Below are 59,803 nucleotides of genomic sequence, written 5' to 3' on the forward strand. Positions count from 1 at the left end.
CAGCTGCAAAGGAGGAGATACCAACCTATGTAGAAGTTGGAAGGTAAACTGAAAACAGGACTCTGTGATGCAGCTTCCTTGAGGTTAGCATCTGTATGGGGGTGGGACTTGGTGATCCTGAAGCTGTTTGGGGGTTACCATGCTCCTGGAAGTAACCCTCCAGGTAAGTTTTTTAAAAAGCTCAATAAATTCAGTGGTCTCACTAAGTTGGACTTTGATGAAGTCATACTTTCGTCTGTTGTTAATGCCTATGTGTGGTCACTAGACATTCATTGTGTCTCTCTAAGAAAATAAGGCAACATAATGTCAGATATATGGAATTTTTACTATTATATTATCTGCAAACAACATTCATAAGACCCAAATCTTCTACTCAAAGTGAGGCTCCTTCCATTAATTTCTCTCTGATTTGGACAGGGCTTTGCTATTGTCCCTGTCCACCTCCCTAACCTCCATTATTGGATCATAAACCGCAGCACAGAATCTGAGTCCTTGGGGTTTTTGTAGTCTGACACATTGGAAGTGTGAGATACAGCCATCTGGCAGGCTAAAAAGCAAGAGGTTTTGAAATATTTATGTCCGTGAAGAATGAGCCATGATTTTTAACTGTGTTAGAGGCTGAGCAGACACAGCATTTGGGGCCCTGGCAATGTAGTCTGCAGTTCTCTGCTGAATTCTCCCTGTAGGAGAGAGCGGGTACAAAGCCTGGCTCTCCTACCCCTTGCTTGGCCTTCTGTTTGTCTTCTGAAGGAATGCTGGTGGAGAGAGAGTGAGCTGATGCTGCGATTAATAACCCAGGATACTCTCGGAGGTCCCATAAGCTTTAGAGATACTTTACAGAGCTGGGTGATTAAGAGTAGAAGAGAAGAGCCCGTCTTAATCAGCAGTATGAGTTTAATTTTGGGGCTCTCTGGCAAAGTATCTGCAAGGGCCATTAGCTTTCATTAATTACACAATAAACAGAGCTCTAGTGGAAAGGGTATACTGGCTACAGGAGGCTGAATTGGGAAGGCAGTTCAGGTGTCCTTGGGTGACAGTGGCATTCTGGTCCTGGATTCACAATTCTCCCTTGAGCACCTTTCTGCAGAAGAGCTGCATGGGCCAGCCACATTTCCAGGGTCGGGGAAGGAGGACCCATAATCTGCAACTTAGGAGGTCATCATTTGTTATTCTATCAACTCTATTGTCAGATAGAATGCAAAGAATAAAGACCCTGTTTCTGCTTTCTCCTTTTCTCTTACATTTCCAGCTGCATCGGTGGGTATCCACTCACTAGTGTGAACTGTGTTCTTGGGGCTTTTCCAGATTATTATAAGAAGGCAGGCACTAGCTGAAAATGAGCAGTCTGTTTTTGTATTAATTTTGAAGACCATCTGTGATGGATTTACTAGAATGCTAATAATATTTTTGCTTTCCTCTTATTTTCTTTGCAGGACCTTCTAAGTATCTTCCCCAGTCTTGTGATGCATATGTATTTGTATGTGATATATATGTACATGTATATGTACATGTATTTGTATATGATGTATATGTATTTATATGTCTCCAGAGATCCACTGCAGAGGCCATTGTCACAGATGGCAGATGATAGGACTTCCTGGTAGCTCCAGTTACAGGAAGCCAACCATTGAGGCTGATTGGCTCTTTTTCTTAAATTTAGTGTTGACGTGATGGATGTCTTCTTTCTAAACACTACTGTACCTCAGTTTAGAAGGTTTGTGTTCTGGGGTGCCCTTCCTACCTCAAAAAATAGAGTCACACAAGAAATGAATGATTGGGCTGCAGATAAGCCACTAAGTAGCTACTGGTGAATATTGAGCCAGACACTGTGACAGGGAGTTCTCATTTATTCACTCCCTTCAATGACTTTTGCAGCACTGTGAACACAATAGCTTGCAGAAACAACTCAAGGAAGGGAAGATTTACCAGGGCCCCAGGTTCCTGAGAGTTTCCTGTCACAGTGGGAAAGGCAAGGCACAGACACTCAGTTTGTGCTGGGGGGTGCATGCGGTGGGGCTCTTCACATCAACAAGGATTAGAGGCAGAAAACATGGTAGGAACTAGAGACCAGGTGTAACCTTCAAAGGCCCACTTCCTGTAGTTATGCCCACTCCAAGTGACCCACTTCCTGTAGTTAGGCCCCGCCTCCTAAGGTTCCACAGTCTTCCACAACAACACTGCTGTCTGGAGAAGAAATAAGCCTGGGGAAGACATTGCACATTCAAACAATAGCACTACATAGCAGCTCTGTGAGGGACTGAGGGACTGTTAGAGCACATCACAGATGGGAACTTTATGGCTTAGAAAAGCAATGCCCCCAAGTCTTCATGGCAATGTGAGGCCAGAATTTGAATGCATATCATTTTATATAGTAAATTGAATTCATATACAAAGTGTTGTATTTTCCAGAAAGATGTAGTAAGGAAGCATTCGGAAATTAATCCATTCTTGTAAGAAATTATCTTTTGAGTCAGAAGAATCATTTCCTATCTTTAACCTAACTCCTTTAACTCCAGGCATGGGGGCCACTTAGGGTTCTTGATAAATTACCAAATGTGTGCTGTGGCTGTGATGTTTTGTCAACTTAACTGCATCTATACTCACCATGGAAACACATCCCTATGTGTGTCTGTGAGGGATTGTTATAGATTAGGTTCAGGTGGCAAGGTTCATGCTAAATGCTGGTGGTTCCATTCCATGGCATGGGTCCTTCATTTCATAAAATGAGGAAGCTAGCTGAGCATCAGCCTTCACTTGTCTCTGCTTCCAGACTGTGGATACATGCCTGGCCACCATGACCACCGGGTCCACCCAGAATAGTGGACTTGGCTGGAACTGTTATTCAAAAGAAACCCTTCCTTTCTTAAGTTGCCGTTTCAGTTATTTTGTAGAAGCAATAAGAAAACTTACCAATATAGCAGCTCTTGGTGTTAGTAGGAGTATAATTATTTTAAGAATTGAGGGGTATCCTAACAAAGAACTTATCCAGAGGGCCCAAACAGCTACAAGGGTAAATCTAAGTACAACAGCTTTCTCTGATCTAGACCTATGTCTGTGCCTCATCTACAGCAGGGAACGAGCCAATATCTTTCCACTCTTCTCTTGGCATCAGTCTTGAATTCATGTAGTTCACTCAAGAAGCTTTTGAAAGCACCATGCTAGCAGCATGGTAGAGGACACTCTCGGGGCTGTTTGCTTGGCTGGCCCACTTTCCCTGACATTACCACTTCCAGACACATCTCCACTTTGCACAGCCGCCTATTCCTGGCCTCCCCTCACCCTCCTGTACCTACCGCTGAAGAGCAGGACTCTTCACTAGAATTGGATTGAAGTCCCTTTTCAGGAACGGCAGCTGTCAATGAGACAAGGCTGATGGCTGGACCCCTAATGTGTGAATTTGTGAGCCAGTTCTACCAAATCTAGTCTTCAGACAGAAAAAAAAAGACAAGCAAGTTACAAAGACAGGAACAGAAATGAGTCAAAAGCAAAGATGGAGAGCTTTCTCCCCTTCTTCATTTATTCCCCTGCCTCTGGCCCTTGTTTCCAGATATATCCTGTTTGTCATTTTATAATCAAATCCTTTTGTTTTTCTGTAGACTACCTTGAAATGGCTTCAGCAGATTCGGATGTCTGAGCTGTGTGAGTTACTGTCCCATCTTAACTGTTCTTTGAAGCACCAGTGTTAGGTCCATTTTCCCTGTAGGCAAATTAATTTTGCTTGGTCCTAGAGCAACAGTTTATCTCTGTATCTGTTTTCACAGGTGAGAAAGAGGCATGGATCAGCACTATTGGTAGATAAACAGCTGAAAAGCAAATGTACTGTAGAGAGTGAGCATCTATTATCCTGGATTATGATCGATGGTATGTTATCTGACTGGGTTTTTTTTTCCCTTCCTGTCTGTGGAGCCTATAAACCTGAAGATTGGAGGAGAACAAATCTTGTCCATAGAAGCCATTGCTTTTCTTTATATCCCTAGAAAGATGTTAGCCAAGAAGACAGAAAGTCTTCGCTGGTATCAAATCAAATGGAAAGGAAAATGAGCACAAGCGAGGGCCAGGGGGATCTGGATGAGATGACGCAGCTGCAGGGTCTAGGAGCCTGCATGCAGTGTCAGTGTTTCAGGGCATAGTAGGGCTCACCTTTGTTTGCATTGCCCAATTAGAATACAGAGTAGGGGGAGCAGGCAGGAGAGCAATGTGGCACCTGTATGGGTTTCCTAGGCAGCTGTAACAAAACACCACAAGCAGGTGGTGTTAAAAGTAGAAAAAACTGCATTGTCTTACATCTCTGGAAGCTAGAAGTTCTTAAATGTTTGCAAAGAGGAAGGGAAGATGCTGTCCCCCTTTCCCTGGCTCCCTGTGGTCCACGCTTACGGCATTCTCACCACGTGCCTTCACATCATCTTCCACCCGTCCACACCGCTTGTGTCCACACTGCCCTCTTCTTATAGTGACATCAGTTTTATTGGATTAAGGACACGCCCTGTTAGACTATGACTACATCTTAACTACACCGGTAGCAACCACGTTTCCAAATGAGGTCCTATTTTGAGACACCATAGGTTTGGTTTAGGAATTCAACAAATCTTTTGGGGTGGGGAGTCACACTCATTTGAGCTTAACTTGAAGCAATGAGATGTATCAAAGATTTCAGGCTAATGCAGTGGGTATATTAAGGTGCTTATGAAGCTCAGAAAAATAATTGTTTTCAAGGCAGGATTTCCCATAGTAGACCAGGTTGGCCTGTAATTAATGTGCAGGTCCCACTGACCTCAAACTCATGATCCTCCAACCTCATCCTAACAAGGTCTGTGGTGACAGACATTCTATTTTGCTTTCGGTGGCTGTGATGAAACACTCTGACACAAAGCTACTTGGTGAAGAAAGGGTTTCTTTCAGCTTATAGGTTTCCATCCATCACTGAGGGAAGCCAAGACAGGAACTCACCATAGAAACCTGAAATAGAAACCACGGAGAAAGCTGCTTCCCAGTTTGATTCCCCAGGCTCATACTTAGCTAGCTTTCTTATAGCCTAAGACCATTCTGCCTAGGGGTGGCATGGCCCATAATAGGCTAGTACCTATATCAATTAGTAATCAAGAAAATGGCCAATAGACATGCCATAGGCCAGTCTGATTGAGGTGATTCCTAAGTTAATGTTCCCTCTCCCCAAGTGACGCTTGTTTGAGTCAAGTTGACAATAAAATCTAATGAGTATAACAGGTTTGCATTACCATACCTGGCTTCCTTGGAAACTTGGTAATTTTTTATTTAAATTAGAAACAATCTTGTTTACATGTCAATCCCAGTTCCCTTTCTCTCCTCTCCTCCCCTGCCCCCACTGACTCTCTATCCCATCCCCTTTCTACTCCCCAAGGAGGGTGAGGCCTTCCATGGAGGAGGATCTTCAAAGTCATATCATTTGGAGCAGGACCTAGACCCTCCCCAAAGTGTCTAGGCTGAGAAAGTATCCCTCTGTGTGGAATGGGCTCCCAAAGTCCATTCACACACTAGGGATAAATACATATCTACTACCAGAGGGCCCATAGGTTGCCCAGGTCTTCTAACTGATGTCCACATTCAGAGGGTCTGGGTCGGTCCTATGCTGGTTTCCCAGCTATCAGTCTAGGGTCCATGAGCTCCCCCTTGTTGATATCAGCTATTTCTGTGGGTTTCTCCAGCCTGGTCTTGACCCCTTTGATCATCAGTCCTCACTTTCTGCAACTGGATTCCAGGAGTTTGGCTCAGTGTTTAGCTATAGGTGTCTGCTTCTGCTTCCATCAGCTACTGGATGAAGGCTCTAGGATGATATAAAAGATAGTCATCAATCTCATTATAGGGGAAGGGCATTTAAGGTAGCCTCTCCACTACTGCTTAGATTCTTAGTTGGGGTCTGGACATTTCACTAGTGCTTGATTTCTCTTTAAACCTATAATGGCTCCCTCTATTATGGTATTTCTTTCTTGCTCTCCTTTATTCTTCCCCTGACTCAATCTTCCAGCTTCCTCACATCCTCCTCTCCCCTGCTCTTATCCCCATCTCTTTCTTCTAACTCCTTCTCCCCTCCCCTCCCCCATGCTCCCAATTTTCTCAGGAGATCTTGTCCCTTTCCCCTTCTCTGGGGGACCGTATATGTCTCTATTAGGGTCCTAGCTTCTTTGGCAGTATGGATTATAGGCCAGTAATCCTTTGCTCTATGTCTAATATCCATATATGAGTGAGTAATACTATGCTTATCTTTTTGTGACTGGGTTACCTCACTCAGGATGGTTTCTTCTAGTTCCATCCATTTGTCTGCAAATTTCAAGATTCCATTGTTTTTTCCTGCTGAACAGTATTCCATTGTGTAATTGTACCACATTTTCTATATCCACTCTTCTGTTGAGGGTCATAGGTTGCTTCCATGTTCTGGCTATTACAAATAATGCTGCTATGAACATAGTGGAATGGATGTCCTTGTTGTATGAATGTGCATCTTTTGAGTATATGCCTAAGAGTGGAATTGTTGGTTCTTGTGGTAGATTGATTCCCATTTTCCTGAGGAACCCACATACTGATTTCCAAAGTGGCTGTACAAGTTTGCACTCCCACCAACGGTGGAGGAGTGTTCCCCTTTCTCCACATCCTCTCCAGAATAAACTGTCATTGGTGTTTTTTATTTTAACCATTCTGACAGGAGCAGGATGGAATCTCAGAGTTGTTTTGATTTGCATTTCCCTGATGGCTAAGGATGTTGAACACTTTCTTAAGTGTCTTTCAGACATACTTAGTAAATTGATTGGGTAACTAGTAAAGACCATTTTGATGAGGAGTCATGACTGAGGATTTCTCCCAAACAAAGGAATAGCCAGGAAGCAGCATGGGGACTGTGAATGTATAAGGAGAACCAGAGGTTCTCTTAGCCCCATCATTATATATCTGAGAGAATAAAATGGAATTGATTAGTAGAACTTCAACGAAGGGACATAGGGCTCAAGGCAGGTCTATAATCCCAGTGTGGAGCTAAAGAGCCATAGAGAAATTGAAGCATCAATCCCACTGGATTCCTAAAGTGCATGTGGTTAGGATGAAGGAACATCTGTGGCTGAGGAGGAGTTACAGCCTCCTCACTTCTAGTCCCATTGCAGAGAACAGATTTCAAATAAAGGACTCAACAAATAGTGGTTGACTGAAGGAACACATGCCTGTACCAATTAGTCAAAACTGGATGCCCAACAAACAGGACTAAGTGTATGTAAGTAGATTCTATGTGGGGAGAGACAGAGGGATGGGAGCTGACATGTTCAATATTAGCATCTATGCGATCTATGCCTGATATGGAGTGAGAAGGATGAAAACTAAAGGTAGAGAGGAGAGAGATTGGGCTGACTTTTACTAACTAAGTTTATTTGTGGTTTATAATAAATCAATAGGTGTTCCATATCAAATGTAAGAATTATCTCCTCAACTGAAAAATGAATTTGAAGTAGCCTTGTCATTGTTTCTCTCCATTCCATAATTGGTTATATTGATTTCATCTGTCTGGGAAGTATATCAGAACCAATGCATAGTTACCATGAAGTTGTATTCCCGTTAAAGTAATAGGAATATTCCTGAGACAGTTAAGTGTTAAATATTCCTGAAGGTGATCACTACCACTCCATTGAATACCTGGACTCCAATTGTGTCAGCCCACTAATGGTAAAGACAGAGAATTCAAGAAAGAGATTCTAACTTCTATTCTTAAAACCAGAAACACATAGCTTTAGAAGTCATAGTAGAGAGATTTTTTAAAATAATTCAAACTAGCTACCAAGAAAGGAATTTCTATTGACTGTGCAGAAATCTGATCATCCTGCCAGTATGAGAATGTTTCCAGGGATGGATAGCTCATCTGTTTGCCAGGAAGTCAGCTTTGTTATTGGACAACAGCCTGAGAGGGAGGGGCTGGGATGAGACCCAAGAGTCTGATTGTAATATCAATGATTTTGTGTCATGTTATCGAGCCATAGCAATGCTCGACTGTGTTTCAGAATCAGATTGATGCTTTCCAACATTATTTCAGCCAAGTAACCTATAGATGAGGATACGGTCTTATACAGAAGCAGGACATTATGGGGGAGAAAGGAGGGTTGGAGAGACATCAGGTTGGTACTCTGGATTCAAGGAATCCTCCAAATAGCCAGCTTGCCTAGCAATGATGGGGAGGCCTAATTATAACTAGTAGCTACACCTGTAGTTTGCCAACTTCTAACGATCAACTCCAAAGGCTAGGCCTATGAGCATGGAATGTTATCAGCTTAAAATTGTCCAGGCACAGGTTGTACAAAGCCCATTGGGAGCTTAATAGAGAGAAGGAAGAAGGAGGGATGTGGGATGAACTCCAAGGCCTGCTTAGTGTCCTCCAGCCCTCTCATGCCCACAGCAGCAAAGAGCTTCCTGTTGCTTATAGTTTGCACACTACTGCTAAAGAAATACTGGTCTAGGGCCAGGAAGACGTTCAGTAGGTAAAGGCCTTTGTCTTTAATCCTGATGACCTGAGTTTGCTCGGTAGCAACCCAAGTGATAAAAGGAGAAAACTGATTGCCACAAGTTGTCCTCTGACCTTCACATATGTACTGTAACAGATGTGTGTGTGTGTGTGTGTGTGTGTGTGTGTGTGTGTGTAGCATGCACGCGCGCGCGCACACACACACACACAATAAAACATTTTTAAATTCTAAAGAATAGACACAAAAAAAGAATCACTGGTGTCAACACCACTCTTCATCTACAGCTGGCAAAATGGCTCCTCTCCCAACAACCCTCCACAAGAGTATAGCCATCATTTATCACAAGAAAACACATTATCATTTTACCAGAAGCATACAGGGCCCAAAAGATGTTCTGAGATGTTATGTTTAATCTTGATGGATAACATAATTGCCATTTTTGTGTGGGTATGTCTGTGGCAGGTCAAGTGTACATGTGCATGTGTGTGCCTGCCTGTAGAAGCCACAGGTCAATGGCAAATGTCCCCCTCAGGTACTGTCCATCTTAGTTTTTAAAACAGGGCTTCTCACTAAACCAGGAACTCACTGTGGCTAGATCTGCTGGCCAGAAAAATTCCAGGTATCCTCCCAGTGCTGGGATTACCAATACACAGCACCACATCCAGCTTCTTATGTGGGTACTGTGGATCCAAACACAAGACCTCATGCTTTCATGCCAAGAGCCACACCAATTGTCCAGCTCCCTAAACACAGAATGTTCTTATTTTCTGAGGTGAAAGGGCCCTAGTCCTTTTATTTGTGCATATATTGTTGGGGACAGAACCAGGGCTTCATACACAGTAGGCCAGTGACCTGTCTGGGCTATTCTCGCAGTTTAGTGACAACCTTTGTTGAGTAGGTCATTTTGAGATGGCTTAATAGATGAGAAGAGGGTTGCTGTGCCAAAATAGGATAATGGAGGATTCTGGGTCATAGAGTGAGTGAGAGGAAAGTCCATGTGGTATGGATGAGTTTGAACATTTAAGAATGAAGGTCCGTGTGGTTCAATAGACTGTGAATATGTATGTTTGGCAGGTGTGGAGTGAGATGTTAGGGAAGCCAAAATCAGGCACCCGATAAGGACAGGCCCATGGCATTGTAAGGACTTGAGAGATGATGCTGATTTTAATTGTTCTGGCTTATGTAAAACCATGCAATTTTGGGGTGACCACTGTATCTTGTTTTGAAACATTCAGGTCCAGATGTTTGCTAATTAATTCTGGATTTTGATGGGTATTTGTCTTTATCTATTTTCAGTCATTATAACAAAATACCCAAGACTGAGTACATTTGTAAAGGCAGGAGATTTATGTGCCTCCAAAGCCTAGGAAATCTAAGAGTACGCTCCTGGCATTGGCTGACAGTGCCTGTCAAAGGTCTTCTGGCCACATCATAATGTAGCTGAAAGTGTCACATGTTTATCAGGGTTGGGCCCTCTGCTTCTACTCAAGTCAGGAGTTTCATCATGGGGTCTCCAGTCTCATGACTCCTATTCCTAAACTCCTAAAGGCCCCACACCTGAATACCATTGGCTTCTGGACTTGGGGGTCACATTTCTAATACACAAATGTTTATAGTTCTCATAACAGGGCTGGTGTTGGATCCTAGTGTGTATTTTCCAAAGCTGTTCCTTTCCCCATGTTGAAAACTAGGGCATGATATCTCAATATCTTGTTCTCTTTTCCATGACTTCTCAAAGATTTGCCAGGGTTGATGCTGAGCCTAGACTAACAGGTTCCCACAACATACAGGCTGTAGATACAGACAGTGGGTGAATTTTTTTCTACAATGCCCAGTATATTCACATTCTTTTCAATTGGAAGATCTCACTTGACAGCGATATACAGCAGCACCAGAATGGACCCCACTTTCGACTACCAGTTAAAGTTGTCTCATCTTTTTGAGCCTCCTTTCTGCTACCCTAAACATTAACATCTGGGTTGAATATTTTCAATGCTGATAGTCCAGATATCTCTTCCTCTATTGGACAACAGATGGTAATAATCACCTTTTCTGCCAATACCCAAACTTCAGGGCAGTTCTGATACTTTGGTCAGTTCTTATGCTGACCAGAATCCTTATTTGAACATGACAAAAATACAGATCAACAGATTTAATAATAGTAAAAGGGGTGGTCCTTATGATTCAGACGTTCGAAGGTTGCAAGCAGAGAAGGCTCTGAGGTCTTGAAGATACGTAGAGGATCCAGTCCCTCTGCCTTTGCATATTGCTGTCACTTGTTTTCATGTTTCAAAAGCTCCCTGCCTTAACCTGTAAACTGTATTTATTTATTGTTTATATGTGTGGGGATGTGCACTTACCACCATGAGTGTGTGAAGGTCAGGAGACAAAAGTCTATTCTCTCCTTCTACCATATAGGACCTGGGAGTCATCATTAGGTCATCGAGACTGCGTCCACTCCAAAATTCTCCCTGCTGGAAGTATTAGCAAAGTCTCAGGGAAGGCATCTGTTGAACAGGCTCAGGGCATACCCTACCCTAAATCAGTCCTTGGGAGATATACGGTTGCCATTGGCCAAGTTGGAGGTATGTGCTTCACTCAAGCCACCAGACCTATGAATGTTAAAGAGAGTTAGTCCCTCAGAGAAGGGCCACCCAGAGTTCTCCTGGGAGAAGAGGGGGGGGTGGATACCAACCAGTACGACACACCTAGTGATGCGTGCCCTCTTGTGCTTTAGTCTCCTTTAAGTGACATTGTATTTGTGTGTTCTTCCCCTATTCTCTGTTCCTACCAGAGCGGCAGCCGAGCGTTACATTTGAATTTTGCCAAGGTTGTCTGGAGGGGCCCTCTGCTTCCCAGGTCCTGTTTTCTTTAGAGAAATCCACATGACAAAGCTTATATAAAATCGTATATTCAGTCAAGCTTTTATACAGGAGCATTCATCTAAATCCTAGCACTCAAGAGGCTGAGGCACGAGGATCCTGAATTTGAAGCCAGCCTGGCATCTTAGCAAGCCCGGGCACCCCTATCCCAAGTCTACAAAAATGTGTTGTATATCTCTGTGGACCTAACTTTCCAATCCCAGTCCACCCCCAGAATAATCTTCTAGGATGCTTTGCCAATGGGCAGCCATCTGCAGAGGCCATCATACCAGGGAGAGAGAGCATTAGAGACATCATTATGAGGAAACATAGAAGCACCCTGGTTAATTGGACTAGCTGATGGAGAATTCAAGGAGGTAGCAGAACTAGACCCCAAACACAAAGAATTTGCAATATTGAAAAGAGAGAGTATGCATGGACCATTTACACTAGTATGTAGGAGCTATATGAGGGACACTTTGTATATTTTATACATAGCTTATGGCAGGGTCAGTACCATGCTGGAGAAGTTTTATCTGCCTCTTGAAGGGTGGCCAAGATGCTTCTAGCTAAGAGGAAAATTCTGCATGGTGTTGAATAATGCCAGAATTTGAAGATGGTGCTGATGATGTGTTCAGTTGCTAAAAGAGAGGTGTGGTCCCAAGGTTAACCAACCATCTTCTGTAGTCTGAAGGGTTAATTATCTTATGCTCCTAGGAAAGCTAAGTCCTTGGATTGACACCGTAAGCCTTTTCCCCCATTAGAGTGGGGCTGGCTTTTTCTCAGCAGCAGAGTGTGGGCTGGCACCTCTGTGATCAGGACTCATGTCCAGAGCAGAGTTCAGCTCTTGGGCCTGCAAGACGTTTTGAGATTTCCTCCTGACCCCCAGCCAGTCTGGGTTCATCTGGTGTTTTCTTGAACAACAGCAGCAGTTCCAGGGGGCTGTGTGCGACCTTACAACAGGCAGTGGACCGAGTGGCATGGAGCACAGTCTGTCTGCATGCTCCGTGTGTGTTGCCATTTCCCAGCTGGCCTGAAGGTCAGCCAAGGGAACGTGTTTGTGAAACTGGACAACAGTCTAAGTCGCTGATGCTGGGTCCCTTTCTTCATTCTTCCTCTCTCTCCTAAGCCAGGACTGGGAGTCGGGTTTACTTCTGGCCAGGAGCTTTCCTTCTTTCTCACTTGACCCCCCCTACCCCCCCACCCCCGCCTCTCTGAAAAGGAAGGGGTGGATTTCTTGGCTGTATTTCTGATGGTTTCTGAAAGGCCCTCAATTCTCAGCTGGCAGTGGTAGCTTCGATGTTTTGTGCAACATGAGACAGTGTGTGTGTGTGTGTGTGTGTGTGTGTGTGTGTGTGTGTGTGTGTGGACTTTGTTCCCAGGTACCCTGGGAAACACTGCATAGGCAGCCTCTGTTGTCCCTGACAAGGGGAAGTAAGGAATAATGGGGTGAGCCATGCTTGTGCAAGGTATCTAGTTTGGGCAGCTTCTCATTCCCACGAGGCCTGTCTGTTAGGATAAGGTCACAGATGCCTTGACCAGCTTCAGACTAGTTTAGAAAGTGCAGAATGGTAAATAGAAGTCCTAGGGGGAGAACTCCATTTTGGAAGACTGTCTTACCCCTTGACTGCTTACCAATCAGAGCCTGTCCCTTGGTCCCTATGTTCTGTTGCTAGTAGTAAGGTTAGAGGGGGAGCTTACTCCCTACTCCAAAATCCAAGTGTCTTTGACCCAGCCCACAGAAAAGTATCAGGCAACTGATAGTGATCCGTCAGTTTCAAATACTTCTGAGGGTTTGCTTCAATTCACTAGAAAACATCAAAGCCTGCCTTGTGAGGGAAGTCCACCCCCAACTCTTCAAGTATACTCTGCAAATCAAGAGAGTACCTGTTAGAAGCCAACAGATCCAGATGAAAATTCCAAGGTCCTCCAGGACTGACAAGTCATCATCAGGGCACCAGTGTTTGCGCCTGTTACATAGGACACACCCCATACTCACTTTATAGTGATGTTAGTGAACCAGACAAGGTAATGCCTGTGCTAGCTTAGCCCAGAGCTTGGTACAAGCCACACACTGTGATGCTACATTTGCTGTGATGGTGGTGATGTTGCCGTGACTGTTTGCCACTGACTAACTGGTTGTGGGAAATGGTCCCAAGTTGAGCCCCTGAGTTTTTCCGGCTGCGGTTGCTCCCACAAACAGTCCAGGCAGGCTGTTAAACAACAGCATTTACACAGGGCTAATTTAACACAGTATTAATTCTAGGATGCAGCTGGGCCATCACCCCATCTCGGTAACTCCCACCCATGACTGGCACACTGCCCTGCAGATGCAGCCTTCTTAGTGGCTTCCAGATTGACCTCAGGAGGGTGTTTGGCGCTCAGCTATCAAAGGGTTGTTAATTTTACACACATACCACATTAACACATGCATTAACTGCTCTCATTAGCTTTTTTGCTGATACCCAGCTTTAAAATTATCACTCTGGCTACGGATACCCTGCAGACATGAGCTCTCATGACTGGGGGGAGGGAGATAATGCCCCCACTCATGCATTAATCTAGAACAGCTGCTATTTGGGTTTTTCCCATGGTTCACTTGGTAAGTTAAATCGGACAAGTGGTATGTCAGAAACCTGCACTTTACTGAGCAGCTATGACAAATGAAAAAAATGAAGAGACCTAGGTGCTTCAGTGACAAGCAGGTGCCACGGTGGACCGACCACAAGAAGACAGCAGAGCCACTGATGATGGTGAGTATGTGTCCATCTAGGCCTTATGTTATATCTGCTTCATCGTCCAAAGAAAGTTTAGGCAAAAAAAGGAACTCAGCATCTCGCACAAAAATGCCACAGCCATTTATTAAAGTCCAGCCTTGGGTGTAACAACCTTAGAGCTCAATCATTTAAGTATAGCTCAACTCAGAAGTTGACTTTCCAGGAATATCTTTTAAAATAAAAATGACCTCCTCTCTTTTGATGACTGAAGCCTTGTATGATGGCAGCACTGACCACATTTCAAAGAAAACGGGTGTGGGACCACGAGCGCACATGAGAAGCCCTGTGTCTCTATTGTGCTTGCCTTTGCCGGTGCAGGTGGTTAGGATTGTTTCTCTGGTCTACACTGCTGTCTGCTCTGGAGGCTGTGGCTGGGCTGCCTGAATGCTCTTCTCCCTCTCTTTTGTGCTGATACTCAGTGAAAAGGGACCATTTCCTGCTAATGGGACAACTGTGAAGAGGGCTGAGGACACAGGATCATTTGTCACAATCAGGGTCCCTGTCAGAAATCAAGGAGATAGAATGTCATTCTGCAACCTCCCTACAGAGTCCTTGACAGCCATCATCCATAAAAGAAAGACCCCCTTGGCTGACTATGTACACCACCGTTCAGGTGGGCTCCTGAGTGAACTGTGTGGATCTCACCAGAAAGCTGTTAGTGGGTAGCTTCCAAGTGCCAATTGAATTCAGGATGCATGGCCACGTTGCAGAGTCAGTTTATGTCATAGGGTGCCATTTGGTACCCATCTCCCCATTGGGTTGGGTCATAGGCTCCATGTGTTCAGGTCTGCCCAGCACATGGGGCAAGCTCAGGACCCAGTGGGCACCAGTGAGTGTTTGCTACACATGCCTGCAAGGAAGATCTTTGATCTGAACCATTCTATGGTGACTACGTGCTCAAGACTGGAAAACATATTTTTTATATATAACTAAGCAATAAATGTAAGCATGAGAGCATCTTGTACTAATGATTCCATTTTACACAGAGAAAGCCAATGCTAAGAGACTCAGAAAAGTGGGAGAACCCAGAGAAGATCAACCCCTAAACTGACTGTCATGTGTTTTATTCTCTTCTTGTGTTTGTCTCTATTCTTCAAAATTTTTATAGTTCACATATATTAGAAACGATCTTCATTAAAGCCATCAACAGAGCTTAAATCCTTTGAAACCCACACACCTTCATTATAGAAACTCAGCAAGCAAAATGTCACCTCCTTTGTAGAGTCCCTTTCATCAGGCACAGCCACCTTATTTATGTGTCCTCCTTTCTTCTCCAGGATATAACTTGTATTTTAGTTTGAAGAACCAGGTGACAAAGAAGAAAGAAAACCTCAACAAAGCTCCAAGCAATCTGGAGGCTGATTTTTCTCCCAGCAAGTGTGTCTCTGTAGGGAGGGGAGGAAGGAGCAACTGTGCTGAATGGGTGTGAGCTAAGGTCAACACTAAATAGATGTGCCACTTTTCCCAGAGTTCCCTGAAAGGATCAAGTGACTTCCTCTACTGAGAAGTTTCCTCAGAGCTTCAGCAGCTCCCTTCCTTTGCTGCCTCCTCCCCTCTCCAGGGAGGAATTCCATGGCTTGACTTTGCCTGGGGAGGCTGGGAATTGGAAGAAGTGAGTGAGGGTGGGGTACAGAGAGGATGGAAAAGGAGAGAACACCCCAAGGAAGGCTAGTGGGCATTTCTGTCCTCAGGTGCTTGCTACTTTATATTCCTTTTGAAATGAGGTCTCTCAATGAACCTGGAGCTCACTGATTGGGTAACCAGCAAGCCCCAGTGTTGAGATTTTTTTAAACATAGGTTCTGAAGTAACAAACTCAGATCCTCATGTATTCATGGCACCGACTTTCCCTGATGAGCCACCTTCCCAGTGGTGCTGGCTAGTTTTATGTCAACTTGATGCAAGTTAGAGTCATCTTAGAGGAGGGAATGTTGATTAAGAAAATGCTTCTGTAATATCAGGCTATAGGCAGGCCTGTAGGTATATTTTTTTAATTAGCAATTGATTAGGCGGGCCAAGTCACTGTGGGTAGTACTACCCCTAGGTTGATGATACTGGGTGCTGTAAGAAAGCAGGCTGATCTTGGACCCCAGATTGATGGCTGTGTGGAAAGCATGGGCCAGACCCCCTGAATGTGAGTGTCAGTGAGGAGGCCTAGGTAAGCTGTGGGGCCTTGGGTAGTATTTATCCCTGGAGTACAAATAAACTTTGAGTGCCCATCCCACAATGAGAGATGCTCTCTCAGCCTGGACTCTTGAAGGCGGGCCTAGATCCTACCCTGGATGACATGACAGACTCTGGAGATCCACCATGGAGTGCCTCACTCTACCTGGGTATCGGAGTGGAGATTGGGTGGGAGACTGGGGAGCCTGGTGGGGAGGGATGAGGAGAAGGGGAGGGAGAGGGAGCTGGGATTGACATGTGAAACAAACTTGTTTCTAACTTCAATAAAAAAGGAGAAAAAAAGAAAGAAAGCAGGCTGAGAAAGCCATGAGGAACAAGTCAGTGACATGACCCCTCCGTGGCCTCTGCATCAGCTCCTGCCTCCAAGGTCATGCCCTGACTGCCTGCAATGATGAGCAGTGATAAGGATGAGTAAGTGGAATGAGTAAACTCTTTCCTCCCCAAGTATCATAGCAATAATAACTTTAAGACCCAGCCCGCACGGGCAATTATTTTACTGTTTGAAAACCCTCTCTTGATTGAAGCAGCAAGCATAGGACCTACATGGGTCTTCACCAGGCCTCTGCATATATATTATAGCTTTTGGTTTAGTGTTTTTATGGGACTCATGAGCGTTCTAACATGCAGATCTCTGATTCGTGTGCCTTCTCTTGGGGCTCTTTTTCTCCTGTTGGGTTACTTTGCCCAACTTTGATGTGATCATCTTTGTTTCATCTCATTACGTTTTATGTTGTCATGTTTGGTTGTTATCTCTTAGAAGACTATTCTTTTCTAATGAGAGACAGTGGATTCAGATGGGAGGGGAGGTAGGAAGGAACTGGGAGGGGCAGAGGGAGGGGAAACTGTAATCAGGATGTATTATGTGAGAAAAGATCCTATCCTTTAATAAATGGGGAAAATAAAAAGTAAAATAAAAATTTTAAAAAAGAAAGAAAAGAAGACCGTTTTCCACTTCCAGTGATTGGAAGACTCTTTAGCTATAATACACTGTCCTAGGAGAGACCTGTTCTGAAATCAGACAGACAATGATGAATAATAACCCTTCCTATTAGGCCTGCCAGCTCTCTAGCCCCAGAGATTTCTTCACGTGGCTTGTGATGTGCAGCGGCTTCTCTGGTCATTTTCCTGGTGGGTTTGTTCTTTTCCACTTTGGCATGATTCAGTTCATTTCGATGCTCTCTTTTTAAGATTTTATTTTATTTTTAAGTGTCTGTGTGTGTGTGTGTGTGTGTGTGTGCAAGCATGCACATGTGCATGCATGAGTGTAGTTCCCACTGAGACCAGAAAAGGGCTTCAGATCCCCCCAAAGTTAGGGTTAGAGGTGTTTGTGAGCTGCTTGATATGGGTGCTGGGAACCAAACTCAGGTCCCATGAAAGAGCAGTATGTGTTCTTAATTGCTGACTTTTCCCCAACCCCTCAGTATTCTTTTGAGCAACAGTGTGGTCCAAACTTGTCTACTCATTCATTTCCCCCACTAGGGTAAGTTGAAGTCTAAGCTGCCTTAACAAAAAACGTGGTCCCTTCATTTCCCACATTGTGTGTGGGGCTATACCCTTCACAGTCCCTTGGGAAGTCAGGTTCCTAAGTTCAGCTTTCCTTCTCTGCCTGCTGATATCACTGCATGGTTCAGTGTGGCCTATGAGTGTGTCTATGGGAAACCATGTCAGGAAGTCTAGGGTACACTGCTACCTTTATTAAAATTAATGAGATTCATTCTTTAGAGTAGCTTTGCCTTTACCTCACTGAGCAGGAAATCCAGAGAGCAGCTGTGTGGGCTGTCCACTTGCTGTCCTCTTAAATGCACCAGTTGCTGCACTATTGACACCCAACACCACAGTGGGGTGCTAGTTGCAATCAATGAACCAATATGGAGACATTGCCATCACTAGAAGTTCACAGTTTCCATTTGGCCTCCCTCTCAGAGTTGGAGTAACATGCTTTGTGGTCTTGACAAGCGTATGATATGTATCCACCATCATAGCATCATACAAACAGCTTTATCATTCTCCGAATCTCTGTGCTCTGCTCCTTCTCTCCCTCCTTGTTAGCCCAATCCACCTCTGATCTTTTTATGGTCTCCATACTTCATCTTTTTTCCAAAGTGCCATGCAGTTGGAGCTACACAGCAGCCTTTGTGCTTCTCCTATTTAGTCATAGGCTAGCTCATTTTCTCCTTAGCATTGACTATTTCCTTATATGTGCACACCACAGAGGAACATTGTGGTTGGTTCAAAACTTCTGGTAACTATGAATGAAACAGCTATGAACATCCATGTTCAGACTGATGTACATATGTAATTTTTCCATTCTTTAGATACATAACCTGGATCGTGTCTTCCCAGGCTATGCCATTTCGAATCCCCGCAATAGCAAATGAAAGGCCATACTAGTCTCCACTCAGCATCCCTTGCCAGCATTTTCTGCTCCTTGTTTGGAGTTTGACTATTTTAATAGCATCCTAGTGCTAACTTGTTATACTGTCTTGTTTACTCTTCACCCACCCGTGGGTAAGGGGCTCCCTGTCAACTTTTACCTTCTTTCTGCCTTTATTCCTCATGATGGGGTGCATTCTCATCAGTAGGTCTAAGATGTGCTCTTTCTGACAGGAGAGAGGTGTAGACAGGGACCCAGTGTTCAATTCTTCCTCTGGTCCACACGGAGGGAGTGAGCAGTCTCACCTGCAGATGGAACAGGTTCCTCAGACCTGACTTAATTGGTAGCAAAGTGGGGGTGGTGACCACATGGGAGCTCTCTTTGTCTCTTGCTAACGGTCACAGCTCCACCAGGGAGGTAAGGCTCTCTGGACCTCAGAAGACTTCAGCATAAAGGGAAAAGCCTGGTGGCAGGGAGATGCTTAGGCTGGAAAGCTGTGTTTGTGTGTGTGAGGGCTTTCTAAGCAGAGGATTGGCACATTCAGAACCAGGTCCCAGACTACGCTCTGCTGTTGTTTGAGAATGCTTTGAGGTTGGTTCCTAGGGGGTCATGTGTTGTTAGAGGATGGGTTACCAGTGTGGCATCATGAGAGGTGGCAGAAGCCTTAAAAGATACAGAGCCTTGGGTGAACTCTTTGGTCACTAAGGGAACTGTCTCCATGAAGATGGATGGATCCTTGGAGCTCCTAGCTCAATGGCCAGCCAGTCTCCCTAAATGAACGTGCTCCAGATTCAGTGAGAGATCCTGTGTCAAGAACATGGTGTATAAGGGTTTGGGGGATGGCTCAGTAGGTAGAGTCTCCTACTTACAGGAGAATTTGAACCAGAGTTTTAATCCCCGACTCCAGCGTGAAAACCAGGCATGGCCAGGTGAACATAATACCTCAGCTTGGGAGGCAGAGGCAGAGGACTCTTGGGAGCTCCCTGGCCAGTCAACAAGCCCAGCTGGAACAGCAGTCTTCAGGTTCAGTAAAAGATTCTGTGGCAAACAATAAGATGGGGGAGAGTTTTGGAAAAAGACTCAACATCCTAGCCAGGTGGTAGTGGTGCACATGCCTTTAATTCCAGCACTCAAGAGGCAGAGGCAGATGGATCTCTGAGTTCAGGGCCAGCCTGGCCTACAGAGTGACTTCCAGGACAGCCAGGGTTATACAGAGAAACCCCATCTCGAAAAATCAAAGGAAAAAAAAATGACTCCGACATCCTACCTAACACACACACACACACACACACACACACACACACACACACACACACACACACACCAACCTGGGGTACATTGTAGTGTTCTGACAAGTGGAAACTGAACCCATTGAAGAGAGAGAACAAAGGAAAGGTATCCAAATCGGAGCACATGGAGGAGTTATACCTTGAGTTTGAACCATGCTCACTTCCATCTGCAGCTCTCAGGGGAGGTGCTGAGCAGACTACAGATGAGCGGGAGTCTGAAGTGCAGCAGAAATGCTCATCTCAGAGTGAGACCTGGAGCCTTCCGCATAGGTGGTGATCACCAACACTGTGTTAGACACTGCAGGAAACTGAAGTCAGCCAGTAGAGGGGAACCCTAGGGAGGGATGTGAACATTTTCTTAAGAAGTGGCAAAGGAGGGAACGCTGTGGGAAGGGACACATAGCAGTGGTCAGAGCTGACAGAAGAGATTCAAGAGAGATGCCCAGGACTGGAGGAGAGACACAGCAAACGGCAGGCTGGACCCAGCTTGTGGGTGCTCCTGTCTCTCACCAGTTGGAGGCACTGCTTCTGAAAGCAGCTTGAGGTGAATCGTGGAGTCAGAAGGCTGGTAGGAGCCCCCAAGTGGGTTTAAGAATGGAGAGGTCATGATCCCGTGTCTGGGTGCTACAGTCAAGATTCTTGGCTGAGAGGTAAAGGAGAGGCCAAGAGAGAGATTTGCATTTGTATAGCTGGGTCTTGATGTATTTATAGACTCAGGGTAATAAGCCAATCGGAAAGCAGAGAACAACCTGTTGAAGAGGGGGATCATGGATGGAGCAAGATTCCGAAGACGAAAGTAGACAATGGAGGAGAAGATGAGCTGGGGCAGGGAGAAGGTTGTGTGGGTGCTGGAGTAGGGTGGGGAGACAGTGCGAACAGGAGAATCTCAAATAAGAGAGGACGTTAATAAATGAGACAGAAGTTTCTAGATCGCTAATGCTGATTTTAATGGAAGTGGAAGGAAGCAGAAGTCCATGCCAGTGGCCTCCATTTTTTTTTTGGCAGAATGGGAGATCAGGATATATGCTGGGAGAAGATTAGAGCTAAAGATGGCACGTTATAGCCTTCAGGCAGGACTGAAGATGCCAGTCAAGAGTGGTAGTCTGGGGCTGAGGCGATGGCTCAGCAATTAAGAGCACTTGTTGTTCTTGTAGAAGACCTAGGTTTAGTCCCCACCATCCACACAATGGTTTACAACCATCCATAGCTCCAGCTCCAGGGTACTGGATGCCCTCTTCTCCTCCATGGGCACCAGCCATGCATGAGCTACAGATAAACCAGGGGCAAAATACTCACGTATATAAAATAAGATGTATAAATCTTTTATAAAGGCTTTAAAAAGAAGAGTCAGTCTACACTCTACTTAAAGATAAAGAAGCCAGGAGGGTCCTATAGCCCATGTAGAAAGTGGAAAGGACAGAAGACAGGTGTGCTTCAGTCCCAGGGGCAAGGGAAGCAGAAAGGTCAGGGATCATTAGCAGATAATTATATCAGGCGGGTCCTCAAATATCTTCCAGTTTGACGCTTTTAAACAGTAAGCCATTCTTGGCCATTTTAGGGAATGTTTTCATGGACATGTTCCATTTTGTTTTCATAGCAGCACTGTGAGGCGTGCGCTATTCTTTCTCTTCTCTGCAGATAGACATAGTGTGACTCAAGGTCAGACAAATAGCAGAGGCCAGATAGGTCACTAGGTACTGGGTCTCCCGGCTCCACACAGATATCATATGATATTTAAAGACATTGATGATGGAAGCGGGAAATTGAATATGCTCCTGGGGTTAATTTCTCTAGGACCATGAGGTGAGTGTCCCATTTCTCCCAGTGTTCATAAGCACAGTGCAGCCACCGAGGTGAACTCATAGTCACACCTTGGCTTTCCTCCTCCAATCCACCCACACAGCCCTCCCAGGCTCCCACACCCCATGCTCGGTCACACCTCAATGCCTCTGCACCTGCTGTCCCTCTGCCTGGAAAAGCCTCTCCTCAGCTGGCCCCTGGTTAGCTCCTACATTTTCAAATTCACTAGTCACCTTCCTGCAGGCTGAGCTGAATGCCCTACTTTATGTTTTTGTTGCTGCCTGGGGCCCACCATCAATTCTATCACAATGGTATTGCTGCCCTTATACCTGTCTCTCTCGGCAGACCAAGAACTCCTGTGGACAGGCATTGGGCCATGTCTTTTCAGATCTGTGTGTAGATAGACCCATACAGTGCTTAGTGGGTAAGTCACCTGTAAATGCAGGAGGGTACCTGCCCTTGTTTCTCAGCAGAAAGCAGCCAAAATCATCAGAGAGCTCCTCACAACCCAGGCCATCCGTCACCTCCCAGCCTCGCTGCTCTTTAACTGAGATGACAAGATGTGACAGAAGCATGAAGAGACAGCTAATTAACAAAAGCTCTCTTCCTTTCTGTAGACTTGCCTCCCCGTTCACCTTCTAACATGTAGTATTTTAATGCATACAAACCTCGACTACTTTCCCTCACTTCAATAGCACTCTGAGCCTGGGTGATTACAAGAATCCTGGTCCCCTGCTTTCCTCTCCCAGGGTACAGTGCAGGCCCTGTCCTCGGCTCCTGAACCTCAGTGACCCCATTACAGCGACAGTCAGATAACCTGCCTATTCTCACCTCTAGCAACCCCTGTCTCGTTCCATCTGAAAGCCACAAATCCTTTCATATCTGCCCAGTACTCTGCGCTGCTCACCCTGTCACCAACGACCGCATCCTCTCTGCTGCTACATGGCCATGGTTCATAAGCTCACAGCCACCTCCGCCACTCCCTCGCCTGGTTCTCCATCTGATTCGCTGCTGCACTTGGCTCTCTGAGCTCACTCAGTAGCTCCTTCTTGGTAGACATCTCTGATCACCCTCTCAAACATCACCACTTCCTCCTACAGCCCCTGATCATCCTATTCATTCTTGGCTTTACTACCTACTTGGTACTTGAGGCACATGTTCCCCTTGGTGTCTTGCCTGTGTTCTGCTTGCTGCTGAAAGGCAGCGACTCAGAACCCTCTGGCTTCTGTCTGTGCCCCTGTCACCTAGAACGATGTGTGTGGCACCGAGCGAGCCGACCTTCAGCCAACTTTTGTTGATTGAGTCCTGATTCCAAGATGAGCCTCTTATTTCCTGGTTACAATGTGTGCATCTCAATTTCTTTCATACGTGTTTATTCTGTTTAATTAGAGTATATTGTATATACAGTATATATTCTGGTACACACAAAAGCACAGAGTTTATGCCCTGGGGCCTGTTGACTAATACACAGCGATGGTCCTCACAGCTCAGCGTCTGGGCCCCCACCTCCCTGACTGCTACGCATCCTTTTCCCCTCTCCCCCTCCCCTTATTGCCTTGTCTTAGGACAACATTATCACTCCAGGGGAAACCCTTCCTTCCCACTGCTTCTGCTAATTTAATCCTGGCTTTCCTAATCAGCTGTGAGGGGCGGGGGCAGAAGTGGGCAATGTAGCCAGGCTGCCATGCATCATTTTATGGAAGAAAAGGCTTGACATTTTCATTGGCAAATCAATCCTGAAGCTCTGGGACTGGAGAAGACCCTAGAGGTCAGCCCATCCATCTTCACACCTCCAAGCAGTTCTGTACAGAAAATCATGCCCTAAACCGACTGTCTAGCTTTCTCTCCGGCTCTTCTCTGAGGGACCTACCCTCTTAACCTCTCTTGATGGGCCATTTTGGTGTTTTAGTGGAAAATGTGAAATTATTATTAAAGCAGTGGCAGTGCTGTAGGGCGGAGAATTGGAGCATAAATGAACAGCCTGGAGGCCTAGGCAGACGGCTCAGCTAGGAGATGAGGCCAAACTGGGTGTGAATTTTGAAAATGACCACTAGCTAGCTACCTCGGTGACCTTGTATAAATAAATTAGCCTTTAAAAAAAGATCCTTGAGGTAAGAAAAACAAATGCAAAATAGATCTTAAGCACTTAATTTAATTCATTCCATCTTAAAATTTTAAGTGGTGTGTGTGTGTGTGTGTGTGTGTGTGTGTGTGTGTGTGTGTGTGTGTGTGTGTAGGTCATAAGACAGCCTGTAAGATTTAGTCCTCTCCTTCCATGATGCCAGTTTGGGGATCAGACTCAGACTGTCTGGCTTACAGCATGCTCCTTTACGCACTGAGCCATCTCTTTGCTTCCCTAAAGTCTTTAGCAACACACGGATACATACATATGTACATATGTAAAATAATAATTGCATACGTTCAATAAGCATACAAACACATACTTTCCTTTTTCACTGTTCCCTCTCCCAAACCCAGATGCACATCCTGCTCAATAAAGCTCTAAGCCAGTGGTTCTCAACTTCCCTAATACTGCAATCCTTTAATACAGCTCCCCATGTTGTGGTGATCTCCCAACCATAAAATTATTTTCACTACTACTTCATAACTGTAATTTTGCTATTGCTATGAATTGCAATGTAAATATCTATGTTTTCCAATGATCTTAGATGACCCCTGTGAAAGGGTCATTCCACCCCCCAAATGGGTCACAACCCACGGGTTGAGAATTGCTTAGAACAGCCTTCATGATAGAACTTTCAAATTCAAGAAAATTTGTCAGCTTTATGCTATCTCAAACTCTGCAAGGCTACCCCCAATCTAAAGATGAATACTGACAACTTGAAAACAGATATGCCTTGTGAAGATTGGATTTCAATACCAACTACAAATGTACCCAATGTGTAGGTGTGAGCACTTGAGTTCTTGGAATCTTCATGCCTTCATCTGTAAAATGGGTTGGCAATATCTCCTACTCTGTGGGGCATCTTGCATGGATTAAATGAAATTATGTATAGAAAGTATTTGGCATAGCAGTCTGGCAATGCTGTGTGCTTAATGCATGACGATTACACTAATAGTTGATGTGTATTGCCCATTCTGTCATGTCAGGCATTGAGACGTGCCTGCTCTATTAACTCATTCCTTGTAAATGGTTATTATGTCCATTCAAGGTTATTGCTTCCATTATCATTACTATTATTGCATTTTGAAGACCCAGGAAGGAAAGTGACAATGGGCTCTTTCCTGTCAAGTATCTATTATTTTGTTATTAAAGTCAGTAAGGTACATTCAAGTCAATTCAATTGAAAGGCACCAATCAAGGAGAAAAGATGAGGCAGGGTTCAGAGAGCAGCAAGGGGAATGAGGAGTCAGCCTGTTGCCTTCAAGCATCACGGCTGGTCCTAGCTGCATGATGGTTGGGTGCCTAAGTTCTTTTCTCAGGCCTGAAGCAGAGAAAGATGTCTCTTGCCAGGATATGGGAGGTGACTGAACCTAGAAATGGGTGACAGAGAAAGGGCATAATGCTTGCAAGGCTGTCTGCTTGGTGTCTATGGTTGTTGAGTCTACATCTCTCCAGAGAGGGAGTGAGGAGGATGGGAGGGTGTGTTTTATTGTGAAACAAACAAAAAACCAACCAGCCAAACAAAAACATCCCAACCAACCAACCAACCACAAAAGCACATCAAGTAAAACTGACCTGGCCTGTTCAGATGTTTGATTTGAGCAGAACAATGAAGCAAAGATGGAGGAAGAGACTGAACTCCCTCAGTGTACTTAAGAGCAAACCTCCAATGACTTAACTTCTTCATTTCTCCCACCAGTTCCACTAATTCACTACATGTCAGAGGGTGGGAACCACACCCCTAATGCATAGCTGGGGTTTGGGGGACCAGGACATACACATTTATCCAAACCATAACAATGATGTTGCAAAGGTGCTTCAAAATTATTTTTAAACTAGAAACAAGCTACAGTCATTAACTTCAAAAACACTAAAGAAAGTGGAGCAAGAGAAGATTTTGGAAACTACAACTCAGTTACAATTCACCATGAAAGAGAAAAGCTGTTACATGTTATCAGTGCCTCTAGCCACTGAGCATCCAGATGGTTCTTAATGCAAAGCTATCGGAGGTGTGGCATTTTCTGTACTAAAAAATGGTGATGGACCATTTAGAAAGAACAGCGTGAATCAAATAACCAGCTCAGCGTACCAAACTTGCAATGCCCTTCCTAAATGGCTGCACTCCCAATTTAATTTGATAGCATATTAGTTTGTAATTTGTTAAATAGGCAGGTTGGTGCTTTCTCCGAGTGTATTTGGATGGGTTTCTGAAATACTCTGGGAGGCTTGCAGGAGGATTATGTTTCTTAGGAAGACCTCTTACTCTGACCAAGCACCTCATAATTATTTTCTTTGATTCCTTCCACCGTGTGTGTGTGTGTGTGTGTGTGTGTGTGTGTGTGTGTGTGTATGCATACACTAGGGCACACATATGCAGGACGGAAGTCAACATTGGGTGTCATTCCTCAGGACAAGGTCCACCTTGTTTATTGAGACAGGCTCTCTCATTTTTACTTGGTACACAGATTCTGATTTGGCTGAACTGGCTGGCCAGCCAGCTCTAGACATCTATCTCCCTGTCTCTGGTTCCACAGCACTGCCATTGTGAACATGTGTAGCCATGTCTAACATTTCTATGTGGCTGCTGGGATCAAGCTCACATTCTCATGCTCTTGTGGCTAGCACGTGAGCCACTGAGCCACTTACCCAGCCACAGAGCCTCTGCCTTTATATGAGGACTTCTCCCCTTGGCTTCCCTCTGCTTTTAACTCCTCACCCCCTGGGAACTTAATCACCTTTTAAAGGAGGATTTTCCTGAACACTCTGTGTAGCAGGTTTTCCTACAACTACTCTAACTGGTCTGAGCTGATTCACACTACTCCTTGTAGCACTCACACAGGCCTCGTTTCTCACAACAGCTCCAGTATCTTAGCTGAGACCTAGTCAAAGCCTTAATACATATTGGTTTGCTAAATTTGACCTAAGATATCTCTGTTTCTATCTTTTTCCACTTATCTCAAAGGTGTCTTCTTATACAGTGAACTGTAGCCTAACTTGCAGTGTTAGCAAGATGGTAACTTAGCCTTGTAATTCATAGCCGAGTCTTAGCCAATAACAAGCAGGTAATTGTTCAAACCACCTTTGAACACGACAGGCAGGAGCTGCAACCAATCTGCCTGTCTCTATAAGTTTTGCTCAGCCTCTGGATTTAACTAAAATTTGCTTCACTTTTGGTCCACACTGATGTCTGATGTCTGGCCTAGAATTGTAAATAGCATGCTACAAAACTAGATTGTACACACACACACACACACACTGACACACACACACTCACACACACACTGACACACTCACACACACTCACACACACACTCACACACACTGACACACACTCACACACACTCACACACACACTGACACACACTCACACACACTGACACACTCACACACTCACACACTCACACTGACACACACACTCACACACACTCACACACACTCACACATACTCACACACACACACTGACACACACTCACACACACTCACACACTCACACACACTCACACACACTGACACACACACTCACACACACACTGACACACACTCACACACTCACACACTGACACACACTCACACACACACTCACACACACACTGACACACACACACACTCACACACACTCACACATTTCAATCTTGTCTGTAGTGGCTTAAATAAAAGAAAATAAAATTATTTTCTTTTTTAAGAAAGGTAAGGTTTCAATATTTCCTTTAATTTACGACACACTTGTAGAATGTAAAAATTCCCAGAAGGTTAGTCTCTGAGTCATGTTTATTTCTAGGTAGGAGACTTGGTGTGGCTGATTTAACTGAAGAGAGATGACATATGACCTTTGGTTATTCAAGACTGGGAAGAAGACTGTCGTAAATATTAACTCTAGCCAACATCATTTGATTGAGCTCCTCTCTGGCTGGATAGCTGGAGACAAAGTTCTTCTTGCCAGTTAAAGAAGAAATGGAATGTCTGTCACTTTCAGCCATTGGTACCTACAAAAGAAATACATGGAGTGGGGTCAAAAAACAGTAGTAGTTCCTATATGACTACAAAAGGCAAACCAGAGTCTCAGACTCATATTAACATCTACACTGATGACTCACCATCTGCCATGCATTGAATCCATACAATAATGGATGGCCTGTCCATTACCTGGGTAATTATATTTATAGCAGAGAAAGAACCAGAAATACAGGATGCACCTCCCATCTCTCCTGTGTGAAGGTGCTATGAACAACTGACACCTGCAGTTGGCTAAGACTCCCCTACTTGTTAAAGGGGAGATCACCATCTTGTTTCTGCATCAAGCTAAGTTACAGTCTGCTGAGGCCTTAGTGATCTCATCTTATTGATGGCCACATGAGATCTACAGCAGTGTAACAACTTTTTCAAGTCTTCAAAAGTAGTAAGTGACAAGAAGTGAGGTTCAAAGGCAGGATTGTCCTGTGTGACACTGATGCCCTCCCCATTACAAATGGCTGGCTTCATTGAGAGTTGTATGCTCTGAAGCTGTATCACAGAGAGACAAGGATAGCTAGCCCAGTCTTCCCCAGGGTTAATCGGCAGACAAATGCAAAGGTACCATCCCTTGCATACACCAAGCACAAATGAGCCTTGCAACTTCTGCTTGATTCAAAAAGTGGGGGATGGGCAGCATAGTAGTCACAATGGGCGGGACTTATAAGGAGGCTCTCAGGAAGAACAGTCATCTGGATTTTCACAAGAGTGTGAGGAAAAGTAGGAAGGTCACAGTGCAGCCATCTTGGTGGTCACTGTTGAGTCCTCCAACAATATCCAGCATCAGCTAGCCAGCCTCTGGGTGTTGGCTTGAAATATGGCAGGGGGTGGTGGGGTGGAGGGAGAGTCAGAGCATTAAAGCCTTAGGATGGTCAGCATGGGCATATCTGACTCAAGGTTCGTGATTCCTGAGGAACCAGAGAAGTGGATGTCTTTGTTTTGACTATGGGTGACATGGATAGTTGCTGAAAGTGACATCCGTGTCTTTCTCTATTGTGGTAATACATTCATCCAATGGTACACATTATATATGTTCAGAGGCTTATGTATCAGCGATACCATAACTAAGCATCTTAAAATAAGCAAGTAAATTAACAAACGCATAAAGTTGAATCCTGACTTTAAAAGAAAACAGGAAAGGGAGAGGCCATGAAAGCACACGTTTGCAGTTCCAGCTACCAGAGAGGCTGAGGTAGAGACCCACTTGAGCCTATGAGCTGGAGGCCATGTAGGGAAACACAGTAACACAATTTCACCCATCTGTGCATGCATGTGTGGGTGCATGCATGCGTGTGTTTGGTGTATACATATGTATATGCCCATGTGTGTCTGTGTTGAATATGGAAACCAGAGGTTGACATCACTAGAAATTCCAGGTATATGCTGGCAAACCCATCTTTTTCTTTTCTTTTTTCTTTCTTTCTTTCTTTTTTTAAAATATGGATCCTGGGATTCCAAACTCAGTTTCTCACATTTGCACAGAATGATGTGCTGTAGCTCAGTGGCAGAGTGTGTGCGTAGTATGGTATGATTCAAGCCCCAGCACAACAATAAAGACAAGAAGGAGAAAAGAGAGGGAGAGGAGGAAGGAGGGGAGAAAATGGTAGGGAAGCTTCTTTCTTCTTAAGCTTTCCTAAGTTTCAAGTTCACCTCAACAGAGGTCGGTGGGGTGGCATGGAGAACCGGATGGGGGATTTCCTGTAGACTTCAAGCAGCACACCCCCCCCCTTTCCTGTCTATGAACCTGGCTTGGGGAAAAACAAAATTATAGTCTGAGCTATTGCAAGCAGAACTCTTGGTGGAGACTTCCTGTTGCTTTATGGGTCCTTCTCCAGGGCTTGTGGGCTCCTCTTCTCCAAAAGAATACCACAGAAAAGGATGTTGCCCTCCCAGGAACTCACTCTGTGGGTTTTGGATCCCTGGATCCCTGGATCCCGCATTCCTGCACCGAGACACTGAGACCAGGAAAAGGGCATGCTTTCCTGTGCCTGTCCCTCCCCCATGGTAGGCTCCACATGAATTCAGTGTGGTTTATTTATCCTGTTTAATTTCTCCAAAAGTCATTAGCTCTATTTGTGTCTGCCCTTATTGGACCATGCTGTGATATTTCGTATACATTTAAAATGGATACCAAGGAGAGCGGCTGCTTATTGCCAGCATTTAATACAAGTATCTAATTAAGTTCAGGTTATTGTGTTAATTATCATTCAGATCTATAAAATTTATTAAGCTATCAGATTTTCATGTCATCCTTCTGCAATTAGTGGTTATGTGTTCCTTCAACTGTTTAGATTTGTTTTAGGAAAAATTAAGTCTGGCCATGTCCAATGAATTGTTTCAATTCACCTCGCCATTAGGTTTGATCATAAAATGTTTATTAGAGTAAGGTATGAAGTTTTAGCTTAACCTTCTACCTTTAGCGTACCCGCCATCAAGTGTCAGGGGTACATCTTTCACAATGAGAGGAATAGTTATATCCTGCCTCAGTCATGAACTCCATTTGCCAAGATTTGTTTTAAAAGTATGTGTGTGTAAATGATGCAATTAAATTTTAATTTCAAAAAATGAGTGGCATTTTCAGAAATTTCTAGTCCCCTCACCACTTCATACATACTATTTTAAAAACTCTCTTCAGCTGGGCGGTGGTGGCGCACGCCTTTAATCCCAGCACTCGGGAGGCAGAGACAGGCGGATCTCTGTGAATTTGAGGCCTGGCTGGACCGATAGCCTCCGAAACAATACAGAGAAACCCTGTCTCGTAAAAACAAAAACAAAACTCTCTTCAACAGGGACTTCAAACTTACCCTTGACTATGAAGAGAAGGTTCCCCTAGAACCTATGACACTCACAGAGAAAACGAAAGTTACCACGGGACTGCCCTCTGCCACCGAAGTCAAAGGTGCCCTCTCTCCCCTCCCAGCCTCCCCTGGTATGGATTTTAGACATAGATCTGGGGAGTGCCAGCCTACAATCCTATTGCCAGAGAGTCTGGGAAACAGAAACTTCATTTACTGGCTGGTTAAGTACTGAGCTGAACTCAAGAAAGCCAGTATCAGAGAGGGAGGACTGATGATCAAAGGGATTAAGACTGGGCTGGTTGAACCCCCAGAAACAGCTGACCAGACAAAGGTTAACTCTTGAATCCCAGGCATCAGCCTGGGAATCCAGCATGGGACTGATCAAGACCCCCTGAATCTGGGTGTCAGTGAGGAGGCCTAGGTAATCTATTGAGCCTTGGACAGCAGATCAGTACCCATCCCAAGTATACACACGGTCTCTGGACTCCCATAGAACAATGTGAGGTGCACTCTCACCCTGAACTCTTGGGGAAGGGTCTAGGCCCTGCCCTATATGAAATGACAGACTATGGACACCCCCATGGAGGGCCTCACCCTCCCTGGGGGAATGAGGGATAACGGGGGGGATGGGGGGAGGGCACGGGAGGAGGGGAGGGAAAGGGAGAGGGACCTCGTACTGACTTGTGAAGCAACCTTGTTTCTTATCTAAATTTAAAATGGAAAATAAAAAAAATATTAATAAAAAAAAAAAGAAAACCACTCCCCCTTCTCGCCACAGTTAACATCTCCCTTGGAGACTGTTCTCAGTCTCTGCAGCTGCTGGCCTCTGTCTAGCGTTCTCTACGTCCTCTCCTCAACCTGCTGTCAGTGCATAAACATCCTCCAAGCTTCTCAGAGAACATCCCATGTGAACCTGATGCTGCCAACCCTCCAGGTTCTGTACCTGTAAGGCTTCAGGCAGTATGCTGGCCTGCCCTGTCACCTGGCAGAACGCACTCAGGCAATACTCTGGTCAGCCCAGGGATCCATGGCAGCTGTCACTACCTAGTCTGCAGCAAGTGCAAAGGACCCTTTAATATGAAAAAAAAACAAAAACAAAACAAAAATACCCTGCCCACTTCTGCTCTCTTTCCAGCTGTTCTCCTGAAGGGACAGATAGGACGTTTCCTGCCTCCTCTTCTCTCTCTTCTTCCTTCCCTCTCTCTCTCTCTGTCCCCCTTCTTTCTGTTCCCTCCCCCCCCTTCCCTTTCTAATAAACCTTCTCACTTAAGCTCTGTCTGCCTGGCATGTCTGTCCCTTGCATGTCATAGAATCGGACAAGGCCCCCCACACCCATTATTCCTAACAGTACCCGGCACAAACACTGGGTACACCTCGCTGTCTCTTCACATCTCTGCTCACTCCTGCGTCTTCACACAACCGTTAGGCAATTTTATAAGATTATGGAGGAAGAAGTTGCCACTGCCAAAGACAGCTGTGCTGCTGGCTGCTATAAGACACAGGATGAGAATTTAATCAAAACATCGTAGCTACCATCTGATTCAGATAACTCCTCGCTATTTTGTTTTCCTTCAGACTTTCTGGGAAGCCACATATACACTCCAAAGCCTATAGTAAGATTGATAGGTGATCATGAAAAGAGTTTCCCTCGACATCAAAAGTGTTCACTGTATCTCACGGCATCATTAATTCTTAGATTTAGCACTTGTCTAACATGTGTGAGGCCTTGGGTCCTGTCCCTAGCACCACAAAGAAAGAAACAGCAAGAAAAATTCATATGAATTAGAAAATCAAAATTAGATGTGGAGGCATTTCACCCCCTAAAATTGAGACCAGTTTTTCTGAAAACCTCCTCCCGGGTCTTCTCCAAGCTGTTAGAGATGTTGCCTCTTTCTAAATCTTGCACTACTTATTCTTTTTTTTTCTTTTATCATTTTTTATTTTAATTTTAAATAGCTTGTTTTACATGTCAATCCCAGTTCCCTCTCCCTCCCCTCCTCCCACATTCCCCCCCCCGGCCTCCCACCCTATTGCCATTTCCTTCCACATAGGGGATATCTAGAGTCTGTCATTTTACTCTGGGTAGGGTCCAGGCACTCCCCTAAGAGTCCAGGCTGAGAGAGCATCCCTCTTTGTGCTATAGGCACACGATGACTGTTTGTATTCCAGGGATAAACACTGATCCACAGCTCAGGGCCCCATAGGTTGCCCAGGCCTTCTTGCTGACACTCACATTTGGGGAGTCCAGATCAGTCCCATGCTGGCCTCCCCGCTGTCGGTCTGGGGTCCAAGAGCTCTCCCCTGTTCAGATCAGCTGTCTCTGCTGGTTTTGCCAGCCCATTATTTGCCAATTTGCTCATCACTCCTCTCTCTGTCACTGGGTTCCTTGGGTTCAGTTCAGCGCTTAATTGTGTGTTTGCCTCTGCTTCCATTAATCACTGGATGAAGGCTTCCGGATGGTTACAGACATCAAGTTCATTATCAGGAATGGGCATTCGAGGTGGTCTCTCCACTATTGCTTAGCTTGCCAATTGGTGTTATCCCTTTAGATCACTCGAGGTCACTCTGGTGCCTGAACTGTCTTCTAAACTATGATTCCCTCTTCCCCCTATTCTACCCCCACCCACTCAACTTCCTGTTCCCCCATGACCTACTCTCTCTTCCTCTTCTCCCCCTCTCTTCTTCCCAGCTCCCACTCCCCCCCACCCCTTGCCGTGTTCCCCATCCATTCAGAGGATCTTGTCTCAATCCTCTTCTCTTGGGTACTATGTATCTATGCATATCTTTTAGGTTCTTTCCTGTTTCCCAGACTCTCTATCAGTGGAAGTGCAGACTGGCACTATCCTGATCCGTGTCTAACATCCATATATGAGTGAGTACATACCATGTTTGTCTTTTTGCGACTAGGTTACCTCACTCAGGATGGTTTCTTCCAGTGCTATCCATTTACCTGCGAATTTCAAGATTCCATTGCTTTTTTCTGCTGAGTAATACTCCATTGTGTAAATGTACCACATTTTCTCTATCCACTCTTCAGTTGAGGGGCATCTAGGTTGCTTCCAGGTTCTGGCTATTACAAATAATGCTGTTATAAACATAGTGGAGCAGATGTCCTTGTTGTATGAACTTGCCTCATTTGGATATATGCCTAAGAGTGGAATTGCTGGGTCTAGTGGTAGATTAATTCCCATTTTCCTGAGGAATCTCCATACTGATTTCCAAAGAGGCTGTATGAGTCGGCACTCCCACCAGCAGTGGAGGAGTGTTCCCCTCTCTCCACATCCTCTCCAGCATAAATTGCCTTCGGTGTTTTTGATTTTAGCCATTCTGACAGGAGTAAGATGGTATCTCAGAGTTGTTTTGATTTGCATTTCCCTGATGGCTAAGGATGTTGAGCACTTTCTTAAGTGTCTCTTGGCCATTTTAGCCTCCTCTATTGAGAATTCTCTATTTAGTTCTGTACCCCACCTTTTAATTGGATCCTTTGGTGTTTTGGAGACTTGTTTCTTGAGTTCTTTATATATTTTGGAGATTAGCCCTCTATCACCAGCACCCCTTCATGATAAAGGTCCTAGAGAGATCAGGGATAACAGGAACGTACCTGAATATAATAAAAGCAATATACAGTAAACCAACAGCTAACATCAAACTAAATGGAGAGAAACTCAAAGCAATTCCTCTAAAATCAGGAACAAGACAAGGCTGTCCACTCTCTCCATATCTCTTCAATATTGTACTTGAAGTTCTAGCTACAGCAATAAGACAACAAAAGGAGATAAAGGGGATACAAATAGGAAAAGAAGAAGTCAAACTTTCACTATTTGCAGATGATATGATAGTTTACATAAGTGACCCAAAAAACTCCGCAAGGTTACTCCTAGAGCTGATAAACACCTTCAGCAATGTGGCAGGATACAAGGTAAACTCAAAAAAATCAGTGGCCCTATTATATACAGGCAATGAAGTGACTGAGAAAGAAATAAGAGAAACCTCACCCTTTACAATAGCTATAAACAGCATCAAATATCTGGGGATAATGTTAACCAAGGAAGTGAAAGACCTGTATATCAAGAACTTTGTGTCTTTAAAGAAAGAAATCAAAGAAAATACCAGAAAATGGAAAGATCTCCCATGCTCTTGGATTGGTAGGATCAACATAATAAAAATGGCAATCTGGCCAAAAGCAGTCTACAGATTCAATGCAATCCCTATCAAAATTCCATCACAATTCTTCAAGGACCTGGAAAGAACATTAATCAACTTTATATGGAGAAACAAAAGGCCCAGGATAGCCAAAACAACCCCATACAATAAAGGAACTTCAGGAGGCATCACCATACCTGACTTCAAGCTCTATTATAGAGCTATAGTCCTGAAAACAGCTTGGTATTGGCACAAAAATAGGCAGGTAGACCAATGGAACCGAATTGAAAGCCCTAATTTTAACCCACACACCTATGAACACTTGATTTTTGACAAAGAAGCTATAAATGTACGATGGAAAAAAAGAAAGTATCTTCAACAAATGGTGCTGGCATAACTGGGTACTGGTATGCAGAAGACTGCAGATAGATCCATGTTTATCGCCTTGTACAAAACTTAAGTCCAAATGGATCAAAGATCTCAATATAAATCCAGCCACACTGAAACTTTTAGAAGAGAAAGTGGGAGATACTCTTCAACGAGTTGGTACAGGAGACCACTTCCTGAACATAACACCAGTGGCACAGACACTGAGATCGACAATTAACAAATGGGACCTCCTGAAACTAAAAAAAAGCTTCTGTAAGGCAAAGGACACAGTCAACAAGACAAAAAGGCAGTCCACAGAATGGGAAAAGATATGCACTACTTATTCTTATTCCTGCTGTTTGGAATACTACTTGCTTGATGGTATCCTTCTCAGCCTCATCCTGCACTCACCTCTGGACCTAAGAATCCCCATCTCAGATAAACAGAATCCTTTACTCAGTTATGACAAGGGAGGAAGCGGCTCTGGTGACCTACAGCAGCCCCACCGGTGTAATTTTATCCCCACGAAAAAGATGCGCGCACACACGTGCATGTTGGATTTTATTGGGGATTTGTTGTTCTGCTGGTTTGGATGTTGCTGAGCCAAGCATGGAGCAAGAGAGCTTTAACCACGGTTGAAAGGAGCACAGCAGAGAGCTGATTTAGGAGTCCGGTTTTCTAAAGACAAAAGAGGGAGTAGATGACCTTTCCGGATCCCTCCAGTGTGAAGGTTTTATGATTCTGTGCACGTCCTCTGTCTAGACTTGAAATGTGGACGCGCTCGCCTTTATGGCTGCAACATGAGAAAAGCCTAACTGCGCCACCTACAGTCTGATTCTAGGAAGTGCTCCGCTTCAGCGGGGGACAGGACCAAACCCAGACAAAAGCAAGGGAGAAAACCCCGCCAGAAAGAACACATTTCAGAGACCGTCCCCCAAGATTCCACGTGTGTTCTTAGCTTAACCTTTCAGAGGAACTGTAAAATTGCTCTCCGCAATTATTTTTTCATATAGTCAATATTTCGTGGGTTATGGAGATATAAAATTTGGCTCTTCTTTTGACGACCAGAGGAAGACAAAGACCCATAGAGGCAGATTAGCCATCCATGGCTACACAGGGATCACACTAAGACCAACTTCTTTGACTAAGAATACAACACTTGTGTGACGCCTCTCACACGATGAAATGCTCTCACTCAGAGGTATTACACGCAGTAGTCCAAGTCCCAGGCAACCTGAACCCACCCATCTTGTACTTTCTGGACTCGTCTTTGTCCTTATAAATGCCTCCCACTCCTGTAACTTTCCAGCTCCGTTCAGTAGAGCACAGAGTAAGGTAGCCTCCTTCTTTTTCAAGAACACCAAAGACCTGCCCTGGATATGTTCTAATTCTCTGTCCCCCACAGGCTCTACTCTGTTTACTCCCAGGAGTTGGGTTCAACGTTACCTCCTCAGAGAGGGGCACCCTGGGCAATCACAGTGGGAGTAGCACCTCTGGGTCTGTCTTACTTGTTTTCCTAAGGTCATTTTAGTGTATTCTACAGATCCTTACTTATCTGCGAATGGATCGAGTATACTGAAGGATACATGGAGCTCAAAGCTCCCATCAGTATGTTGGGGCTGTGGTTCCCACACCAGGCTCTCTCTAACATGGATGTCTTCCTGTCTTGACCCCATTTGATGACTTCAAGATTGATTGATTGGGAAAGAAGACAAGAGGAAGAGAGGAAACACTTCCACACCATGTGGAGTCTTCACTCCTACCTCTCACCTCAAAGAGAATGAGAATTTATTTTGGAACTAAATATAAGTGACTGTGGTCCAAGAACACAAATCCACAAATACTGTGCCCCAACGTGGCAACAGTTTATAAAGCTTCCATAGCAACAGAACAAAGAGAGTCATACATTAAGAGCTTTTAGAATATGTCTGTGGAAACATCAGATAAGTTATGTCATAGCCAAGTGAGGAAATCTGTTTTAGAGGACTCAGGCTATCTGATGACAGTCCTGTCCTGAGGGCTGGTAGAAGCTAGTGGTCTGTTTCCACATTACATAGATAAGTAGTGAAGAGGTGTTAAGGAGGCTAAAGATAGCCCAAGATAACTTGGTGTGGACTGGTAACATTCCAGTTCTCCACAACCCACATGTTGTAATCAGTCAGTGAGCTTGGCTTTCCCCCCTGGGAACTTGAGTTCACACTCACCAAGTTCTACACCTTAGCCCAACATAGGCCCTTTCCTGCCACCCATATACCTACTTCTAGTTACTATTCAAGTACCTGGATGCTAGACTCTCCAAAAGGGGAACTTGCCAGCCAGCGCCTCACCCAGAAGCATGGAGAACTCCTGAGCTTCCTATAGAACGGAACCAGGGATGGAATCGTGAAGGGATTACCTGTAGTCACTGAGTGAGCTCACTCCTGAGGGACGGCTTTTCTCACAGCTGCAGCACTGCCAACCAACATCGCAATAGGAGCCAGGCTTTCACCAGTGTAGTAACTGTGTTTAGCAGCTTTCCCCATTCCAGTGACCAAGCAGCAACTTAAGGGAAGACATTTATTCTGGCTTCAGTTCAAGGCGCTCATTGCATCGCCGGAGGGGAGACATGGTAGTAGTCAGAGAAGATATGGAAGCAGGAACAGAAGGCTGGCTGGTCACATTCTATCCACAGTCAGGAAGCAGAGAACCATGAATACTATGCTTGGCTCATTTTCTCTTTACTCAAGATCCCAGCCCAGGGAATAGTGTAGCCAACTAAGCAGGGTCTTTCTGCCCTAGTGAACCTAATTTAGGCACTCCCTCACAGGCATGCTCAGCTTGACTCAGTGATGATTTTAGAGCCCACCAGGTTGACAACAGATCTTTTTTTTAGATACCTGTCTCTTTTTTATTTATTTTGTATACAGTGTTCTGTCTGCATGTATGCCTTCACCAGATCTCATTACAAATAGTTGTGTGCCAACATGTTGTTGCTGGGAATTGAACTTGGGACCTCTGGAAGAGCAGCTGGTGTTCTTATCCACTAAGCCATCTCTTCTGCCCCTTGACAACAGATCTTAACCATCATTTCTTTACAAGGAACTGGCCTTCTCAAAGGTTACCATTCAAGCTTAGGAATTCATCATGTCATACTGAGGAATGGACCTGGTCTCTTTGCATGGTTTGCTCCTTTGCAAACAGAAATTTGAGCTTGCAACATCAGGGTCCTACATGAACTTCCCCTGATGTGAATCTATAAAAGATCATCAAAGAATGGTTAAGATGCTAGTGATCTAGTGACTCACCCCATGACTGAATCATGGGGATTTTCACATGAGGACAGAAGCTTGGAGTTGAACAGAGCTTGAAGAGCCTCATCCCCTAAGGGGAGTTGACTTTTTAAAAGGCAAAGGTGATGCATGATCACACAAAATGGGCCTTTGACACAGGAGTTACATACAGTGTCAGAGATGCTCAGTCCCTAACCATGAGCACTGAACCAGTACCTGAACGCTCCTCAACTTTACACTATGTCTCCTTTGGCTAAACAGTCATACCTCAAAACACTGTTCCTTCAACAGAATCTCTCACTGAGGGGAAGAAGTGAGCAGTGTTCCCAGCTTCATACAGATTACCACTTTTAAGTTTTACTCCTTCCTAACTGCTTGAGTCAGGGTTTCTATTGTTACAATAAAACCCTGTGACCAAGGCAACTTATGAAAGGGTTTATTTGGGGCTCACAGTTCCAGAAGGATGAGTCTATCCCCACCACACTGTGGAACATGGTGGCAGGCATGACAAAGAGCACACCGAAACCTCACTTCTTCATTCACAAACAGGAAGCAGAGAGAGCTATGACTCCAAGTGGCATACTTCCTCCAGCCAGGCCATACCTCCTAAGCCTACCCAGACAGCCACCAACTGGAGACCAAATATTCAAATGTCTGCAACTTCATGGGGTCATTCCATTCAAACCACTGCACCAATCAGTGCCGTAGCTCTAGTATGAAAGATACAGTGAGATCAAGTCCAACTTGCTCTCAGCACAGCTTCACTTTGAGGTAGTTTTCTGAAAGCCTGGGCTTGCAAACTACAGGAGACATGGGTCTAGTTTAGCAAAGTTCCTGAAGTTTTGGGGTGTCTTAACTAGGCCCTGAACTGGGACTTAAAGGTTCATCATTTATTTGCTTAAGCTTCTTAGCATTCTTAGGGGCAACCAGCCAACCCTGTCACTTTGTTTCCACTGAAGTGCTATATGCAGTAAGAACTTGCTCCTCTAAAGCTTTTCCTATAAGCACTATATAGATACCCATAGGGGATCTTAAAAAAAAAAACTCTGGTGTATGTGTGGTGTGTGTGTGTGTGTGTGTGTGTGTGTGTGTCTGTCTGTCTGTCTGTCTGCCTGTCTGTCTGTCTGTTTGGGGGGGCCAGCTCATGGGAGGTGATTCTCTCCTGGCACCGCTTAGATCCTAGACAAAGAACTCAGGTTGTCATGTCTGGTAGCAAGCATCTTTACCCAGGGAGCCGTCTCACAGGCCCTCCTCCATAGGTGAGCTGTAGCTGTTTTGCTGTTGCCTATCATGAACGTCCAACATCCCTATGACTGGGAAAGAGTGTGGGTGACTTTAGTTCAATCATGTCAGGGAACCCATAGTACAGGGAGGAACGGTTCTGAAAGTGCTGACCTCTGGAGTCTGTTTCAGGGTGAAACCCTTCATCAGTGTGGATCAGAGCAGTGAGGATTGACTGGGACAAGTCAAAGCTCCTGGCTGTAGGGTGGGAACCAGAGGCACAGAGCAGGACAGGAAGGAAAAATGAACACGATGAGGAGACAAGCTGGAATTTGGGATTAAGTTGCGCAGATCCTTTATCATCCCCAAAGCTTCAACATACAGTGTTCTTAACTTTTTTATTTATGTGTGTGAACATTCTCTTGCAAGTACCCACAGATCCCCCGGAGTTGAAGTTACAGGCAGTTTTAAGTAGCCTGACTTTGAAAGAACAGCAAGCACTCTTAACCTGAGTCACCTCTCTGGTGTCAGGAAACCTCAGCTTTGAGGTGAGACCTCAGGGCCCTTCACTGTTGTAGTGAAGAATTTGGAGAAGCTGGAGAGGATGAGACAGGAAATGTGGTGTGGTGGGGTCAGCCAAGGGATGTGGCAACGGCAGTCAGGTGGGGTGTTTTCTAAACAGCTTCATCTTCCCAAGATCTAAAGAAGGCCACTGCCACATGTCCACCTAAGTCTCACATGAGACCACAGGGTGCCACCAGGAAAATCACTGTGGCCACTACAGCCGTGGCTCAGATGAGGAAGCTACGCATGACCACCATACCTCCGGGTGAAGAGGGAAACCCCCTGGAATGGAAATCTCAAGTCAAGAATAAAAATGTGTGAACCCCAGCCTCAGCAGTCCTGAGAGAAATTGGTTGCATCAAATGTTTACATTTATAAGAAAAAGAGAGAGAGGGGGGAGAGAAATTGAGATTCAGATTAAATGTTTCATCCTCCAGAGATGAGTGTGGGTCCTCAGGAGGGTAGGGAAGGGTGGGGAGCAGATCTCTGCAAAATTTCTGCATTGACCTCATTTTAGGATGTGAACTAAGTCAATACTTTCCAAGTTTCTCAACTTGTAGCCCCTCTCCACCAGAGAAGTCCTTATGTGGCCTCAAGTTTAGAGGTATATAAAATAGGCATACAAACCAAGTATCTATTGATCACACATACACACACAAACACCTTAAACAAAGGGAACAGATTTTTGGAAAATAATACATCAAATCTAAAGAAAATAACCCACAACTTAAAAAGTCTTCGGTCACTAAAATAACTGAATTTGCTGTGTGTTTTTTGCTCCCTACAGGCTCCCTGGCATGATCTTTTGCCTGGCCAGAGCCCAAACAAAGCTACATGACCGTGGCTGAAATTTCTGAGCTCACCAGTCCACTAGAGGTCACACCTCAAATGGAGGAGAATGTGCCTCACCTTAGTCACAGCCCTGAAACTGAATGAACTTTGAACCATTGCGAGGGAAGGGAAAGGAAGTAAGTGAGGGCCACACAGTGAGATCTTGTCAAAAAACAAAAAACCCCAAATAACAGTGTCCAGGCACACTTTGGGAGAGGTGAAGATGCCTTAGGATGAACATTAATGCAGTAACAAGGAAAGACAAAAGCTGTTAAGCTGTTATTAACCTAAGGTCAACATTTTTTCCTTATAAGACATTAAGGAAGTGAAAGGACAGCTAAGGCTACACAGACAAGCCCTGTCTCCAGAAACAAAAAAAGAAAAAAAGAAAAAAAAATGAAATAAAAACACAAGTCCACACAATGATCCATTCACAAATGTCTGTAGTAGCTTTATTCAAAATATTTCCACATTGTAAATAACCCAATAGCCACCAACAGATACACAGATTAGCCAACAGTAGTATATTATTTAGTATAATGTCATAATAGGAATAATACTCATCAATTCAAAGGAATGAACTATTGATAATACAACACAACATGCACAAAAACATGTTAAGCTAAAAAAAAAAAGCTCAACACATAGAGTATATCTCATCTAATGTAATTTACATGAGATTCTAAAACAGACGAAATTAATCTCCAAGACTGTAGTAGATAAGCGGTATCGAGGCTGTGGGGGTGGGAGATTGCGGAGAGGAACAGTGCACACTCTGGTGAAGGACACTTCTGTCGTGCCTGGGGGTGGTGGTAATATTGATACGCAAATGTCAAGGCTGAACTGCACAGTTAGGACAGGTTATGCAACTGTATGAAAGCAAGGAGCACCCAATGCTGGAGCTGCAAACAAGAACCGCTAGCACAAGGCCGCCTTCCAGCTGAATGTGCGCTAAGCTTCTGTTTGTTTCTTTATAGCATGTCAGGGGGTCAACTTTTCACCAAAAGAACGGCCAAATGAATCACAGTATTAAGAGAAATAGACATAAATAATGGAGGGGATTAACAGAAACCTATGAGGTAAGCTGGCTCCTCAAGAGGGCACGGATGGTTTCAAGTCAAATGACTAACTTCTGACACCATCCCACTGTTTGGTGGTGACATCTGAGTGTTGGGACTCTGCCCAGGTACCCAAACACAAGTCCAACCAGGGGACTGAATCAACATGTTAAGTCTCTTACCAAATTGGAGAAAATTTCATTATAAAAAGACAAATGGTTACATGTTCAGGAGAATTTGATAGGCTCAACTTTGAAGCTCACTGTTAAAGAAACCAGCATAGAACTTATAACTTATTTTTAAGGTCTATTGCACTTAGAATTAATAAAAATCTTCAACCTGACTTGAGAGATTTAGGGAGAAAACATTTTTGCCAGGCTGGGGAGTAAGTTGAGGGCCTCAGACACGCCAAGATGCACTCTACCATTAGGCTACATCCTAGTCTCCAGACAATTATCTTTAATGTAATATCACAAAGCAAATTATTTATTAAAACAAGTTTTTTATGAATATTTTTCTTCTGATACCAGACCTTGCCCTGGTGGTAAACCCCCTAACATCTGGATCATACAATTCCTGTCCTTGAGAAGTTGATTCTATTGGGGGTGGGGGGGCAGGATTGTATTTTTCTCTAAATTTTACTATAGACTGGCTTATGACATATTTTTAAAAAGAATGCTACAATCACAAAACACTAGCTATTTTACCTCATTAAAGAGAATTCACAATGAGCAATGTCTTGTTTTCAACTTTACTTACACATTCCTGTAACTCATCAGATGCTTTTCACAGTCCAATGTGAAGGGGAAAGTGGCCTCCTCTACCATCCTCCCAGTGAGGACTCAACAGAAGACCAACAATGATCATCACTGCAGTCAGGAAGCAGAGGCCACCATTCTCTGCCCTTGATCCTACTGGGGAGCAGTGGCTCATCCCTGATGGAAAGGGTACTTGCTGTGACTCACTCTTCCTAACTCCAAGGTTCCCAGCAATAACGCCTGGGGTGAAGCTGAAGGTTAACTTCTCAGTTCTGTCTCTGAAATTTTATTTAGCTAATCTTTATTTCATACACACACACAATGCATTTTGATCATAGCCACTCTACTTTCCCCAGCCCAACTTCCCCCAGACACCCCCTAGCCCTCTCCCAATTTCACATCCTCTTTTCCTTCTTCTGTATAAGCCCGAGTCCAACTAGAGCTGCCCCTAGCCTCAGGAGTGCAGGGCCACCCACTGGCACAAAAGCAACTTAGAGATTGCACCACTGCAAACTGAGTCTCCCTTCCTAGCAGCCATCAACTGCTCTACAGCCAGAGGTGGGACCTTGGGAGCCCCTCCACCTCATCCATCTGAACGTTCACTGGTTGAATGGTGTGTAGACGGACAAAGTTGCACAATGGCCCCTCACGTCCAGTCTTACAGCATTCTTCCCTGGCCTTGGCTTCTTCCTTGATGCTCCCTGAGCCTTGGGGAGAAGGGGTGACAGAGCTGTCCCGTTTGAAGGGTTTGTCCTTTCTTGATGTAATATCAAACAGTGTATCTTTAGGATCCTTTTGTATCCACAACACACTGCTACGAGTTGGGTATTGGGTTTATCCAACATGCCAATCAGTCCTTATCTTAGTTATGCTTATGGATTCAGAACCCCAGGTCCTGGTGGGTTATACTTCCAGGGAAAAGGAAGTCTAGATCCTTACACAGAGCCTCTTTATTTCCCATTTCCACTCCCTCAGGGGCACTTGATAATGTCAGCTAGTAAATGGAAAAGGATTTGCTGAGCGAAAGATCCTTAGCAACACTCAGATCCAGCAGTCTGACCCTGGGTATCAGGGATGCTCTCGACTGTTACAATCCACATCACCTCTGTGTCTTCGCTGACACTAATTTAAACGAAGGATAGTTTGAGCTATAACATTTAAGTGGTTAATAGCAGTCATGATCAACTTTTATTAGTTTTTGTATAAACAGCCAATAGAATATCTTTACACCAACATATTCATCTTACAGCACCCACCTTTCTTCATGGGGGTGTTTGTGAGATTTTTGCTTTTGCAGAGGCAGTAGGAAGAGAGGGAAGAAATGAAGGATGAGGTTTCAAAGTGTATCTCAGGTAGACTTAAGTATTTGGCAATTATTCCCTTCATTTAGAAAGTCAGCTTTATAACTTGGAAATACATAAGTACAGTGCATCCACTTTATTAAACAGAGATGTGCCACCTAGGTGCCCCAAGTTTTTATCTAGCATTATCCAGATTCATGTCTGTAGGCTTATTAAACAGTAGTTTTAAATGACACGCATCAAGACCTTTAGTTAAACAATCTCATATCTGGATTGAATATGGAAGAGCTGACATTTAAAAAATTACCATTTATTTATTCATTATTAAAATCTGATAATGCCCCCAGAGAGTAAGGCGCCTATGTATAAGATAATATAGTCTTATTAACCAGCCATTATGTAAATCACATACATAGCCACTCATGTATTAGATTGTTCAGGCTGATGTTTCTATTTGAACAAAGTCGTGCAAGTCCTCCACCACCATTGCAAAGCCAGCCACTCCTGGACAGGAGCCATCTTCATATTAGTATTTCTTGGCTAGTCTCAGTATTGTTAAGCACAATGGATTTTTTTTCCCTTAATGGATATGAGTGGATTAAGGCAAAAGGACACAGACCAGCTTCTTCCATAGCTCATCTTCTGTCTTATTTAAAGTTGTTGTTAGGGCTGTACAGGCTGCAGATCTGCTGGCTGCAAAGATGCAAGTTGTCCCTGAACCAATGTCTGACACATTAGCCATGAGATTACAATCTTGGTGCTCCCAGTATCTTCCCTCAGCTTATCGTCAGGACTGCTCTTCAGCATGACACACAATGCTGACGTTCAAATGACACCACCTAGTTGCTATGTATCTTGGCTGTGTGGAGATTATTTCCTTATTTAAAATATTTAATAATTGGGCAATAGTCTACTTAGTCTTTGCAAACTCTCCATTGCACAATTTTTCATTTTTACAGCCATTTTCTGCTAGGCCGTTGGATTCTCCTTCTGCCATCTTCCTCACATAACTAAGTGGTCCTTTCCCTTCAAAGGAGGAAGGATTTTTAAAAGAGCCTCCAATTCTATCCCACAATGTGAAATACTGTCCGTAGTTATAGTCAAAATACATGTGGTGGTCTGTGTGATGAGCTGACCCATTAATATATGGCCTTAATATCTGGGGGACACGAAAATCACCGTCGTGAATAGAAATTGTCCAGACATTAACCAAGACATATAAACCTAAGTAGACCACCTTGTGTAGTGGAAAGACAAACGGGTATATATGGTAAGGGAGACTCTGGAGGAAGCCGTCCACAGGGTGAAAAGCATGACTTGCAAATGGAGTGGGGATCTTCCAAATATGATGAGGCTTATGTATGCGCTGAGGAGGAAAAGGATATGGTTAGAGCCATGTGCAAACTTAGCTTCCACTCCTGGTACAGATATGCCCTAACTAGAATTGGCAACGTCACTCCTTCTTTACCCGCAAGGTTAAAATTGTAAGACAGGCACTCCAGACCCACAAAGACAACTATAAATAAAATACATACAGGGCCTGTGATGAGTGATGACCAGAAAAGCTTTTTGGGCATTTAATATAGGCAAGAGAAAGTCTTACTCTAGAGTACAGACTTTATAATATTGAGGTGTGTGGTATCTTCCCCCTCGTTTCCCCTTTAAATGAGTCTACCTTGTAGAACAGTCTATGGTGCAGGCCCCTGTGAATCCAGTAGATCAGCATGTCTGTGAAAAACAGGAATGATACCACGCTAACAATGAGATGAATCCAGCCTAAAAGAGACCACACAGATCAGGAGTCAAAGTTTCGCTCCACAATCAGTATTCCCTTTCCACATGTCCACATAAATGCAAACGGAGATCCTACACTCAAGCATGCTCAACACATTAGAGGGTCATCTCCCTTTACTACCTAGAATCACTTCCATCCCTACTAACCCTCACCTAACAGCTTGGAATGTTCTTTCATTAATTTTGTAACTTTAATTAAATTTTGAACTGCTATACAAAACCATAAAAATGGCCTATGTAGTATTTCATTTCTTTTTTATGACTTAATGTTATTATGTTGCTGATTAGTTTTTCAATACAGGGTTTCTCTATGCAGCTCTGGCTGTCCAGGCACTTGCTCTGTAGACCACAGCGGACTCAAACTCCGAGAGCTGCATGCCTCTACCCCCTCCCCCAAGTGCTGGGATAAAAGGGGTGTACTACCACCACCCAGCTATCAACTTTATTACTTTTAATTATGTGTATGCATGTGCTTGTGCATGTGAAAGTTCTGGTTCGTTCCCCTCTGACTAGAGTTTCTAGCAGTTGTGAGCTACCCGATGTGGGTGCTGGGAACTGAACTCAGGGCCTCTTAACTGCTGAGTCATCTTTCCAGTACAAGTATTACTTAATTAAACTACAAAGACATCCATGAGAAAGGACATTCTTACTGCTTTCCTTTATATTAGCATTCTTAAATCCTATCTTTATGCACTACCTCCTTGCCTGGAACTTAATTTCACACTAAATACCTTCACTCTAGAAACCTACCCCATTGGGAGCCCTTTTTAAATATTTCCAGCTTCATCCTCCTGAGATTTTGCTCCAACCAGGTTGATACACTCAACCTCCCCCGTGCCTACAGCATCTTACTGCAGACTCGGGCTCACACTATCCCAACATGTCCCTGGTTTTGCTCATTCCCTCATTCATTGCCAAAGCCTCTTCTAATTAAGCACCTCCTACTTTGAGAGCACAGCTCTGGTATCAGCAAGCTGGGGTCAAGTTTCAGGCCCATCATCTATTAGCTGAGCACACAGGCAGGTTCTCAATGCTTTCTTCCCTAATATACCCCTCATAAAGCAGCCCAGTAGCAAGACCTACTCTGCAGAGCTGCTGGCTGCTGCTGGTACCTGTCAATCTCGGTGAATGCTACTCTGCCTTCCTATAATACTCTAGATGTCAGGAACGGGTCTTGAAGGAACTTCAGAACTGCACAGAGGTCACATCGCTGCAAGACCACCTTTAAAAATAGAAAATCTATAATCCCAGCACTCGGGAGGCAGAGACAGGCAGATCTCTGTGAGTTCGAGGCTGGACCGACAGCCTCCAAAACAATACAGAGAAACCCTGTCTCATAAAACCAAAAAGAAAAAAAAAAAAGAAAATCTAAAGCTGTCAGGGCCAATTTCTCAATTATGGACAGAGATGCAATGAACTACCATGACCACATGTATTAAAACCATCAGAATGCAAACTGCATACGTGGTGTTTCGTTTCTGCAATGGAATCAAGGAAGCAGGCAGGCACAGATGAGAGGGAGGATAAGACAGACATATGGACAAATGACAAATGACTCCTAGTTTCTGGGTAGCAGGGCAGTTACTGTGACTTTTAGTAACTCTCACATACTACTGGAATTACTTTCCCAGCAGTTTGAAATAAATACAAAGGCTCAACCTGATCAGTATTCCCTTAGGCACAATGTCATCCAAAATTGACTTTAAAAATGACAGTGAAGTTAGGAAAGTCCACATGTGTGGTGAGACAAGAATGGAAAAAAGCACAAGAGTCAAAACACCTGGGCATTTTGAAAGAAAGGAGAAAGAGGCACCTTGTGCTTTAAAGAAAGTTAACTGTAAGACAATCATGGAGGCCCACTTTGCAAACTTAAAGCCAGCCTGGGCTACCTAGCAAGACTCTGTCTAGAAAGAAAAGGAAAATGGGGAGAGGAGATAAGAAGGAAAGGGAAGGAGAGAAGGGATGAATGCAGGCAGGCTCTGGAGATGGCTCAATCAGGAAAGTGCTTGTCTCACAAACACGAGGACCTGAGTTTGATCCTTAGGAACCACATAAAAAATGATGGATGTGGGGATGTGGACTTAGAATCCCAACACTGGTGAGGTAGAAACAGACTGGAGGTAGCTGGCCAGCCAGTGCAGACCAACGGTAAACTCAGGCCAATGAGAGAACCTGTCTAGACTTGGTCTATAACTCCAGCACTTGGGAGGAAGAAGCAGACGGATAGATCTCTATGTTATTTGCTCTATTTAAGTAAGCTCCAGGCCAGGCCAGTCTACTGAGGTTCTGCTCAAAACAAACAAACAAACAACCCCAAACACCCTATCCCCTCACCATACAAAAATCGACAACAAAAACCCAGGAGGTAAAGGGTATTCCTGAAGATGACATTTGAGGTAGTCCTCTGGCCTGTTACATGCATGAACATACATGCACACACAAATGAACAAAGAATGAAGAACAAACAACAGATGGGGGTTCTACTAACTTGTACTTAGACCCTCCCAGTATCTGCTCACCACTTGGAAAGTCTCCTATGTCATCATAGAGCTTGCTGTAACCTCTCAACTCCAGCAGGAACAATGAAATGGTAGGGATACTTATCCAGGGCAAAGACTTGACCGTGAACATGATCTCTCGAGAGACTTGATTCTGAAGAGGAAAGTTCCAGTTATTTAAAAGTCATAACATCTGTCCAACAAAACTGTCATAAAGTTGACTGGGAAGGATTTTTTAATATTTTCTGTCTTTACTTGAACTCTGGCTCATGTCAGACAAGAGCTCTATCACTGAACTATATTCCAACCCTCAAGTCTCTTTTCCTCAGATTTTATTTCACATTTTATTTTTAAATATGTGTATGTGTAGGTGCACACATGTGTATGTGTGTGTGCGTGCGTGCATGTGGACACATGTACATGTGAGTGCAATGTCCACAGAGGCAAGAAGACCCCAGGAAGTTGTGAGCTGTCAACATGGGTGCTAGGTACCAAACTTGGGTGCTCTGCAGAAGAAATATGAACTCTTAACTGTTGAGTCCACTCTCCAAGGCCCACTTTTATACTAAAAGGCCAATTTCTAAACTTTTCCTGTGGAAATTTTAATACACAGGAAAGAACAAGAAAAGTGTTCCTTTATACCAGCCAAAGGCAGCAGCAAGTACCTTTACTTCTGACTTCTCTCTTCCTCACAAAATCTGTATTGTTTCTATTTATGGAATAATCTTTAAATGAACTTCCTTCCCCAGCTCCTTTCAGTCCAGGGACTATCTGACAAATACCAGTGGCGGTCACAGAAAATTACTCCAAGCTGCTAGACTTGAATCCCCAGCTCAGTCAAGGAAAAACATACCTGGTAAAAATACCTTTCAGCTTGCAAAAGCCAGAGAGTAAAATATTTACATAAGCACAATAACTACACACATAGATTTATTCATCCGTATCAGTGAAGTAACTCTCATCTACATACATGGGGAAGTAAGATTTCCAGGCTAACAGAAAAACGGGATCCACTTATTATTTAGAATATAAGAAGGAAAGAGGTGATTAACCCTTATAAAAAACATCCAACCGTTTCAGGGAGCTGTTTTCAAAAACTTTATTAACATATAACCAGTTAAACTGAAAAATTATTTTTAAGGTAACAGAAGCTAGAAAATCTCTTACCTTTAAGAACTGAGGATGCTTCATTAATGAATGATCATAGACAAAATAATAGCTCAGGGTTGCACAGAAGAAGTAGAGGATATAAGCACCCAGGTTGGTGACAATCAGGAGACTAATAGTTTGCCGGACGATGTTGTCCTCTGGCCACGTGGCTGGGTACACATATGGAGTAAAGAAGTAGTGATCGGCAACGTTGAGAACCAGGTCCATTGCAGCCCCTGCAGGACAAGTGTGTGGCAAGTCACTCCTCACATCTCTACAATGCTCCAGAAAAGCTCTATGTTCAGTTTCTAGATTAAGAGCAACTTATATAGTCACTCCTCACATCTCTACAATGTTTCAGAAAAGCTCTATGTACAGTTTCTAGATTAAGAGCAACTTATATAGTCACTCCTCACATCTCTACAATGTTCCAGAAAAGCTCTATGTACAGTTTCTGTATAAGAGCACTCTTATGTCGCACAGACGTGGCCACCAGCCTCCCCAGGTGCCACCTTTGGCAGCAGAAGAGAGTATTGATTAGATTATCCCTAGGCTGACTTCTTCATGTCATACAGTGTTGAAATTAGATATTAATCACATGGCAAGGTGAGGATTCCCAAGTGATGAAGCAACATAGCAAGATGCCTTTGATAAGATTTCTTCTCCCGTGTTTATCACCCTAAGCTACTACCACAAATACCTTTAGCAATTTTCCCATAAGGGTTCACAACATAGCCATTCCTACTGTCATGCTATCCTCAAGTGAACCCATTTAAAAACCTTCCAGTCATTTCCCAATCATGCCACCAGAAGTAACATGATCAATGTGCAGCGTTTCTTCCAGGGTAACCTCCCCTGAGTTATCCATACCCTCATGAGGTTAAGTCTTTTGTGTTGGCCTATCCTTCATTTGGGCTAGGGAGATGGCATAGTCAGCCAAGTGCCTGCCTTGCAAACAAGAACCCTGGTGAAGATCAGGGCACGGTGGCTTTTGTCTAAATAATCCCACTGAAGGCAAGATGGGAGGGAGACACAGGAGTACCCTGGAACTTCTGGTTGGCTAGCTCAGCCTACCTAGGAGAATCTCGACCACTGAGAGACCCTATCTCAAACACAAATGGAAAGTACCCAGGACAGCGATTAAAGTTGTCTTCTGACCTCCACATGCACACATACATGCACTCACTCACACACACACACAAACACACTGACATACACACACGTACTCACATACATACACATGTACTCACACACACATGCACTCACACACACATGCACTCACATACACAAAGAAAGAAAAATATTCCAACTATCTGCCGGCTTATCACTGTCTGCTCATATGGCAAACATTTCTTTTTCTTTTATTTTATGTGGATATGTTTACCTAAATATATGCCATATGAGTGCAGGTGCCTGCAGAAGCCAGAAGAGGATACTGTCTCCCCTGGAGCTGGAGTTTCAGGTGATGGCAAGTTGCCTGATGAGAACCGAATTTGGTCCTATGCAAGTGTTCTTAACTATTGAGGCCATCTCTCCAGCCCTAGCAAGCATTTATTAATGTTGATCTACCAACCCTATTTCACAGTAAGCAATTTTGAGACTAGTTCTTTATGGACAAACTATTCTAGGACACTATGATGATCAAGCCTATGTTACATAATGGGGCAGTATATAAACACTTGCTTTTCTAAGCACGACACTGCTTGGTAAGAAAGGCTGTCTTGAAGGTACAGTGCAGAGAAAAAGAAAATGATGTAAACATTCTTTTTAACATGAAGTTAAGGAGAAGAATGTGCAGGCAGAAGAAAAGTTCCCAAGCACCTCTCACCAGACTCTGAGACATCTTTCACTGGCCACTTTCTTCATTTCCAAGCTTTGCCTTCTTAATGCTGCTATCAACTACTGATATGCATTAGCAGTTCTGCATGTACGCCATCTGGTTTCATGGTCAACGCAACCACTAGTGACACCTATTTACTTTTTTACTGTCAAGACCATTTTATCAAACATGGCTACTATTTCATTTTTCTCTCCGAGGCAATATTTTGGCCGTCGTCATTTACAGTTAAAAGTCAACTGTTTGCTTTGCCGGTCCAAAAGCCGAGTCTCTTTCAGTAGGATGTGTCAGAAACACACCACACACCAGCAGCACCCTCAATGCTATCCAGGGCGGTACTGACAGCAGTTTCAACTTTGCTGCCACCCAGCAGGCTCTCTTCACCTACTTTTGGCATTTGCACAAGGAAGTAAATCAAAAGTTAACGAAGAAACAAAAAAGCAAGCCTCTGCCAGAAGGCACCTACCTGGTAAGTTACCCAAGAAACAACAGGTGTACGTCAGTCACTTGGAGTCAGAACCTGTCATCAGATGAGTCCGAGTGCTGAACCTATGGCAAAAAAAAGAAGCAACTGTTTGGTTTTCGGGCTTTCAGGCTTGGCAGCAGGGACTGCTCCGGTATTTTACAAGTAGGATGCTTTCAAGGAGAAACTGTGTGCGTAACCTGGGGCAGATTGCTCAGCGGCTCTCCATAGGTATGGAACTGCTTTGTGTGCCCTCTAATGATGGGGGGCAGTGCCTGTTTCTCCAGAATCCCAGGGATCGGTGTCCTCAACTCAATAGGAGTCTTGGTGCATATTTAATTCCTATCTACCGTGAGTGATACTGAGCACAACTTCATATATTTGTAATAAATTGCACTTTTTATGTGGGTGATCTGGATCTTAATCCTTTGCTCACTTTCCCCTGTGACATTTTAGTTTCTTCATTAAAAATCTCTACCTCTCCTCCTCTCTCTCCAGCTCCATCACTCAAGCCATCCACCCTCCACAACTTTCCAAGTAGCCTAACCCAGAGGTTTGCAGCACCACACCCAGCTACGATCTTATGTACTAAGTAAGAGGCTTAGCCCTTTGCTTATAGGATGAATCACAAATGCTTTCTCTCACTTTGTCAGGGAAAAAATTAATTTACATTAAGTGTTAGGTGTTCTGATATCCATCGTATATGCCACTAATCGTTCAAAAACACCCAATTTAACTGGCATCAAATGCTATACAGTAATAAACATCCACATGTTCATATAATTTTGTATATAATATTAAGGGTTAAGTCCCTTAAAGTCAGAGGCTCCGTGAACTCTCAGTTAACCAGGCATTACTGCTTGAAACTGAAGTTCACAAGAAATCTTATACTGCCTTTGCAGAAGAAGCATTTTTTTCCCCTTCAAAACATGATTATCAATTAAATAGGCGGGGCTGTAGTTCACTGATATTTCTCCAGCCTAGTACGTCCAAAGTCTTGGTTCCTTCCCCAGCATCAGATAAGTAAGTAAATAAATACACTATATTTAGATAACTTAAAACTATTGTATTTTTCTTCACTAAAATAAAAAACATAGAAACAATAGTTAGCATTTATATATTTCTCAAAAAGCCTGCATATTATTAATCTCCCCCCCCCCATTACCCAGGGTCTTGGCCTTGCAGCCTGGAACCTCAATTCTCCTGCTTCAGCCTCCTGAGCTCTTGGATTCCCCGCACCACATCTCATCTGACTTTTCCACATTGGAGAAGTTCTTTCATCTAATTCTCACAAGTCTACAAGGTATATATGTGTATAATCTTAGTACACAGGACAGTGAAGGCAGCAATACTTTAAATAACCTTGTAAGGAGTAAGTAATGTGATGTAGGGCCTGTTCCTTCCACGTTGTTACCTCTCTAAAGACACACATATGAATAAGGTATTCTGAGTTCTTCTTCACACTAATCATATTACACAATGAATGCCAAAAAAAAATCCCAGTAAGATATCAAGGGTCATACGGCTGTTTATCATCAAGCACTTTAACAAAACTGATGGTGACATACTCAGCTAACCCACAAAGTTTTGACCCCAATCACTTTCCAAACTGCTAACTTCTCCAGTGAGGCCATGTTTTCACTTGGACCACCTTCGAATTTACTTGACAGTAAAGCAGGGATGCCAGTGTACGCGAGTTTTTGTTTGTTTGTTTTGTTTTAACGCTAAAGTACGCAGGACTCTTCAAGACCGCGGTGACTACTGGCCCACCACTCTCACTAGGTCTCAGTCATTGTCAGGCGCAGGTTCTCAACCTGATCTCTTCTCCCGGAGAAGCACACTGCAAAGCAAAGCACCAGCGTTTCCCGTCTCTACCTGGATGTGGGATCCACAACGGGCAACCTCCAGCACTGGCGGGGACCCAGCTCTCCCGGAGTCGGTGTCCTTCCTGCCCCGCAATAGCCCTGTCCACATCACAGGCCCCTCGGCCCAAGGTGCCCACCCGGCCACCACCCCAAGCCACCTGCGCCTCTAGCGGGGACCGCCACACTTGTGCGTGCGGAGGATGTTCTCCCAGCCCCCGGCAAATAGGGATCCCTCGCGATCGCACGCAGGTCCTCCCACTCGCGGATGACCAGCTGCCGGCACAGGGAACCTACCTGCAGGGCCCAAGCCGTCCGGTACGCCGCCGCCGCCGCTACACCAGCAGGAGCTGAAGCTGAAGACTCCCGAGACACCGCCCGCTCAGCAGAACCCCGCCCACGTGCCGGCAGTCCGCCAATCAGCAGCCTGCGCCATAAGCTGATGTGACGGCGGATCGCGCGACCTGGAGCGGCGCGGCCTCCGTGGTCACGTGGTCCCGGCTCGCGAGTCCCGCCCCCCTCCCCCCATCCCTCTACCCCACTCCCCCAGCGAGTCGGCCCGGGACTAACCAGGCGCTGTGGGCCGCCCCTTTGAATGCTCCCGGTTGGAGCATGCTCTCCTGCCCAATTTCTTCCCGCCGCCCAAGGGTACGGGATTCGTGCAAACGACCCGGTAAAGGAAGATCACTGACGTTTCCTTTGAAGTTAATGGCAGAGGCATTTGTCCCAAGCTTGTGGCTCTGACATTCATCAATCTGCTATTTTTCACCTCCCTGGAACAAGTCCTTTTATGTAACATAAGGTTAGCGTCTACATAAAATCGGAAAATTGAAGAATATGTGTAGCTTAGTAAATTAAAGAAGCAATTATTTATGAGGATAAAAAAGAAAAAGGTTATGATCTGACCGAACTAGCTTTACATAGGTGTTTAAATACTGACAACATGAAGATATAGATAGGAAGAAAAAAAATTAATTTAAATATCAAATTGGCTAATTATGACTCAAGAATCTAGGCAGCAACGCATTCTATGAAATACAAGAGCTCCCCGAAGGTGAGCAGTAAAGATTGGCTGTATCGGCTGAAAGGTCATGAACCTTAGAAGAACGGGCCAAACAAAACAAAGATGAGTGCTTTCCAAGTTGTATTCAGAGAGGATTTACCTGTTCTGATTGATTGCTGTGCTTTTTTTTTTTTTTTTTCATGGAAGGGTGGGGTATTTCAAAAGCCAGTTTGATTAAGTGGCATTGAGCATGAGAGACTCCATTCTGGCTTGGTCTAATCTTGTAGATCTCTGAGACAAGAGCCTAGTTCAAAATAATGACCCCTCTATAAATTTCATTTAATAAGTGTGTTTTCCAGGGTCCTCTAGAGGAACAGACCTGATAAAATGAATACATAATCTATGAAACCAGCTTATATTAAAATAATAAGTTGTCGAACTCCTGAGGGGTTGATAGCCCAGTAATTGTTCCATCCTGGAAGCTGGATACCTCACCAGCCAGACTATAGTGGCTGGATCACATTGAAAAAGTAAGCAGCCAGGTAGATGGTATGTCCACAAGGCTGGGTGCTTCAGCAGTGCCAGTCTAGCAACAAAAACCTGGAAGGTTTGTGGAGAGTCCCTGGTGCTCTCTTAACAATGGAAGCTTGGAAATAACTGGGTTTTGCTGTCAGGGAAGCAGCAAGGCCAGTGGCAAGGGGAAGAGGGAAGGTCAATCAAGTTAAAGGGAAATAGTCTTTCTTTTGCCCTGCTCCTCCCCCTTTTTAATTGGAGGGGAGCTATTACCAAAAAACGCTGCCCACATTTAAGGTAGCTTCTTTCAGATCAATTAAGACAGTCAGATCAATGAGGCTCCCTACTCAGTTGTTTCTAATTTGTGGTAAGTTGTCACTAAAACCAGCAATCACACGAAGCTAAAACAAATCTGTGTAAAATTAAGCAGGAGCATGTGTGCATTCTAGAGGTGTGCCTTGGTTTTAAGAGTATGGATTTCGCATTGTTGCAGTGGATCTGGTACATTAATTTTCCACTGGGGCTTCAACTACTGCAGTTCCCAAAGTCCTATCTCCCATCCCCGGTATCAACATTATCTGGGCAGTTACTAGAAATGTAGAGGTGGGGGTTGTGTTTCAATGTTCAAAGTTACCTGATGACTTCCATTCTGGATCCTTATATAAACAAGCTGTTCCCCCACACCCAGGGGAGCCTTTGGTTTATTTATAGAATAAAACACTGTCCAACACTAGAATGCAAGTGGAAGCCAATTCAGTTTCTAAGCATACCTTGTCATTTTGTCTCCTGACATTCCTGTGATGATTAGTTAACCTTGGTTTTCAGTCTTTTGGATTAATAAACACGTAAGAAGGGGCTGATGAGATGGCTCCATTGTTAAGAGCACTGACTGCTCTTCCAGAGGACCTGAGTTCAATTCCCAGCTCACAAACATATATAACTCCAGTTTCTGGAGGCACCAGGCACACCCACAGTGCACAGATGTGTATACAGACAACACACACACGCACACACACCCCTAAGGGATTAGTAAGGCAGACACCATATTGTAGCATTTCTATCAAATCATGAGGCTCTGACTTAATAATGGTATTATGCATTGATGGATTCAAAATCTAAAGACTATTGCAAGATAGTACAACAGCACAATGCAGGGACTGGCGGGAGAAAGGTCACAGATGAGGGGAGCGTTGCCCTGGCTTCCTTTCTGTATCTCTTTCTCTGCTTCCCGACCACTTTTTAGTGGACCACCATCCAGTTAGTGATGGACTAACACCTCTGAAACAGTGAGCCAAAATTAGGAATACCTCCCCAAAGCCAATTATGGAAATTATTGTGTCCCAGTGATTCGATGGCTGACTAATACAATCCCCTTTGGTTGATTGGATTTCATTTGAAAGACACAAACTTTTCAGAAACGATTGTGAAATCTGACCTGGATTCCTCGGTGGGAAAACTAGCTGGGGTAACATTTGCTGTTTCCTTTACATGACACTTGGCCTTCTGGTTTAGATGAACCACCACAGATCTTATTAGCGACTTCCCCGTTGCGCCATTTCCCTAGTAACAGCAGTCGTTGGATTGTGGACCTTCTGACCTAACATCTTGTTATTAGGAGGAGAAAATACTTCACTTCTGAAATTAAAAGTCAGTGAGAAGAATACATGGTGAAATACAGTGTGTGTGTGCCTATTGTGTGTGTGTGTGTGTGTGTGTGTGTGTGTGTGTGTGTGTGTGTGTGTACTGTGTGTATGCCTATGATGTGCAAGCTTATGGATGTGGCCCTCAGAAGGCAACTTTTGGAAGTCAGTTCTCACCTTCCACACTCTTCTGAATGCGCAAGAGCTTTTGAAGGAGGATAATCCCCAACACCCACACAATAATCTGGACATGTTGGTACATAATTGTAATCCTATCCCCAGGGAAATGAAAACAGGAAGATACCTGGGGTTTTCTGTCTAGCTAGCCTAACCTAATTAGTGAACCACCGGTTTGTGAAAGACCCTGTCTCACAAAACAAGATATCTATTAAAGAATGACATTGGCCTATACATGCATGTATACACACACACACACACACACACACACACACACACACACACGGAACTGTACAAGGGCTTACACACTAGAAAGGAGAGTCATTGGATACTATTTTTTTAAGTTATCTAGCACAATTCCTCTAGAGAGGATGAGAAAATGAAGTTACAATTTGAATATGGGTAGCATCCCCAAAGGTCCATGTGTCAAGGTCTTTATCCCTACACTGGTGCTTCTGGGTGTTGTATTCTTTAGGAAGTGGCATGATTGGAGGTCCTTGTGTCATTCCCTATATATATTTGACAAAGAAACACATATATTTAAAGGGGTTTTGTTTGAACGGCTTACAGGCTGTGGTGTGGATAATTCAACAGTGGCTGTTTTCTGATGCAAAGAGGCTCTCAGTTGTTTAGTGCACAAGACTGGATGTCTCAGAATCCCACCCTGGTGCTGGAATCCCACAGGATTCTTAAAGAGCGGTTGATCTTCAGTACACAGAGGAATGACTCAGCGGAAGAATAGACGAACTTGATATGGAGAGTGAGGGGAGGCTGGCAAAAAGGAAAAGCTCTTCCATGTCCTTGTATGTGAGCTGCCACCAGACGGTGTGGCCAAGATTTAGAGTAGTTCTCCCTCCTCAAACACTCCATTCAAAACATCCCTCATAGGTGTGTCCAGTGACTTGTGTTTTAGTTGACTCCAGATTCGGTCAAGTTGACAACCAAGATTAGCCACCACACCCTGGAAGGGAGCTATGGAACTCTGGCCCGTTCTCCCTCCCTCTGCTTTTTAGCTCCTGGTGTAAGTAGTTATTCCACGCATGCTCCCCACCATCATCATCTGGCATCATTAGTAGATGACCAAAGCATCTGGACACCCATGTAGGGCTGGACACCTGCACAGCTTCAGAACCATGTCCTGCAATCCCTTTTCTGTTTATCAGCCAGCTAGCTGATTAGCTGAGAAATACAGAAAGTTGGTACCAAAGAGGGGGCCACTATCATTCACTTGAACAGGTGGAGGAGCCTTTGGGATTGATTTATGGGAAGAGTGTGGAGGGTTCTGTATGGACAAACTAGAGTAACCCCAAAATGCTACTAAAAGGGAAGGATAGATGGCTCCATGGTTAATAGCACACAATGCTCGTCTAAAGGACCCGAGCACATCCATCCTGCACTTTTAAAGGATCGGAGTTCATCTCCCAAGTACCCAGGACAGGCAGCCCACAGCCACTTTTAACTCCAGCCTCAGGAGATCTGATGCTTTTGGCCTCAGCACTCTCTAGTACATGTACAAACATAAGTGAACATGCACACACACACATATGCACACACACAGACTTACACATACAGTGATAGACCCATGTATACACAGTTACATACTCACACAGAGACACACACAGATATACACATGCAGACACTTGTACATACACATAAATATACACACATATGCTTGATTAAAAATAAAATAAATCTTAACAAATAAATACTGCTAAGAAGAGATTAATGTGGGACAGTTGTGACAACTCTGAAGAAAAGAATGCTGATAGCAACGTGGATAGTGGAAGTCAAGGATTGTTTGTGAAACTGGAGAAAAGGCTCTCTTAGCAACACCAAGGGAAAGACTTTAACCACACAGTGGCATTTTAAGAATGTTTAATCTTAAAGACAATGAACTGGTTTGCTCGACAGACACTGATTTTTTTCTCTAATTTCTCATTTTTATTAGTTCTTTGATAACTTCCTACAATATATCTTGATCATATTCACCTCTTCTGACTCCTCCTGTTTCTGTTTCCCCTTCCCAACCTACCCAACTCTGTCCCCTTCACCTGCTCTCAAACCTCTCTAGTTCACTTTGTGCTGCCCATATACTCTTGGCTGTGTGGCCTTCACTAGAGGGTAGTCTACCCATTGAGGGCAGCATCCTTAAAGAAATCTCACTCTCCATTGCCCAACAACTATTGTTGCCAAAAGCTCATGGGCTGTGGTGAGCTTCATGCCCACCTCCCTGCCCCACACTGGAATTTTGTCTGGCTTGAGTCTGTGCAGATTTCAGGCATGCTGTCTCACTGCTGTGAATTCATATGTGCAACTCCCCTGCTATGTCCAGAAAGCACAGTGTCCTTACACTCCTCCGCCACCTCTGGCCCTCATACTCTTTCCAATTCCTCTTCTGCAATTATCCTTGATCCTTGGGAGGAGGAAGAGATGTGATATAGTTGTCTCATTTAAGACCGAACTACTTGGTCTCTTATTCTCTGCATCTGGACCACTGTGGGTGCCTATGTTAATTGCTATCTACTGCAATTAACCCTCTGATGAGGGTTGACAGGTTCATGAATCTGGGTCCATACCATGTGTCTTGCAGAGATTTTAGGACATCAAATCAAAGGAATTACTGGGTGCTTTCAGTCACATTTGCTGTGAGGCTAGAAAGACTGGAAA

The 59,803-nt window shown here is 44.2% G+C and overlaps 1 protein-coding gene and 1 long non-coding RNA gene across 2 annotated transcripts; both read right to left on the bottom strand.

The window, feature by feature from the left end:
* Positions 1–27,568: 27,568 nt before the first annotated feature.
* On the bottom strand, positions 27,569–36,955 carry LOC121133429. Its single transcript, XR_005870261.1, has 2 exons — positions 36,750–36,955; positions 27,569–27,863 (listed from the first exon to the last, which is right to left on the bottom strand). It is a non-coding gene; the product is annotated as an uncharacterized LOC121133429 (long non-coding RNA).
* A 4,554-nt stretch (positions 36,956–41,509) lies between these two features.
* On the bottom strand, positions 41,510–54,243 carry Sc5d (sterol-C5-desaturase). The gene is made up of 6 exons (XM_005069403.4): positions 54,101–54,243; positions 51,945–52,027; positions 49,660–49,877; positions 48,514–48,646; positions 45,876–45,976; positions 41,510–45,566 (listed from the first exon to the last, which is right to left on the bottom strand). Exons 3-6 carry the CDS (start codon positions 49,867–49,869, stop codon positions 45,111–45,113), a joined length of 900 nt encoding a protein of 299 aa, XP_005069460.1. The 5' UTR covers positions 49,870–49,877; positions 51,945–52,027; positions 54,101–54,243; the 3' UTR covers positions 41,510–45,110.
* Between the last annotated feature and the right edge of the window lie 5,560 nt (positions 54,244–59,803).

The sequence above is a fragment of the Mesocricetus auratus genome, unplaced genomic scaffold (assembly GCF_017639785.1).
Source record: "Mesocricetus auratus isolate SY011 unplaced genomic scaffold, BCM_Maur_2.0 Super-Scaffold_100022, whole genome shotgun sequence".
NCBI lineage: Eukaryota > Metazoa > Chordata > Mammalia > Rodentia > Cricetidae > Mesocricetus > Mesocricetus auratus.

What these genes read in the sequence shown, in the direction of transcription:
- Sc5d (XM_005069403.4), bottom strand. Translation starts at nt 49,869, where the DNA reads ATGGACCTGGTTCTCAACGTTGCCGATCACTACTTCTTTACTCCATAT. An exon ending in AGCATCCTCAGTTCTTAAAG is followed by an intron (nt 48,647 to 49,659) that starts GTAAGAGATTTT and finishes TTTCCTCTTCAG; the next exon opens with AATCAAGTCTCTCGAGAGAT. An exon ending in CATAGGAGACTTTCCAAGTG is followed by an intron (nt 45,977 to 48,513) that starts GTGAGCAGATAC and finishes GGTCTCTTTTAG; the next exon opens with GCTGGATTCATCTCATTGTT.